Source organism: Triticum aestivum, chromosome 1A (assembly GCF_018294505.1).
Source record: "Triticum aestivum cultivar Chinese Spring chromosome 1A, IWGSC CS RefSeq v2.1, whole genome shotgun sequence".
Taxonomy (NCBI): Eukaryota; Viridiplantae; Streptophyta; class Magnoliopsida; order Poales; family Poaceae; genus Triticum; species Triticum aestivum.
Genome location: NC_057794.1, coordinates 129169251 through 129232894, shown reverse-complemented (window position 1 = coordinate 129232894; position 63644 = coordinate 129169251). Strand labels below are relative to the sequence as shown.

The 63644-nt window shown below is 44.5% G+C and overlaps 2 protein-coding genes and 1 pseudogene across 9 annotated transcripts; 2 read left to right on the top strand and 1 right to left on the bottom strand.

The window, feature by feature from the left end:
• Positions 1-5255: 5255 nt before the first annotated feature.
• LOC123040583 (uncharacterized) lies at positions 5256-13883 on the bottom strand. 8 transcript variants are annotated; one of them, XR_006418216.1, is made up of 7 exons: positions 13646-13883; positions 11781-11873; positions 11203-11679; positions 7377-7605; positions 6053-6145; positions 5905-5955; positions 5256-5707 (listed from the first exon to the last, which is right to left on the bottom strand). XR_006418216.1 is itself a non-coding variant. In XM_044463387.1 (7 exons), exons 3-7 carry the CDS (start codon positions 11560-11562, stop codon positions 5624-5626), a joined length of 744 nt encoding a protein of 247 aa, XP_044319322.1. In that variant the 5' UTR covers positions 11563-11679; positions 11781-11873; positions 13646-13883; the 3' UTR covers positions 5256-5623. The 8 variants fall into 8 exon arrangements, 6 of the variants coding, with proteins under 6 accessions (XP_044319322.1, XP_044319326.1, XP_044319331.1 ...); XR_006418218.1 differs by having other exon boundaries at positions 7377-7585; XM_044463387.1 differs by having other exon boundaries at positions 7377-7532.
• A 1337-nt stretch (positions 13884-15220) lies between these two features.
• On the top strand, positions 15221-21199 carry LOC123165860 (uncharacterized; annotated as a pseudogene).
• An 11163-nt stretch (positions 21200-32362) lies between these two features.
• Positions 32363-34798, top strand: LOC123040572 (auxin-responsive protein IAA15). The gene is made up of 5 exons (XM_044463377.1): positions 32363-32705; positions 32794-33011; positions 33105-33219; positions 34268-34329; positions 34440-34798. The coding sequence occupies exons 1-5, from the start codon at positions 32524-32526 to the stop codon at positions 34457-34459; spliced, it is 597 nt and encodes a 198-aa protein (XP_044319312.1). The 5' UTR covers positions 32363-32523; the 3' UTR covers positions 34460-34798.
• Positions 34799-63644: the final 28846 nt, after the last annotated feature.

The following is a 63644-nucleotide window of genomic DNA, read 5'->3' as shown; positions in this document are numbered from 1 at the left end:
CCCGGCCCAGGCCGGGCGGGGCGGGGCGGGGCGGGGCGGGGCGGCGCGTACATGCGATATGCGCATGAATGGTCCGCCGAAATCCGGTCCGTCTCCTTGCAGGAGCGCAGCTTCCTTTTGCCGTTTTATTTTTTTATGTCTTGGCAGACAAGTTTTTGATTTGTTGTCCGGTAAGTATACGAATTAGAAACCGAGTCGGTTTGGGATTGTGGTCGCGACACAATACCGCCTCTGGTCCTAATATATATACAGCTACCGGCTGCGGCCAGAGATACACCGAAAAACACCTAGGGTTTTGCCTCATCTCACAACTTGCGCCGCCATCGTAGTCTACTCCATCCCAAACGCCGGCGTGCATCGGCGCGTGGGAGAGCAGGTCTCCGGAACCGTTCGTCTTTGCGATCCTGCACCGGGAGAGGACGAATTAGGTTTTTGGGAAGCGCTGTGCGCGACTGCTCAAATTCGTCATCACGGGTCGTCTTCCGTCCAAGTCGGGCGGTGCTACTCATCGTCGTATTCATCGCCGCCAGCAGCAGATCGTTGCCAACATCGTCATCAACACTGTCGCACCCATAATAGCTAACGATCAGTACGTCCAACATCCTTTGTTCATGTCTGTTTCTACAGCTATTGTTACATGCTTGCTGCTGTTATGCATGTCTTGCTGTTCTTCTAGTTTGCTAGATTATTGCATGCTAGTATCTCTTCTAGTCATGAATTATTTACTGGAATTAATCATGAACTTGCCTAATATTCCAACAATCCAAAAACCTAAATTTTAGGCAATTTCCTGAGTTAACTATGGCTGGATTCGCTGATGCACTGAGGCCGGATAAGTTTACCGGTGTGCACTTTAAGAGGTGGCAGGTGAAGACCACGCTCTGGCTTACTGCTCTGAAAGTTTTCCACGCTAGTGTTGGTGCTCCAGAGGGAATGACCGACGAAGATCGGAGAAAATTCCAGGAAGCCAATACTATGTTTGTGGGATGCATTCTGAGTGTTCTTGCTGACCGTCTGTGTGATGTGTACATGCACATAAACGATGGAAAAATTCTGTGGGATACACTGAATGCAAAATTCGGTGCAACAGATGCAGGCAGTGAACTGTATATCATGGAGAGTTTTCATGACTACAAGATGGTGAATAACCGTTCTGTGGTTGAACAAGCTCATGAGATACAGTGCATTGTGAAGGAACTTGAACTCCTTAAATGTGTTCTACCCGACAAATTCGTGGCTGGATGCATGATTGCAAAGTTGCCTCCTTCATGGAGGAATTTCGCCACAACTCTGAAGCATAAGAGACAGGAGATATCAGTTGAAAATCTGATTGCATCTCTTGATGTTGAAGAAAAAGCTCGGGCTAAAGATACCACTGAAAAAGGAGGTGAGGTTCAGCCTACTGCTAACATGGTGCAGAGGTACCCACAGAACAAGAACAAAGGGAAGAACAAACCTGTTTCCAACAAGCCTACCAAGACTACTACCTTCAAGAAGAAGAAGTTCAACAAGGCTGAGCTAGAGTGCTACGCCTGTGGGAAGCCTGGACACTTTTCCAAGGAATGCCCTGAACGTGCAGACCGCAGAGGGAAAACAAGCTCCAAGACTGTCAACATGGTGACCGCTAGCAATACTGATGGGTATGGTAATTTACCTATTGTGCTTTCAGTATTTCAATCATCTTCGTGGTGGATTGATTCGGGTGCTAACGTTCATGTGTGTGCTGACATCTCCCTGTTTACTTCTTATCAGGTCGCAAGGGATTCTTCCGTCCTAATGGGGAATGGGTCACATGCTTCTGTTCGTGGCATTGGCACGGTGGATCTGAAGTTTACTTCGGGAAAGATCGTGCAACTAAGGAACGTGCAGCATGTCCCTACTATAAACAAGAATCTAGTTAGCGGCTCCCTTCTATGTCGAGATGGTTTTAAGGTAGTTTTAGAGTCCAATAAAGTAATCGTGTCAAGATTTGGACAATTTATAGGAAAAGGCTATGAGTACGGAGGCTTGTTCCGCTTTTCTCTTTCAGATTTTTGCAATAAGTCAATAAACCAAATTTGTGCTAGTGTTAATGATGATGCAAGTATTTGGCACTCTCGTTTATGTCATATTAATTTTGGTTTAATGTCTCGGCTATCCAGCATGAGTTTAATTCCGAACTTCACAGTTGCCAAAGGTTCTAAGTGCCATAGTTGTGTGCAATCTAAGCAACCTCGAAAGCCTCATAAGGCTGCCGAGGAGAGAAACTTGGCACCTCTAGAACTCATACATTCTGATCTTTGTGAGATGAATGGTGTGTTGACAAAAGGTGGAAAGAGATATTTCATGACTTTGATTGATGATGCGACTAGATTTTGCTATGTTTATTTGTTGCAAACTAAAGATGAAGCATTAGACTACTTTAAAATCTATAAAGCTGAAGTTGAAAATCAACTAGAGAGAAAGATCAAGCGTCTTAGGTCCGATCGTGGTGGAGAGTATTTTCCAAAAGTTTTTGATGAATTTTGTGAGGAACATGGTATTATTCATGAGAGGACGCCTCCCTATTCACCTCAATCAAATGGAGTGGCCGAGAGGAAAAACCGCACATTGACTGACTTGGTCAATGCCATGTTAGACACTTCTGGTTTATCTAAGGCATGGTGGGGGGAGGCTCTATTGACTTCATGTCATGTCCTGAATAGAGTTCCCAACAATAATAAAGAGAAAACCCCTTATGAGGAGTGGGTTGGGAGAAAACCATCACTTTCTTATTTGCGCACTTGGGGATGTTTGGCAAAGGTTAATATTCCTATTCCTAAGAAACGCAAACTTGGACCAAAGACAGTGGATTGTGTCTTTTCTAGGGTATGCTCAACGGAGCATTGCTTATAGGTTTTTAGTGGTAAAATCTGAAGTACTTGATATGCATGTTGATACTATAATGGAATCTCGTGATGCAACATTTTTTGAGAACATATTTCCTATGAAAGATATGCATAGCACTGCTAGATTTTCTTCTGAGACAATTCCTGAATCTAGTACAACTGATGAATATTTCGAACAATCACATGAGGAAGTCCTTGAGAAGGATAACAATGAAGTTCCTAGAAGGAACAAGAGACAAAGGATTGCAAAATCCTTTGGTGATGATTTCATTGTATACCTTGTGGACGACACACCCAAGACGATTGCAGAAGCATATGCATCTCCGGATGTAGATGATTGGAAAGAAGTTGTTCATAATGAGATGGACTCAATTCTTTCTAATGGAACTTGGGAACTAACTGATAGACCATATGGTTGTAAACCTGTGGGCTGTAAGTGGGTGTTCAAAAAGAAGCTAAAGCCTGATGGTACTATTGATAAGTACAAGGCGCAGCTAGTGGCCAAGGGCTACACTTAGAAAGAAGGCGAAGATTACTTTGACACCTATTCACCCGTTGCTAGAATGACCACCATTCGAGTGTTACTTTCCTTGGCTGCCTCTTATGGTCTTATCATTCATCAAATGGATGTAAAGACAGCTTTTCTCAATGGAGAGTTGGAAGAGGAGATCTATATGGATCAGCCTGACGGGTTTGTGGTAAAGGGTGAAGAGAGAAAGGTGTGCAAGTTGTTAAAATCTTTGTATGGTCTGAAACAGGCACCTAAGCAATGGCATGAGAAGTTTGAAAGAACTTTGACTTCTGCAGGATTTGTCATTAACGAGGCTGATAGGTGTGTCGATAGTGTCATATTATGTTTGTATGTGGACGACATACTGATCTTTGGTACAAACATTAATGCAATTAATGAGGTCAAGTCTTTTCTATCAAAAAGTTTTGACATGAAAGATCTGGGAGAAGCCGATGTAATTCTAAACATCAAACTTATTAAGGATGAGAGTGGGATTACATTAACGCAATCTCACTATGTTGAGAAGGTCTTGAACCGATTCGGTTTTATGGATAGCAAGCCTTCTCCAACACCTTATGATCCCAGCGTGACACTCAGAAAGAACAAGAAAGAAACGAGAGATCAATTAAGATACTCTCAAATTGTCGGTTCACTCATGTACTTAGCTAGCGCTACAAGACCAGATATCTCTTTTGCTGTGAGCAAACTGAGTAGGTTCATGTCCAACCCGGGTGATGATCATTGGCATGCACTAGAAAGGGTCTTGCGCTATCTGAGAGGTACTATGAGTTACGGAATTACTTATTCAGGGCATCCTGCTGTGCTAGAAGGATATAGTGATTCAAATTGGATCTCCGATGTTGATGTACTTTACGCAACAAGTGGGTATGTATTTACTTATGGTGGTGGCGCAGTGTCATGGAGGTCTTGTAAGCAAACCATATTGACGAGGTCAACTATGGAAGCAGAATTAACTGCTTTAGACACAGCTACTGTTGAGGCAGAATGGCTGCGTGAGCTCTTGATGGACTTGCCGGTTGTTGAAAAACCTGTACCGGCTATTCTTATGAATTGTAATAACCAAACGGTTATCGCTAAAGTGAACAATTCTAAAGATAATGCAAAGTCATCAAGACATGTGAAAAGACCCATAGCAATTTCTGAAATCTCAAAGCCCATGTGTAAAATGGCAAGTGGTGGTGCTAAGTTTAGTCCCACCTTGGAAGTTGAAGAAGAGTTGGACCTCTTTATATAGTGGGTTCTCTCCACCACTCTAAGTGGTGTGTGAGAAGAGAAAGGGAAAACCACACGCGCGCGCTCGCTCGCCTCGCTTGGCTTGGCCGGGCCGGGGCGGGGCGGGGCGGGGCGGGGCGTACATGCGACATGCGCGTGAATGGTCCGCCGAAATCCGGTCCGTCTCCTTGCAGGAGCGCAGCTTCCTTTTGCCGTTTTATTTTTTTATGTCTTGACAGACAAGTTTTTGATTTCTTGTCCGGTAAGTATACAAATTAGAAACCGAGTCGGTTTGGGATTGTGGTCGCGACACAATACCGCCTCTGGTCCTAATATATATACAGCTACCGGCTGCGGCCAGAGATACACCGAAAAACACCTAGGGTTTTGCCTCATCTCACAACTTGCGCCGCCATCGTAGTCTACTCCATCCCAAACACTGGCGTGCATCAACGCGTGGGAGAGCAGGTCTCCGGAACCGCTCGTCTTTGCGACCCTGCACCGGGAGAGGACAAATTAGGTTTTTGGGAAGCGTTGTGCGCGACTGCTCAAATTCGTCATCACGGGTCGTCTTCCGTCCAAGTCGGGCGGTGCTACTCATCGTCGTATTCATCACCGTCAGCAGCAGATCGTCGCCAACATCGTCATCAACACTGTCACACCCATAATAGCTAACGATCAGTACGTCCAACATCCTTTGTTCATGTCTATTTCTACAACTATTGTTACATGCTTGCTGCTGTTACGCATGTCTTGCTGTTCTTCTAGTTTGCTAGATTATTACATGCTAGTATCTCTTCTAGTCATGAATTATTTACTGGAATTAATCATGAACTTGCCTAATATTCCAACACAAAAAAACAAAAAGTGGATATTTATAGATAAAGTGTTACACACCAAATGTCAGAACTTCTTCGTATAGCAAACCCTCTTCTTCGTATAGCAAACCCTCTGATGCTTCAGTGTCAGTGATCTCGACATCATAGCCTCTCTCTCTTCTAAATCAGTATCTTTAACACAACTTATCTCCGCCTTCTTCATTTCTATCACTCCCAGGTTTCCCTCCTTCAACTTCAAAAGCTATACCTGTGTGCGGCTGTGTTAAAAAAATGCATATGATACATTAGTGTTGCAAGTAACTTGTATATCTTGGAACATACTCTAGGCCAAAAAAGATAAACAGCAAATACAACACACACATGTTGCAGGTAACTTCCTTGTTCGCTCATGCTTACAGAAAAACAAAAGCAGCAGACATTGTAAGCATACAAAGGGTGATTGCATTTAACATACCACTTTGTTTAGGCAATCTCTTGTTAAGTCTTTGGACTCCTCCATATGATCCTGTGTGAAAAAAAGAAAATGATGATGAGATCCAAAACAAACTGTGCAAAAAAGAAGGGGTTAAATAAAAAATACAGAAAAAAGACCGAGTACATACAGTTTTAAGCTGTTGACCTAACCCTTCTTTCAAGGAGGACTTGGTTTTAGTTTCTATCTCGCGTTCAATCTGCATGCGGGCATCCATCAGACACTGCTCATAAAAAAGAGAGACACTAATTTATCTAAATATATATCGCAAAAGTGGATTAACACAGAAACAAAAAAGAAAGACAAAAATACCACTGGATACCTTCTCAAACTTTATTGTGCAAGTGAGCTAAGAAAAAAAGAAAAACTGCCCAAAAATCATTCAATAAAGTTATGCATCAGAGAGTGTTGTGCCGATCTTAAATCTAAATTCAGATTAGGGGAAATCAAACACAAAGATTGAGATCATTTCGGTTAGTAGGGCGGGCTTGAGAAAAGGTAATGCTCAGTGAGATGCAGGAGGCCCAAGACAAAAAATCCATATAAAGAATCTGGGAGTGTTTGTTTTACTAGTTACGAGTACATTAACAAATCCCAATCTTGCTTTGCTTTGGGCTTGCTTCATCTTAGCCAGCAGCTTTGGGATGATGACAGTTCCGATGTTGGCAATATTAGGAGATGCCCTAATTAGCCGTGATGAATAGCGGCAATCTCCTATCTCCAGAGAGACAGCATGTAGTTGACTAGAAAAAGGGTAAAAACTATTAACTACAGTGGGATTAAAAAACACTTGTGAATGATGTTGTTTCCCTTCCTGCACTGATAAAACAATCACCAAAAGCCTCCATGCATAATACAAGATTTTGATTAGAAGACATGTAACGTATCTTCAGAAACCAGTGAGAGAAAATGAAAAAGCATGTCTCACCCTCGACTTGAGTGACGGAACGGAGTCTGGCTAGAAATGGCCAGCAAATCAACTATGACACACTCTCTCTCTCTTCAGTACAAAGACATTTTTAGAGTAAAATAGTATTACGTAATACGTATAACCCCACACTGGCGCAGCCTGATGTATAATACCACACTGGCCCAACAAAATCAATTATCTCAGTATGCCGAATGCCTTAGAAAAATTCAAACAAGCATTGGCAATGCTCGGTGCAAGCAGACAACTGAGCAGACATCAGTAACAACAAAGTACGAGTACATCACAGCAGAATTCAAAAATAGTTACCTTTGAAAAAATACGAGGTCGAGCTAAAACAAAAGCACTAATACGCTCCCCTCAGTTTCGTGATTCGCACCAATAAAAAAGCAGGAAAAATATACTTCTAACTAGTGAGGATGGTTAATCCGTTCACATATTTCTACTTGTAACTAGTAAAAGGAAACACTCCCAAATTTTCTTATGGAAAATGTAGAACATCAATTGTCTACTTTTGGTAGTTCACCTCATCAGCAGGGCGCGAGGACTCTGGAGGGGCGCTCGGATCGCCGAGCATCTCCTCGCAGGCGTCGCCGAGCATCTCATCACCGGCGAGTTCCGCCGCGGAAACCTTCGATGTCGCCGCCCCGTGATGCGGCTTCCTTCCTCCCCCGTTTTCTCTCTGTGTATCAATTCGAACAGTGCCGTTGGGTAGCCTCTAGAAAGATGTTGAGTCTGGACCCACATTCCAGAGACTTAAAAAGGGAAAAACAAAATAGAAAACAGCACACCGTGTATAGTCACTCCTTTCCTTCACAAAAAAGCATTGAAAAAAATGTATATGAATTAAAAAAATATGAAAAAAAGAAAATACACAAACTAGTTGTGAGATCGGGTGATTGATTTGTGTTTGCGGGCATGGCGGAAAGCGGCGGTATTAGGGTGCTCATGTGAAACATAGTGAGGGTAGAGGATTCGTGGGGGAGCTGCCCCGTTCCGACCAAGCAAAAAAGTCTACTTGTGAAAAAATGTTTGTAAAACGACATGCAACTACCCCATGTCTCTCGACGCCACCCCCTACGACAAAACAAAAGTCCCCCCTAGTTGCTACCAATCTAGAAGATATCCGGTTGCGTGCCTAGTGTGGGACATGCAACTGGGATCCATGTCTCTCGACGCCCCCCCCCCCCTCGACAAAACAAAGCCCCCCTGGTTGCGAGCAAAACTAGAAGACATGTCATTGCACACCTAGTATGGGACATGCAACTGGTCCCCATGCCTCTCGACGCCGCCCCCTTCCGACAAAACAAACGCACCCCCACCCCCCCACCCCCAGTTGCAACTAAACTAGAAGAAATGCAGTTGTGTGCCCATTGTGGGACGTGTGCAAACTGGCGCCTCTCCCCGTACAAACAAGCAATGGAAGTCGAGTTGCAACCAAGTTATAAGGCATGCAGTTGCAACTAAGTTAGAAGACATGCAGTTGCGTGCCTAGTGGGGACATGCAACTTGCCCAGTCTCTTTCGACGCCGCTCCCTCCGACAAAATAAAGCTCCCCCCTCATTGCGAGCAGACTAGAAGACATGCAGTTGCATGCCTAGTGTGGGACATGCAACTGGACCCCATGCCTCTCAACGTCGCCCCCTCCGACAAAACAAAGACCCCCCCCCCAATTGCGACCAAACTAGAAAACATGCAGTTGCGTGCCCATTGTGGGACATGCAGCTGGCGCCTCTCCTCGTACAAACAAGAAATGGAAGTCGAGTTGCAACCAAGGTATAAGGTATGCCATTGTGACCAAGTTAGAAGACATGCAGTTTCGTGCCTCATGTGGGACATGCAGCTAGGCCTCATGTTTCTCAAGACATGCAGTTGTGTTCCTAGTGTGGGACATGAAACTGGGCCCCATGCCTCTCGACGCCGCCCCCTCTGACAAAATAAAGACCCCCCCCAGTTGCGACCAAACTAGAAGGCATGCGGTTGCGTGCCCGTTGTGAGACATGCAGCTGGCGCGTCTCTCCGTACAAGCGAGAAATGGAAGTCGAGTTGCAACCAAGTTATAAGGCATGCAGTTGCGACCAAGTTAGAAGACATGCAGTTTTGTGCTCCTGTGGGACATGCAACCGGGCCCCATGTCTCTCAATGCCGGCCCATCCGACAGCACAAAGACCACTGAGTTGCGACCAGGTTAGAAGACATGCAGTTGCGTTCCTAGTGTGGGACATGCAACTTGCCCGATCTCTCCCGACGCCGCTCCCTCCGACAAAACAAAGCCCTCCCCTCCTAGTTGCAACCAAACTAGAAGACATGCAGTTGCGTGCCTGGTGTAGGACATGCAACTGGGCCCCATGCCTCTCGACGCCGCCCCATTCTGACAAAACAAAGACCCCCCCAATTGCGACCAAACTAGAAGACATGCAGTTGCGTGCCCATTGTGGGACATGCAAACTAGTGCCTCTCCCCGTACAAACAAGAAATGGAAGTCGAGTTGCAACCAAGTTATAAGGCATGCAGTTGCGACCAAACTAAAAGACATGCAGTTGCATGCCTAGTGTGGGACATGCAACTGGGCCCCATGCCTCTCGACGTCGGCTCCTCCGACAAAACAAACACCCCCTAGTTGCGACCAAACTAGAAGACATGCAGTTGCGTGCCCATTGTGGGACATGCAACTAGTGCCTCTCCCCGTACAAACAAGAAATGGAAGTCGAGTTGCAACCAAGTTATAAAGCGTGCAGTTGCGACTAAGGTAAAAGACATGCAGTTGCGTGCCTTTTGGGGGGCATGCAACTAGGCCACCTCTCTCCCTTGCTGTCGCCCCCTCCGACAAAACAAAGGCCCCTGCAGTTGCGACCAAGCTAGAAAGACATTGCAGTTGCGTGCCCATTCTGGGACATGCGACTAGCGCCTCTCCCCGTATAAACAAGAAATGGGAGTCGAGTTGCGACCAGGTTGTAAGGCATGCAGTTGCGACCAGGTTGTAAGGCATGCAGTTGCGACCATGTTAGAAGACATGCAATTCCGTGCCCGTTGTGGCACATGCAGCTGGGCCCCGTGTCTCTCGATGCCATACCATCCGACAAAACGAAAGGTCCCCCCTAGTTGCGACCAAGTTAGAAGACATGCAGTTGCATGCCTAGTGTGGGACATGCAACTTGCCCGATCTCTCTCGACGCCGCTCCCTCCGACAAAACAAAGCCCCCCCCCCCCGAGTTGCGACCAAACCAGAAGGCATGAAGTTGCATGCCTAGTGTGGGACGTGCAACTGGGCCCCATGCCTCACGATGCTGGCCCCTTCCGACAAAACAAAGCCCCCCTAGTTGCGACCAAACTAGAAGACATGCATGCAGTTGCGTGCCCATTGTGCGACATGCAACTCGCGCCTCTCCCCGTACAAACAAGAAATGTAAGTCGAGTTGCAACCAAGTTGTAAGGCATGCAATTGCGACCAAGTTAGAAGACATGCGGTTGCGTGCCTACTATGGGACATGCAGCTAGGCCCCATGTCTCTCGAAGCCGCCCCATCCGACAAAAACAAGGATCCCCCTAGTTACGACTAGGTTAGAGGACATGTAGTTGTGTGCCTAGTGTAGGACATGCAACTAGGCCCCATCTCTCTCGACGTCGCTCCCTCTGACAAGACAAAAGTCTTCCCCTCCCGAGTTGCGACCAAAACAGAAGACATGCAGTTGCATGCCTAGTGTGGGACATGCAACTGGGCCCCATGCCTCTCGACGCCAGCCCCTCTGACAAAACAAAGACCCCTCCCCCCTAGTTGCGACCAAACTAGAAGACATGCAGTTGCGTGCCCATTGTGGGACATGCACCTGGCGCCTCTCCCCGTACAAACAAGAAATGAAAGTCGAGTTGCAACCAAGTTATAAGGCATGCAGTTCTGATTTTTCTGAATCACCCACCATCCACACAAATACCGACAACCCCGTGTTCTTCAAACGGCGTGGCAACAGCAACTTTCTTGGGTATTTTCTATGCATCATGGGAAAAACACAAAAACAGAGACAAGTATGTGAGTGTTTTATCAAAACCATGCAACTTCCTTCTGTCTTTGAGTCGTTTAAAAAAAGGTTAAAACACAATTTAGATTTTTTTGCTTGAAAAGCGTATTGAAAAAAAACTGAGCATGAATACATGTTCAAACATACTTGCAGATACTAAAAACTCCTGCAAACAAATCTTATATTTTTACTTATGCAATTTCCAATTCATAAATCATATTACCCCACCCCTTCTCTTCCCTAGGAATCAGATTTGTATTATGTGTTCAGATATATATACTTGTAGCATACCCATACAGAAGAAAAATAAATAAAAAGGGGAAAAGAGATACATACCATCATGCCCAAACAATTGTCTGTCTTTGTGAGGCGGTGAACGAAAGGAAACCCGATGAAATCATCACTGAGAGGCAGCAGCCCTTGTAGCTGAAAACCCTCTGTCTCAGTAAGCAAAAGCCCCCTGGTGCGAACAATGCCTTCACCATCATCGCTTGAAGCTTCTCCATCCTCATCATCTGAATCTGAATCTTCAATGGGATCACCCTCTTCCATAGGTTGTTCATCTTCAGAGCCGTTGCCCACTTGGATCACACAAATAGCTGCCCTAGGCGAAGGTTCATCCAGGAAGAACACCACCATTTGACCCTTCCCCAGCATGTTGTCATCATAGAACTTCCTCCAACCGCTCCCATACATAGCACTCTTTATACGACCCTTTTAACACTTTACAGTGTATGTCCATTGGTTTGCCACAATCGTCACCTTCTCTCCTGTCACATTGTTGAAACGGACCCTTCCATTGCAAGGCACAACCTGATTTGAACACAAAATAATACAAAAAGTTAGGAGTGATGTCACGACAAAAGTTATGAGTATTGTGATGGCATTAGTACAAAAAGTTAGGAGTGAGTTACCCCTGCATTGTTGAACTCCTCCCATGCAAACATGCTGAAACCGCTTCCCTTGCTCCCATAGTTGCAATGGTTGAAACAAACTCCACAAACCTCCTGTGCACATCCAAAAAGAAAGCAAAAAGGAAAATAAATTAGAATGGATAACTCACTGAAAATAACAGTTTACAGTGTCATTTCTTTGATCTCAGAAACAAATATATATTTCACCATATATTCATGCAGCTTTATGACTGTGAAAAAGCCCAAAAACTATGCTTACCGGATGGTACAACCAAAAAAATTACACATAAAAAAAGTACTTCTGCCGTAAAATGCTAGTGGTTCAGTTTTTGGAAAAGAGAGAACGAAAAGTATTGTTGTACATGTGGTTACTATTACACTCTTCTCAAATAGGAAATACAAACAAAAAGTAGTTTTCAAATAGCTTCACACAGGGTCCATCAGGTTCCTGAAGTTAAGATCCCTGCCCACCCAAATGACAAAACCTTGCTTTTTAGTACGTTTATATGACTAAAATTAATTCACAAAATGATGGTAATCCAGGCTAAGATATTTCATTTTTTGCTACTCGACATATCAGAAAGTACTCATGTGAGGTCATGAGTCTAAACTCTGAACTAAAAGTACCTACATAGAAATTGGTGGTGCTACTAGTACTACTTCCAGTAAAAAATATACAAAAATGTACTAATCACTCTGTTATAGCTACTTGGCTTTACTGCTAGTTCTAATCAGTGCCACATAAGTAACTGGGTTGCGCTTGAAAAATCTGGAAAAAAAAAGAGAAAGACGACACCACATACGCTGCTAGCGGATTTGAATCAATCAACTGATCATTAGTTGACTATCTACAATACATCCTAGCGGATTTGATCAAGCAAACTTGGTGCTAACTTTGAACGTGCATATTTGGATCAGGTGCTCTAACACTAAACAAAAGTGAAAAATGTACAAAGACATACAGTGTTAGTCTCAAGTGCAACCAAAAATCAGCAAAAAATGCAATGAAAAAAAAGAAAAAGCTATGAAGATATAAAACAGCACTAGCAATATGCCCATACTAACTACCACTGGAAGTTATGAACATAGAAAATGGTACAAATGGAAACTATGGTCAGTAAGATGAACATACCAACAAGTCTAAAACTATATTCAGTCGTATGAACGTACCACTGCAAATCTGAAATTATGTTCAGCAAAACGAACATACCACTGAAAGTCTGAAACTATGTTATGTACCATTGAAATTCTAAATCTTAACTATGGACATGGCAATCATCTATATATCATGAAAATGTACAAAAAAAGCTATGAAAGTCTGAAAGTCTGAAACTACTAGTCAACTGAAACTACTAGTCACTGAAAGTCTGAAATTACTAGTCACTGAAATCCTTTATGAACGTATCACTGGAAGTCTGAAACTACTAGTCAACTTCCTCCGGTGATAAAAGATACATCATCTCTACTTTCACTGGGAATGATTTTCAGCATTCTATTGACACACAAAAACAAAAATACAAAACATCTTAACGATAGAAACGCTATAAACAAAAACAAAAAATCCTCTAGATTACTTTAATCAAACAACTATCCATGAAAAAAGAAAAAGGGATCTACATATATGCATACATGCAAACCCTAAATATGCCACTAAAATTCAGCATGCATCTTGATACACACGAACACAAAAGAAAAATGAGAAAAAAAAGATCTAATAAAAATATAAGTGCTGCACACTGGGGGCGATTCTCTACTTGAAACTACTATGCCGTATTACTTGATACAAAAAAACCTACAGCCCCACTCAGATCTATGGGGGGCGCGTGCAAACAAAAAAAGACACAAGCAAAGCTTATGGGACTCACTTGACCAGCAGCATCGGCCATCTTTCTCTCTGTCTGGTAGTGCAGGAGCGGTCGGATCTGAATGTTAAAAGAACCCCTCCGGGAACACCAAGCACTTGTACAGATTTGGGAGAGAGAAAATGGAGAGAGTGGAGAGGATAGAGCTGAAATGACTGCCCGCTCCCCTCCTCATATTTACCACGGTGTAGCCTCTTCCCTTTCCCCTCTTAATTACCCCAGTGCCCGCTCCCCTGGCTCCCCTTCCCTCCTAGCGGCCCGAGAAAAAAAACAATGAAAGAAGCCCATCCCAAGACAAACTGCCCGGCCCACAAAACCACAAACGCTCGCCCGCGGCCAAGCTTCCACGTAAAAAAAAGAAACGGGCCGGTCTGCGCCGAAAAACGACACAAAAGGAACCAGCGCGAATCTACAAGCAAGAAACAGATCGAATGGCTAACCAGTCGACTGAGACTTCGCGAAGTATCAGTCGACTAATTTTTAACAGCGCCGTTTATTTTTATCTCAAACGGTGTGCTTTACTTTTTAGGACACGTCTAGTGGACGGCCGGCTGCCCACTAGTGCGATCGAGCGGCCGGCCCAAAACGGTAAGTCCTGTCCCCCCGCGGTACAGAAAAGGAAGGGGACAGGCTGCCACCAAACCCGACTGAGCGGTCAGTCCCAATAGACCCCAAATCCCATGCTCCCACGCCTCCCACGCCCGCTCGTCCTCACGTCCCAGCGTAAGTACGCAGCGTCCCCACGCCCCCCGTACCTACCCCAACGCCTCCCACGTCCCCCGTGCCTTCTTCTTCTTTCTTGACCTGCACGAAAGAAAGGGATCCAAAACTCCTTCTTCCTCCTCCTGTATAGCCGCCATGGGAGCAGAAAGATAGATGAATCTGCTTCAACAAATTGATCTAAAAGGCAGGGTGATCAGACCCATACCAGGCAACAAACATCAGGCAAGTACTTCCTCTCTACCCCTCTTCAGTTCTCCCCTTTCTTATACTGCATCTATAAAAACACCCTCCCCCATGGATCCATCAGCAAAATCCATGGAGAATCTGCTTCAAAAAAAGAGTAGATCTGAAACATCACCCTATTGTGAACATCACACCAACCACCCCCCACCCACCCCCCATGAGTGCATCTACACACTAACTTAGGATTCCCAGATCGAAACTGGACGTGTTTTTCTAAACATGCATGCCAAGCAAGTTTCCCCTGCCCCCTTTTATGTGTTCAACAAGTCAACTAAGACATATTTTCTGGCCAACCAATGCATGATTCTAGCCAACTGAACATGCATGCTTGCCAACTCGATATATGCGTCCTGGCCAACTGAAACGTCTATTCTAGCCAGCTGAACACATTGTCTGTGCAACGGAACATGCATGCTGGCCAACTGATATATGCATCCTGGCAAACTGAAACGTCTATTCTAGCCAGCTAAACACATTGACTGTGCAACAGAAACATGCATCCTGGCCAAGCTGATATATGCATCCTGGCCAACTGAAATGTCTATTCTAGCCAGCTAAATACATTGGTTGTGCAACAGAACATGCATCCTGGCCAAAATGATATATGGATCCATGAAAAATTCAAACAGCTATTTTAGCCAACTGAACACATTGGCTGTGCAACTAAACATGCATGCTGGACAACTAATATATGCAGAGGGAGCAGGTAAGCCCCCTCTGCACCTCTTCACTTCCCCCTTCTCCATGGATCCAGGAAGAATCTGCTTCAATAAAGAGGTGAGTCTGGCACATCACACCAGATGTTAAACATGCTGGATGTGTTAAACATGCCAAAAACTACCACCTAGATGTGTTAAAACAAGCCAACTAAAAACGAGTTATCTGGCCAATTAAAACATGATTAAAAGCCAACTTCTAGTTATTATTTGCAAAATGAACAAAAAATTGACTGCCCAATGCTGTTGAACATGTGCAACAAAAAATTCATAAATGTGCAACTAAACATGCATCCCAGCCAACTGAACATGTATCCTAGCCAACTAAACATGTATCCTGCCAACTAAACATATATCTGGCAATACATGTTTCTGAGTGAACACTTTGGAAAAAATGTAGTATATGTGAAAATAAAAAACATGTTTTCTGGCCAACTAAACATGCATGTTGGCCAAAAACTGATGACCAACTAAGACATCTATTCTAGGCAACTAAGACATCTATTCTAGCCAACTGAATGCATTAACTGTCCAACTGAACATGCATGTTGGCCACAAAAACTGAAAAAATGCAACCTGGCCAGCTGAGACATCTATTCTACCCATACCAGGCAGTAAGATCGAGCAGGTAAGCCCCCTCTGCACCTCTTCACTTCCCCCTTCTCCATGGATCCATGGAGAATCTGCTTCAAAAAAGAGGTGAATCTGGCACATCACACCAGATGTTAAACATGCTGGATGTGTTAAACATGCCAAAAACTACCACCTAGATGTGTTAAAATAAGCCAACTAAAAACGAGTTATCTGGCCAATTAAAACATGATTAAAAGCCAACTTCTAGTTATTATTTGCAAAATGAACAAAAAATTGACTGCCCAATGCTTTGTTGAACATGTGCAACAAAAAATTCATAAATGTGCAACTAAACATGCATCCCAGCCAACTGAACATGTATCCTGGCCAACTAAACATGTATCCTGCCAACTAAACATATATCTGGCAATACATGTTTCTGAGTGAACACTTTGGAAAAAATGTAGTATATGTGAAAATAAAAAACATGTTTTCTGGCCAACTAAACATGCATGTTGGCCAAAAACTGATGACCAACTAAGACATCTATTCTAGGCAACTAAGACATCTATTCTAGCCAACTGAATGCATTAACTGTCCAACTGAACATGCATGTTGGCCACAAAAACTGAAAAAATGCAACCTGGCCAGCTGAGACATCTATTCTAGCCAACTAAAAGCATTGAATGTCCAACTGAATATGTATGCTGGCCAAGTGGAAATCCTGAAAATTGAGACGTCTATTCTAGCGAAAACCAGAAATCTGTAGTGCAACAGGAAAAACATAGGAACTTTTGTCCATGGCTAATGAAGCCACAAACCATATTAACATATTCACACACAAATCTTGTCCCACGCATATATTCTGGTCCCACACCTACTGCAAACCATATTAATATGTTCAAATATACCAGATCTAGAAACATAAACGGCGATGAAAAACATATAACTATAATCTGTCCTCCAATTCTTCTTTCTTCTTTCTTCTTTCACCTGGATTTTCCTTCTCAAATGTAGCATCCAATTATGTGTAGAAAAATCTGAAAAGAGCTCCTTGCGAAACGGAAACCTACAGATCATTACAACAAAACAAAAAGGGAAAAGGTAAGAAAAACTCTGTAGCAAAAAGAAGTCATGCTCTTGCCAGTTATTTACTACAAACTGTGCAACTAACATAACAACTCTGTGCAAACAAAAAAAATCATAACTGTTATAATAAAAGATTATGCTATGGTCATGTTGCTTTTAGGTTGTTTTGAAACACAGTTTTTCTGTGGTTACCAACTGATGACATCAATTTCTTCTTTTTTTATATGTGCAGGGAGTGTGTGGCAGCATCCAAAAACAAGGGAAAAAATGCTTGATCTCAATGAGTTGCCTCCAGATCTCAATGAGCTTCCTCATGATATGGATCAGCAGCAACCCAGCATACAACAAGGAAACTGCACAGAAAATGGTCGATCTGTTTACTACACGCAGGCAAGTCGTGATGGTAACCCTACGGGCCATGACAATGTGGCAGGCCAGTCATCAGCCCGTGGTGCCCCTGTAGTGGTGTCTTTGCAGTCAGAGAGCCATACTCTTGATGACACAGGAACCGAGGCAAATGTTCCTGGTCCAAGCAGGACTGAGCTGGAAGCTGGGGCTTTTGACAGAGCTGTGCAAGTAGAAGAAGGAGAGGATGAGGTTGGTTCTCAACCTATGGAACCCTATGTTGGCATGAGGTTTGACAGCCTTCAAATTGCTAAGGATCACTACAACAATTACGCACTACGGATGGGTTTCTCTATCAAGATGAACACCTCTAGACGGACACCCCGCACCAATGAATTGATAAAACAACAGTTTTGCTGCAACAAGTTCAAGAAGCCCAACGTTGATGATGGAGGAGCTGAGGCTCCTCCTTACCTGGACCCTATTCCAGATCCAACATCTGTTAACAGTGATGAGGAGATGGAAGAAGAACCTCCAATATTTGCTGAAGAGGATGCTGGTACTAGTAAGAAGAAGAAGAAGCGCAAACGTGAGACAATAAAGCAGACTGAATGCAAGGCGAAAATGTTGGTGAAGCTGATAGATGGGCGATGGGAGGTGACGCACTTTGTTCGTGACCACAATCATCCGCTCGTGAACAAACCTTCATTGTCCAAATACTTGAGATCCCACCAAGGCATCTCACCTGATGAAAAGGAGTTTCTGCGCATCTTGTATAACTGCAACTTGACTACAGGTGTGGTGTTTTTCTATATCCCTTGAAGAATTAAGTTTCCCTCTAGGCAGTCCAGTGTGCAACTGTTATGGTATTATTGTGCAACTGAAATGACTTAACTATGCAACTGCTGTCCAACTTCCCATGCTTTTTATATATCACTTTGGGTGCTTCTTGTGCAACTAGATTGTCTTTACTGTGCAAATACACAATGTCCTGTATGCAAAAACTGCAAAGTGTTTTTAAAAAGGTGCAGCTAGGTGTCCATTTCCTGTGATTATCTTCTGTGCCAACACGTGTCCTATTACTGTGCAGCTGGATGTGCGCATTTGTGCAACTAAAAAAAGGATATACTGTTTGTTTTTGTATTATGCAGGACGAATGATGCATGTAATGGCAGAGTTCTATGGATCTGAGATGATGGTGCCGTTCGGACCAAAGGCAATAATAAATCTTTGTACAAGTTTCCGTAGAGATGACACAAAGGAGGGTGATCTGATTGAGACAATTGCGCACTTCAAGGATATACAAAAAACCGATCCAGACTTCTTCTATAAGGTGAAATATGATGAAGAGGACAGAGTTGTCAACATATTTTGGGTGGACGGCTTAGCTCGAAAAGCTTATGCGGAGGCGTACCACGATTGCATATCGTTTGACACCACCTACATGACCAACTTGTACAATATGCCGTTCGCGCCCTTCATAGGAATAAACCGACATGGCAATCTTTCATGCTGGGTTGCGCGTTTGTGAGGCAGGAGTTGGCATCGAGCTTTGATTGGGTCTTTGGAGCATTCCTAGAGGCTATGGATGGCAAATCTCCTGACAACTTCATCACCGATCAGGATGGTGCGATGAGGCAGTCAATACAGAGCATCTTTCCAACCACCGTGCACCGTTGTTGTCGATGGCACATCATGAAAAAGGCTCAGGAAAAGGTTGGTTGGTTGCTGTGCCGGAATCCAGGACTCTCGGATGATTTCAACAAGTGTGTTGACTTCAGCTTCACTATAGACGAGTTTGAGCAGAATTGGGCTGGGTTAATGATGAAGTATGAGGCTATGGCACACATGCACTTTGAGAAGTTGTACGAATACAGGTCAACTTGGGTGCCGTGCTACTTCAAACACATGTTCTTTCCCTTCCTCCAGTCTACACAGCGTAGTGAGGGGTTCAACGTCGTCCTCAAAAGATATGTGAACCCACACAACTCAATGTTGAACTTCGTCAAGCAATATGAAAAAATACAGAACCACATCCTTGCCAAGGAAGGCTGCAATGATTACAGGACACAACACCTTGAGATTGAGTTGTGGTCCAACTTCCCAATAGAGAAGCAAGCTTACAAAACCTATACTAGAGACCTTTACCGCAAGTTTAGAGAAGAGTTTGAGCTGATTGGACGTTATAATGCATTCCAAGTTGGTGCTGATGTGTTTGAGCTCAGACCAAACCAGGAATTTGTTGCGAAATATGGTTCTCGAAACTACTTGGTGCATGCAAGGGTGGAGGAGCGTTCCTATTTGTGTGAGTGTTGTAAAATGGACAAGGACGGCATCCTCTGTTGCTACATCCTTAAGGTGTTCACCCATGTTGGCGTTGATGTCATACCGGAAAGGTACCTGCTAAGACGGTGGACACCTACTGTTGTACCTAGTGCGCCAGGGACTGGTTATGAGAAACCGGATGAAATGCCTCCTCAATCAAAGAAGCAGATAAGGGAGAGGAACATGATATACGATTTTCGGAAACTAGCAAAGTTTGCGAGTGGTTCTGATCCAGCACAAGCTATTGTATACAAGCATATGCGTGCAGCACGTACCGAGATCGGCCACCTGAACAAGTCCAAGAAAAGGAAAAAACCGACTGCTGCAACGGGGCCATCAGATGATGGCAACCCTCGAGGACCTCCTCCACCTCCAGGCAGCAATCAGGGGGCTCATCATCCAGGTAATTACCTGCCCCAACTCCTGATCTAACTAGGTGTGTAACTTCAGTTGCACACATCATTGTGCCCAGTTGCACACACCATGGTAGCCACTTGGACAAGAACATACTGCCTAGTTACGCACGTTGTGTTAGTTCACGCATCAAAGATAACACAGCTAACTTATTTTTTCCAGTTATGCATATATGTGATGTCAACCCTCAAGGACCTCCTCCCCCTCCTGGCTGTACACGGCATCCTCCGCCACCTCCTCCCCCGCATGCTCCTCCCAATGGCCCTACAGGCAGCACTCAGGGGGCTCGTCGTCTAGGTAATTACCTTCCCCCAACTCCCCATCAAACTAGGTCTGTAACTCCAATTGCACACATCATGGTGCTCAGTTGCATCGAACAGGCTACCTAGTTGCGCATGCTGTGTTAGTTCGAGCATAAAAAAGATAAACACAACTGACTTGTTTGTCCTGTTTCTGCCTATAGGTGATGCCAACCCTCAAAGACCTCCTCCCCCGCCAGGCCCAACTAGCAGTGCCCTTTGTGCTACTCCCAATGGACCTACAGGCAGGACTCAGGGGGCTCATAACCCAGGTTAGTACCTTCACCGACTCCAAAACAAAAACTAGGGTGAGTGGCTTTAGTTGCACATATCATAGTGCCCAGTTGAACAGAAACATGCTGCCTAGTTGCGTGCGCTGTGTTAGTTTGAGGATCAAGCTAAAAATCTAACTTGTTTTTCATGTTCTGCCCATAGGCGACTACAATCCAAGTACCATGACAGGCCGTGCTACTGCAGGTGTTTTTTTCAACTTAACTTGCACACAGCAACTAGTTAGTTGCACAAAAATGTACTGTGTGGTTGCACAGAACATCAGTGCTGGTTGCACAATAACAAAAATACTAAACTTTTTATATGATTATTACACAGGTGATCGTGACGGTCCTACTGCCCCGTTGGAGGCTGCATCCCTTGCACAAGCTTCTGATGATTTTGTGCTCAGGGATCCTCCAAGGTCTACTACAAAGGGTAGGACAAAGAGTCGACGGTACAAATCGGCGCTGGAGCTACACCCAAAGAAGAAAAACAAATGCAGCCAGTGCCAATCTACAGAGCACACTGCTGGTGTGTGTCCACAGAGGCTCCTATGATTCTGTTTCCTCATTTGTAACTTTGGAACAAAAAAGGAAAAATAATGATGTATTTTTTAGCAATGTTGGGACCAAGTGGACACATTCAGCATATATGATTCCTCTTTATCTAATTTATGCTGCTTGAATTAGTTCATGCACTGTGTAAAAAAAAGTTGCTATTTGTGCCTTTGTTGGCAACTGGTTAAATATTTAGTTGTTGAACAATTGTATATACAGTGCTCCTAATGTATCAACAAAAGTGATGATATTGAGTTGCAAACGCAATTACTAGCAGTGTGCAACTACAAAATCTACTTAATAAAATTGTACAAACCAGAAACTTCCTCCATGGAGCAGAAAAAAAAAGTACTGACCTACTCCTTGTCGTATCTCAGCAACTTCCTCCATGGGGTGGTGTTGTGCACGCTGGTGACCCAATCATACGTCAGCTTCTTCCTGATGTTGAGTACTTCCTTGGGGTCGTAGTTGGGAAGTTGGCTACCATTCCACTCGGTGGCGTTAAGCAGTGCGAACAACCCACACTCATTACTGCAAAAAATGGGCAAAAAAATTGTCACATAAAATTAAAACCAAATAAAGGTAATGCATCTCTGTGCAACTACTTATGTCCTACTGTGCAACTGCTTGTGTTCTACTGCAACTCATTATGTGCCACTTTGCAACTACTTACGCGCCACTCTGCAAACTAGCTAGATAATCCATTAGAAACTCATAAAAATGATAAAACAGATTGAAGACTAGTACTGTGTCTTAAAAATACTAAAGATTGCATATGTAGAAAAATTTAAAAACTACAAAATGATTGTATTTGATTGAGAAGGAATGAAATGCTTATTGTCTTATTTGCCAAGCTGTTTTGGTACGTCAATGTCAATAATTTGGAAGTGCTCGATGCTGAACTTTCGGTAATGCTTCCTCCATAGCTGGCGTACTGCCCCCGCAATGGTAGAGGCGTTGTTCATCAGCTCAATGTTGTCCAGCGTCCTGCTTGAATCAAGAACTTCAAAGCGTCCGTCCCTCAAGTTGACACTGAAGACCCAATAATGCCTCCCTCCGTCCTTATCGGTTACATCTGCGCACTCGAGCACTGGCAGCATGACCTGCAAGCGTGAATGATTTCAGACACAAATACAAGATGTAGCTAAGAAAAAAGTAAAAAGACTTTGTCAAGTTAAAAAATGGGTTGCAACAAGTATCTGCCAACTAACAGATGTGTCATGTGCAATTGGACATGCTGTGGGTGCCAACTAAAAAAAGATTGATGATGTGGGCACAACACTCACCAAGTCTTTCTTGTCGAGACGGTTCTTGTAATCAAACTTCTTGTTCATCTCATCCACATTGTGGATCCCTTGCTGTAATTTTATCTGCAGAGATTATAAAACATGGCTCAAAACTCCTTAGTAGGTGAAAGGCCTCCCTCAAATGGTCAACGAAAAGTGCTACAGAACAAAGATGAGGGTAAAAAGAAGGTTTTGGAAAAACTTATAGAAAACCTCAGTGGCATAACAACCTTCTTTGACCCTTCTGGTAAGTTATCCATGATGTGTAAGATTCCAGTCTCAATAACAATTTCTGACAACCATTGAACCGGCTTCATCGAATCAACTAACTCCTTTAAAAAAATGTAGAAAGCACCATACCTAATTATCTCAGGGCTGATTTTTTTTTGAAAGCAATAAAAAGACAAGTTAGCTCGAAGGGTCACAGCAGCAAAAAAAATGTGCATGAAAATGAAAAAAAAGAACAGTGTGCAACTAAAAGCCCTGTTCTGTGCAACATACTATGCTTTCTGTGCAACTAAGTGGCTGGTGCTATGCAACTGAAAAAGATATGTATGTAGGCTGTGGGGAGTTAGTTTACCTGATAGCTCCATCATTTGCTCCTTTGTGATGCCTGACCCAATACAAGAGGGCAGCGTAAAGCTTGTTCACTGCCTCATTGGTGCTGAAAGTCTTGTTCTTGTTGTAGTCGATGAATGGAGACCTTTGAGATGCTGCGGGCCTTCTTACCCTCCTCTGTCTTCGTGCAAGAGGTGGCCCCGAAGAACTGCTCGTGCCAAGTTCTGGTTCTGCGCATATCGGGGTGTGGCAATTCTCTGGTGAACCAACATCTAGTTCTTGAGCTATTGCCTTGCCAACATCAGCAGCATCACATCCTTCATTCACAGCTGCTGGGTCTAACTCACACTCATCGATGCTAATCACACCGGCTTCCGCTGTATCTACTGCTGGAGCAGGTGCTGGAGCATCACCATCTATGCCGAGGTCAAAAGATGGTGCATCGCAGAACCCGTCACCATGATAAGAGTTTGATCTTCATAAGGGTTCAAGGACCAGGGCATCTCCTTGCGGCACAAACATGGGTGCATCATTCACTGACTTGGTTCGCAATAATGTTGTAGTTGGCGGCCTTGGAGGCTTGCACCTACTTATAATGTCGAACACCTCCTCTTGTGTTAATGGTTGCTGAAAGACAACTCTTGGGGACGGCACTTTGATAGTTGGATCACCTCCTTTTGTGTTTGGCATTGAAGCATCTCTATCAGTAGGCACCTTGGGACTTGCAGTTGCAGTGGTGCCTTCCTGACCAGCTGTGATGGTTTTAACTGTGACCATACTGCTAACTGACACATCAGTTGGCACACCGGTATCTGTAGTTGGCATCTTTCTAGTCTGAGTTGGCAGCAACCTGGCAGAACTTGGCACCCCTGCATCAATGGCTGCGGCTCGCAGCTCTCTCTCGTCTCTGAACCCCAAATCTTTTGTGGCTTGTTCCCCCTTTGCGCCCCTGGCAAACTTGACAATCTTCTGCTTAGGTGGTTTTGGTGGGACTGTTGAAAGGGGAGTCTTCCCCTTGATCTGTTGAACTTCTCTGACATTGGTTGGCTCTCTGCTCACTACTGTTGGCATATCAGTTTGAAGCACAGCTTCCTTGACCATATTTACTTCAGCATCTTCACTCACCATCTTCTCCTTGGTTTGAGGCAACTGCAGATTCTTCTTCATTGAAACTGCTTTACACTTCTGGACCACGTGAGGCTTTGCCGTGGATGCTGCCTTGCTCTTGCTGGAGCTTAGGTCTGGGAGCTGCTTTAAATATTCCTTGTATTTTTCCTTTGAATGAACCTAGTCAAGACCCTTTCCTACTTCCTCCATGTCAATTTGATTCTTTCCAGCTTCAGTTGATAAGAACAGGCTCTTGTCAATGGCAAAGTTGATCTTCTCACACATATCTTTGTCGCTGAAATCTGGCACGGGAAAGGTGGTTGGCAAAGCTGGCTTCAAGTTGCAGAGCTTGAACATATCAATGCTTTCCTGAGACTTTGCTTCGTCATTTTTCTTTGACTTTGGCAAATCCTTGTCTTTCCAGCAAGTCTTGTCAATCAACAACTATAGTGTGCTCCTGCTACTCAATGAATTGCTGCTGCTCGTAGGGGTGGCGTGAGTGCTAGTCCTCCTGGATGTGTTGCCACCTGTACCACCAGAACCAGGAGCGTTGTCATCATCGTCGTCATCGCTGCTGTCGCTGCCTCCATTGGATCCCCCTTTATCATCACCATAATCATCGACGTCTTCTTCATCCTCGTCTTCTTCCCTCTCGTTGCCATCAGCTGCTGCGCCTTTGTCTTCTCCCCTCTCACTGCCATCAACTGCTGCCCCTTTGTCCCCGCCCCCCTCTCTGGCCTCACCTTCTTCTTCCTCCTCCTCTGCATCACTATCTTCTTCCTTGTTCTCCTCCTCTCCTTTGTCCTCTTCTTGTTTGTCCTCCTCCTCCTCCTCCTCCTCTTCCTCCTCATCCTCCTCCTCCTCTGCATCTTCTTCATTGTCATCCTCATCCTTGTCCTCCTCCTCTGATTCATCCGCATCTGTCTCCTCATCGTCGTCAGCATCTATCGCTGCTCCCATTTCCTCATCTTCTTCTGAATCATCCTCAACAAATTCTTCTTCTTCTTGTATGGTTGACGGCCGTCTCTTTCTTTTTGGAGCACGGCGTGATGCCCCAGTTTGCATTGATGGCTGCTGTACGTAAGGATCAATATCTGGTTCCTCGTCATCAATCTTGGCAACTTCTTCAATGAAGGTGCCAACCTGTTCAGTTACAGCCTTGCATAGCTCATTGACCACTTTCGCAATTTTTGCCTTTTTCTGCATCAACACAAAAAAGATTCAGTACTGATTCAGTTAGAAAAAATAATAAAAAGTAAAAATGTCTGTAACTGACCATGATGTGATAAGCAAAAACGACTAATACACACTTTCTGGCCAACTAAAAAACATGATTCTAGCCAACTACACATGCACTGTGGCACAAAGTAAAAACCATGCATTTCTGCCAAAAGTTGATGACAATGGTTGTAAATGAACACTTTGACTATCCAAAAGAACATGTGCAACTACAAAAGCTTATATGTGCAACTGAACATACATCACAGCCAACTAAATTCTGAATTTTCGCAACTACAAAAGTTATACATGTCCAACTGAACATACATCCCAGCCAATAGAAAAAATATTGGTAAGTGATGCAAGTTTATGTATGCAAAACACTAACCTGCGGATTGTATGTTATTGGTAACTTGGATGCCACAAATGCTTCAGCTTGCAAAATTCCACCAAACAGTGGTGTCTGCTCCGTGCCTCTATACTCCTCTTTAAGCTGATGTAAAAAAAAGAGAAACAGAAAATAACAAGGTTATCAAAAATAGATTTGTGTGTTGAATGAAACCACACATTACAACCTGTGCAACTACAAACAAAGATACTGGGGTAGACAAATTCAACTATACATATATGCAACTGAACAAAGACACAAAAACTGTGCAACACACATGGCACCTAAAAAAAAGTTCCTACCAACTGATGCAACACATCTGTGCAACAAAGATTAGTAAAACTGTGCAACTTAAAAAAGATGGTGTGCCAATTTAAAATGAACATGTGTGTAGATTGCCAAACTTAAAGCTATAATCTGTGCAACTACATGCATTGTTGTGCCAACTGATGACAGTTTCCTGTGCAATTTTCAAAAAGAGTGACCAGACATCAAAAGAACATAGAAGGAAGACACTGTTGGAAAAAACAAAAAAGAACTCACTTGTAATTTGCCGAACACACCAGGAGAGATAGTATCCTTCTTGATCACCTTGGCAATTAGAGTACTATCCCATGCATTCGATCGTATCGCGCAGTTGCTTACTGGGATGTCATGTACGAGTGCATCAAGGTATAGTATCTGCACCAGACCCAAACAAAAGAAAAAGCCAAGTTCAGTTATTGTTATGAGAATTTCAGCAAACTATAACTGCACAGAAAGAACAGGAACATATGGAAAAAAGTGGTCGTTTTCACTAACCATCAAGTGATACAAGCAGCAGCAAACAGTTTGCTTCTCCTGGTCCATGTTCCGGAAAGCTTCGTTAATGTGTTCTGCTACAAAGAGGCAGATGTTTGTATTCTTTAGCATTTGATGATCTAGCACAAGTCCATAACACTTTGGGCTGAGCTTCAAGGCCGTGGTTGGTGCTAGAAAAGTACTGAAGGCAACCGCAAGCCAGGCCATAAAAAATGTGTCATCCGTTCTTCCAGCCATATGCTCAATCATCTTGAGCCATGTAGTGATCTGGGGATGAGAATTTCCAGTTATGTTGAAAGCCTGTCTGAATCTCCTAGTGGCATCCTTGTCAACTAAATATCTGACTTTTGGACCCTTATTTGGGAGATCAAATACCCTCTGAACACTGTCAGCATCGACACGGATCCTTCCCCTTCCTGGGAAAACCATTTCAGAGGTCTGTGGCTGGTAGGACTGCACCAGAAACTTAGTGAGGTCCGCTGGAAGTGTGTCTGATAAGTTCAATAGCCCCCCGACCGACGTCGAAACTAGCTCTGATTTCTGTAGTGGAGTTAGAGAGGCGTTGAAATTTGCAAAGCGCGCTAGTGATGCCCTTATCCTGCCTGCTTGTGATGGTCGCTCCACATCTTCCCCTGGAGACACCTCAACTCCTTCACCGCTGCCCTGTTGATTAGAAAATGAAAGCATTACACAAACATTAAACACAAGAGAAAAAACAAGAATGAAAAAAAACTAGCAATCATCATTTGGATCAGTATTAGAATGAGCTATGTATTCATAAAATGGATCATGCCAACTAATATGATGTATTTGTGCAACTAATAAAGCTCATGAGGACAACTGCAAAGACTGCCATTGTGCAACTGAATGTGCAACAATAAAACAGTAAATAAAAAAAGAACGAGACCTAGCAGCTACAAAAAGTTCTAGTGTATGTGCAACAATAAGAAATGATATTGCAACACAAGAAAAATAGTAACTATAAAAAAGGTTTGCAAAGAACTATTCAAATAGCTCATAAAAACACACAAAAAACCCACATACCTCAGCATCTGCTGTGGAAGATGCGACAACTTCTCCAGCAACTGCTGCCTGCACAAAAAAATGACCACTGATGTCAACTATGAAAAGATGCCAACTAGTGAACTACAAGATGCCAACTAATGCCAACTAATGTCAACTGTATTTGAATCAAAATGACTAGAGATGTCAACTACAAAAAGGTTGTTATTGATAGACTAAAAACAAAAAATAGTGTTCCGAACTGCTGCATAATTTCATCACTATCTAAAAAAAGCGAGAAAAAACACTTATATTTGAGATTTTACTTACCCTAGAAGATGACTCAGCTCCCTTGCCAAGTGCTGCACGTCTAGTCCGCTTTACAACACGGAACTGATCAGCATCCTAAGAAAAAAACATGAGCATGGGAAAAAAATAAAAAAATGTTATATGACCCAAACAAAACCAAAAAAATGGACTTGTGTCATCAACATGCCACTTACCTCAACATCCTCTCCCTGCTCAACACTCTGCACAGGTCGTGGCTGGCGATTAGCAGGACGCTTCGAGTTCTGGCGAAGAGGTTGACTTCCAGAACGCTGATTAAGGAACCAAAAGAAAACATGAAAAAAAGACATTAGCATACATGCATAAGTTGAAAAACAACTCAAAAACAAAAGAAAAAAAGTGAATAAAAATACATCTCCTTCATTGCCACCCGCATCTCCTCCTATTATAACCATTTTTGCCCTGCGGAAGGAAATACAACAAAAAAACATAGTTAGAAGATGTGGACAACCAACTACTACAATCATGCAGCCAACTGGGCAGTAAACCTTGTGCAAACTGGACATCAAATAAGCCAACTAACTTTTTTCTGCCTAATTATTACTTGCCAACTGTGACAAGTAATACCTAGACAGAAAAAAGTTAAGTAAAGGCAACAAGCTCAGTGAGATAACTTATTCTGAAAAAAGCGTCCCTAGTTGAACATGAAGGGAGACACATGAAAACAACCACATCCACAACAAAAGACTTGCACATTGAGAAAAATTAAAAATGGAAAAATTGGCAAGCATTGGTACTAATTTGCACAAATCAAGGGGTCCTAGTTGCACAAAGCAGGAGAATAACACATAAACCACCACAGCCACCACAGCGCTGGTGGATTGGGTAGATTATATTGGAAAATTGGCAAGCATTGGTGCTAAAATTGTACAAACAAGAGTCCCTAGTTGCACACAGCAGAGGGGGGAACAACCAACTAGTAAAAGTGTATAACATATGCAACTAAGTAAAACCAACTAAGTAGAGCAACTGGCACAAGTGTATAACATATGAATAGCCAACTTGGTAAAAGTGATGCAGCCAACCGAGCAGGCAACTTGTGCAACTGAACACAGTATAGACAACCACCTAGTACAAAAACAGTGAGCCAACTGACCAAAACAACTGCTGCAACTGCAGAGCATATGGACAGCCAAGTACTATATGGACGCAGCCAACTGAGGAGAATTTTTTGCAACTAACCACTTAAATCTCTGAACACCAACTACGAAATCAGCCAATGCATTGCACACAAAAACAGTGAGCCAACTGACCAAAAACAACTGCTGCAACTACAGAGCATATGGACAGCCACGTACTATATGGACGTAGCCAACTGAGGAGAATGTTGTGCAACTAACCACTTAAATCTCCGAACACCAACTACGAAATCAGCCAATGCATTGCACACAACATTGCGCACATCTAATACAACTTACAGAATAACTAAGAATCATGAACACATCTCAAATCTCTGCAAAAAATTGAACGGAACATGAAGTAAACAGCCAAATCGCCCCTAAAATCGCGCAAACGGGGACTACACGTTGACCCTGTCCAGCCACCCCCGTGCCGTGAACTACGCCTCCAACGATTCCCCCGCGAGGAGAACCACCCGCAAGCCGTCGCCAACCTGAGCACTCCGCCGCGACGCCCCGTTCGGTGGAGAGGATGGCGAGGAGGAAGACGAAGACGGAATGGGGAGAGAACTCGCTGTGGCGAGGGATTTCAGGCCACCTTGTAGATCCCGACCACCGTTGGGCGCGTGCTGCGAGATGGGAGAACGGAACTCAACGTGACCAAAATCGAAGATAAGCGGGGGTAGTTCGCGCCGTTCCCGAACCCTAGAGAGCATTCCCCTCGCATTTCGGCACCATCCGCGCCCCGCGAGATAGAGAAAGGGAGGAGGAGCACGTAGAAGTGGAGGGAGAGCATACCTCCGGCGGCGAGGAGCACCAGCGATTCCCCGGCGAGGAGAACCACCCGCAAGCCGCCGTCAAATCTGAGCACTCCGCCCGCCACGCCCCGTTCGGTGGAGAGGATGGCGAGGAGGAAGACGATGAATGAAGGACGGGAGAGAGGGCACGCTGCGGCGAGGGATTTCAGGCGCAGATTTCGAAAACCGCCGCCCACGACCCCCACTACTCTCTCCTCTACCACTTACAGGTGGGCCTCCCACGTCCGGATGCGGACAAAACCGCCCACGACCGCGGTGCGCGACCAATCCAGACCAGGTGGCACCTGGCGGATCTGGGAGCGATCGCTCGCGCGATCGAACGGCCACGGGCCGGCCGCCCGTTTCGGTCAGTTAGTGGCCGGCCGCTTTTTAGACTTTAGGCACTTTTTATCACAAGAAGAAGAGAGGGTGTGTACGGTCCTTGGTTTGAGCAGATCCGGCATGCACGTCTGTCTGCACACTTTGTGTGCTGGGCTTTGGGTTGTTGCCGTGGTTGAACCAGACAGGGCAGGATCCCCTAGCTGTGGACGGCCTTGCATGCACTTGTCTACTTTCCTTCCTTCCTCCCCACGCGGGAAATCTTGGCATCATGCTATGCTGCTGCAGCCGATCCGCCCGACGCAGACGATGCAGATGCGCGGCAGTGTAAGTCATACGTACACAACTGTAGGCAACAAGTTGGCGTGTTGTGGTGGTGTAGGCCGCTTCCGTGCACAACGGAAAGCCTACCTAGCCCGGAGACCCGTCAGGCCTTGTCCAGCTAGCTGCGGCCGTTGAATCGAACGGAGTTCAGTTCAGATAGCCTCTTCTCATCTCCGGGCTAAAAGTGATTATGCTGATGCGTCGTAGCTGCCGTTTTGATTGATTAAATAAGGAATTGCTAATGCTCAATCAGCCGAGATTTTACACGAATTATTGTTGGGATAAATGCACGTCCTGCGTTCATCGTCGAGCCAAAATAGAGTGATCCCGTGGTGTTCCCTTCCACTCCCGGCAATCTTATTTCGTACTGTACTACATAAAGTGAAAGTGGTAGTAGTATAGCTAGCCGAAGGCGGAGCTTTTGCTTTGTGTCAGGAGGAGGCCACTCGAGTGGTCTTGCTGTTGCCTTGCTGTGTTGGCTTTGAGAGGAAGCAGACAAGCAATGCCAGGAACCTGGCTGAAGGAACACCACTCGGCCGGCCCCCGGATCACACACCCTGCGCCGGCCGGCCATGCGGCGCCTAGCGGACAAGGTGACCAGCGCCACTCGCCCCCAGAGACGCAGGAAGGCAAAGGAAAAAAAGGCGTTGCTTTTCTTTTACGGTGCACTGCAGCACTGGATGGAGGCGCTTCGACAGGATAGCCGCTCTCGGCCTTGTACTCCGATCACCGTCGTGCGGCATGTGATGCGTGCAAATATGTCGGGGCACTGCATTTGAGCGCCTAAACGGCATTCCCGGTGGCTTTTACGTGCATGCACCTTGGCCTGTAATATGGCTTGATGGTATCACATGCGTGTCACTTCATTCCAAAGTTCGGTTTTCTATGGAGCCCAGCTAGTTTAGTAGATATAGCGTTTTTGTTTTGACAAAAGGAGAGAGTAGATTGTTGGCAAGTACTATTAGTTCCAGCAGTACTGAGTGGTGAGCTATCTCTCAAAAACAATGAACAATATAGATAGATAAATCTTACCGCTGACACGCTGTAAAATCGGCGAAGGTAACTACTAGGAGTACAGACAAGGCCAAAGCAGTGGGTCCCACAGGTAAAAGAGAAAAGGAAAGAGAGGAGTCGAGGTTGGTACTAGCTGGAGGCGGAGGGTGGACGGCGTCGCTCTCGCGCAAAGCGTGCGGGCGAGGGCAGGGGAGGGAAGCCGATTCGATTCCGGCAGCGGCAGGCCCGAATGGAAAGCGAAAGCAAAGGCAAGATGCTGGAATTTAATTAGGTAAAACCGGGCGGGTGGGGGACACGTCGCCGACAGCCCGGCGACACCCACGTGCTCCCGGCTTTATCGCCTTGTCCCCCCTCCCGTACGCTTTCGCCGCTGGTACACGCCTTTGCCGGATCGGTGATGGAGGGCACCGGGCCGTCGGATCGGGATCGGGCGGCGCGGCGGGGCCGAGTGGACCTGCAGGGTGGCCAACCGGCAGCCCGGGCCCACGCATGGAAAAACGGGCGGCACGAACGTTAATGCTGCACCACCCCCACCCCCCACCGCTGGATGGATGGACAAGGACGATGATGACCCGATTTCTCTGTTTCTTTTATTTACAATTACAAAAAATATAAAAATATCCCCGTGGGAATGGGGATTGCGTTTGGAGAAATCCAAGGAGGTGCGAATTTACGTTATGGACCCCCGCGACTCGGAGGGATGGAGCAAAGTTGATAAGTCTTGGACTGGAATGCAAATATCAGTTGGAACTGGCATCGCGATGAAAAATTGTGCGTAAAACCCAAGGTCACGAGCAGAGATCCGAGTGTCAGAGCGCCAATGGCCGACACGTAATTAAACCCCCTCGACGACCGGTAGACCGCACCCACCTATAACCTCCTCTCCTCTCCGCCCCACCTCGCAGAGCCGCCGCCTGTGACCGACCGGAGAGCCAGACGACAAACCGAGCCCACCGCACCCACACCAGCACCAGCACCAGCACCAACTCCTCCTCCTCCTCTTGCGCGGCTGCAGCTGCCGGCCATGTCGGTGGAGACGGAGCGGAGCTCCACGGAGTCCTCCGCCGCCTCGGGCCTCGACTTCGAGGACACCGCCCTAACCCTCCGCCTCCCCGGCTCCGACCCCGACCGCAAGCGCGCCTCCACCTCCGACCCCGACTGCCCCTCCCCGACCGCCGCCGCCTCCGACTCTCCCCCTTCCCCCAAGTACGCGCGCGTGCCTTGCCTTCTCTCGCTCCTTCCGTCTGAAATTTGGCGCCCATGCTTTTTGAGCTGACATGGTCTCGCTGTGCAGGGCGCAGGTGGTGGGCTGGCCACCGGTGCGGTCGTTCCGGAAGAACGCCCTCGCGGCCGCGGCCTCGTCCAAGACCAAGTTCGTCAAGGTGGCCGTCGACGGCGCGCCCTACCTGCGCAAGGTCGACCTCAAGGCTTACGCGGGCTACACAAGCTCTGCCTCCTACGACCAGCTCCTCGCCACGCTCCAGGACAAGTTCATCTCCCACCTCACCGTCCGTGAGTGCACCGCCGCGACATGCCATGCCTGTGTCTGTGTGTTAGCTACGTGTTGCTCGCTCGTGGGTTCTGACGATTTGACTGTGGATGCAGGCAAGCTTGGGAACGAGGAGATGAAGCTCGTGGACGCGGTGAGCGGGACGGAGTATGTGCCGACGTACGAGGACAAGGACGGCGACTGGATGCTCGTCGGAGACGTCCCCTGGAGGTGAATTTTTTTGGGCCTTTTGTGCTACTTTACAGTTTAAATCCGCATGTCGCTGCATCTCCTGTTGCTCCTCAGCTATGTCCTTTTGTTTAAGTTCATATATACACTGCTTAATTAGGGTCATGGGTTGAATCGCTAACTGATCAGGTGCTATAGCATCTCAGGTTCAGAAATCTGGATGGTTTGGTGATCGTGCGTTGTTAGTTTCAGTTTATCTTTGCTTGAGAAACGATTAATTTGGGTTTAATGAGTTGTTGATCTGGTAGTGATATATAAGGAACTCGGACCGGGGGGCTGAACATGAAAATTTCTTACACTGTACCAAGGGATCACGAGATTGCTCCTGGTTTTCACTACTATCTGTTTAACTTAGGATCCATGCCAATTGTTCTTAGTCTGTATATTTTGTATGAGTCGTGGATCCTGCTAGTTAAACAGAAATCTCAGAAAAACTTAAAAGAGATGTAAATGATTAGCGGCGAGTGATGCTCATAAATTAATTTCACATGCGTGAATTCAGCTGTTCAGTTTCTCGGACATGATTAGGGTTGAAACTAGTGTAGGAGCACTGATATTTGTTTCTGACAGCAAGCCATTTTCCTTGCTTTCAAACTCACAGAAGACAGAAGTGTTGATTGTCTCTTGTGGAAATGGATCTTCTTACCATCCTGTGCTGTTTCATGTGTAATGTGAATTGAATGGCTTAGGGAAACAGGACAATAACTGAGAATTGTGCCTACCAGCTCTAGTTTTGGCCACATTTTCCTCCAGACTTTTGTATCTATTAGCCGTGCCTCACTTACAGGAGTGCGCTCTTTAATTCATTTTCCACAGTGTACTCTTATTGTATTAGGAGGGCTCAACAAACTTTCTGTTCGAGAAGAAATTAACAAGTTGAACTTTGCTGCATCTTACCACTATCAGATAACCATGTGCTAAATATAAAAGAATTTGGTTGCTTGTTTTTGTTATTAGATTTCGGGCTTCATTATGATTCTGTAAAAGGTTGGCTCTAATATGGTACTGATCTGCTATTATTGACCTGCAGAATGTTTGTGGAAACCTGTCAGCGCATTCGTCTCATGAAAAGCTCTGAGGTCGTCAATCTAGGTACACATAACTCCTATGACCTTGTTTTTCAGACTAGTGGAACTTATTGTTTTTGTTGTAGATCAACTCAATATTACTGGATAAATCTGGCTGCTCTCTTCTACCTGCAGCACCAAGAGCTGGTCGGTGAGGCACAATCCTTGCTCCTTTTTCTACAGACCGCTTCAGAGGAAGAAATGTCTTTGCTCAGTGAGGTTCTTCCGCAAGTTTCCGAGAGAGAAATGTGTACAGCCATCTCTACTTTTTGCCCAGCACGCTATTGAGTTCAGAAAGTGTCGTAGCTTGTAATTCCACTACCAGTCAGTCAGTAGTATCTACATGTAAGATGGAGAGGTTGTGATGCTTCAGAAATACACCTGCAGTTCGTTCTTGAAAAATAAGACTGCAGTCCCTGTTCTCCCGAGCTGCTTGCTACTGGAGCATGGTTTTGTGTAACTTTATGCAAGTGAGGCACCTGGTACAAGAGTCATATAATGCGTCAATTTTCCTACAAGTTTTGTGCTGTGATTTTGCTATATTATGTACTCCTTCCGTTACTAAATATAAGTCTTTCTAGATACTGCATTCCAATATGGATTACATACGGAGCAAAATGAGAATCTACACTCTGAACTACGTCATTCCAATATGGATTACATATGGAGCAAAATGAGAATCTACACTCTAAACTATGTCTATATACAAATATGTAGTTTATATTGAAATCTCTAGAAAGACTTATATTTTATTGAAATCTCTAAAAAGCATTATATTTAGAAATTTGGGGGGGGGGGGGGGGGGCAGTCTACAGGCACGGATGTGGGAGGTCGACATTCAACGCTACGCTAGCTGTATACATTTTTACAATAACTCAAACCAATCGAATGAAATTTGTGCAAACACGGTGAATTTCGATATAAACACGGCGGATGTCATTGAAATTGCAGTGAATTTCGTCCGCTGAGGGGTCTTATATTTTATTGAATTTTGTCTGATGAATTAAAAATGTAAAACTAGAACCCTATTATCTTATACTTTACGATGACCTCGTAGCCAATGTCAGGCTGGACGGCTACTCCTTCGTCATTGTCACCCGACTTGTCGTCGGGCTTGGGGCGGCGGAAGGTGGTGGCGCCACAGCAGGGCTTCCCGGCGGCCGCCTGACACTCACGGATGATCCTCTCCGCCTCCTCCTGCGCCGTGCACAGTGCGGCCGCGCCCACCGAGGACGTGGGCTGGGGAAGAGAGCAGCGGTCGTTAGAGGCGTCGTCGTTGGCGGCGGCGGCGATCTCGGTGAGGGACCATTCCTCGCAGTACCTGGCCATCTTCTTGCTGAGGCGGCGGAGACGCCGCTTGGCCGTCTCCGACGTTGTCATGGAGCGGTCGAGGGCCCAGGCATATGCCAGGTCTGGCTCCGCTGTGATGTGTGGTGGTGGGACGTCGGAGTCCGCGAATTGGGATCGACGTGCGGCATTGCGCCTATCCTGCCGGCGCTGCTCCCGGTCGGCGTACTCCTATGCTGCCATGGCGTTTCGGGATGACGATGATGAGGAGCTGCCGCGAAGATAGTGCAGAATGCGCCCGTGCGTCTTGGGCAGCGGCGAGCGGTGCTTCTCCTTGACGACGTGGCGGCGAGCGGCGCTCCACCTTGACGAGGTGGCGGGGCAGCGGCGAGATCCGCTCTTTCTTCACGACGCGTCGGGGTGGCAGCGAGAGCCGCTCTTCCTTGACGCAACGTCCGACTTGGAGGCCGCTGCTGCGCGATGGCGGGGAGCGTGGTGGGGATGCCGGTGTTGGGGAACACGGTAATTTCAAAAAAAAATCCTACGCACACGCAAGATCATGGTGATGCATAGCAACGAGAGGGGAGAGTGTTGTCCACGTACCCTCGTAGACCGTAAGCGGAAGTGTTATGACAACGCGGTTGATGTAGTCGTACGTCTTCACGATCGACCGATCCTAGTACCGAACGCACGACACCTCCGCGATCTGCACACGTTTAGCTCGGTGACGTCCCACGAACTCACGATCCAGTAGAGCTTCGAGGGAGAGTTCGGTCAGCACGACGGCGTGATGACAGTGTTGATGAAGCTACCGACGTAGAGCTTCGCCTAAGCACCACTATGATATGACCGAGGTGGATTATGATGGAGGGGGGCACCGCACACAGCTAAAAGATTAATGATCAACTTGTGTGTCAATGGGGTGCCCCTGGCCACGTATATAAAGGAGTGGAGGAGGAGGAGGGCTGGCCCTCCTATGGCGCGCCCTAGGGAGTCCTACTCCCACCGGGAGTAGGATTCCCCCTTTCCATGTAGTAGGAGTAGGAGAGAAAGAAAGGGAAAAGAGAAGAGAAGAGAAGGAAGGAGGGGCGGTAGTCAAATTCGGACTAGTCCTTTGGGGGGGCGCAGCCTCCTCTCTCTCTTTCCCTTAAAGCCCAATAAGGCCCATATACTCCCCGGCGAATTCCCATAACTCTCCAGTACTCCGAAAAATACCCGAATCACTCGGAACCTTTCTAATGTTCGAATATAGTCGTCCAATATATCGATCTTTACGTCTTGACCATTTCGAGACTCCTCGTCATGTCACCGATCTCATCCTGGACTTCGAACTACCTTCGGTACATCAAAACACATAAACTCATATTACCGATCGTTACCGAACGTTAAGCGTGCGGACCTTACGGGTTCGAGAACTATGTAGACATGACCGAGACTCATCTCCGGTCAATAACCAATAGCGGAACCTGGATGCTCATATTGGCTCCTACATATTCTACGAAGATCTTTATCGGTCAAACCGCATAACAACATACGTTGTTCCCTTTGTCATCGGTATGTTACTTGCCCGAGATTCGATCGTCTGTATCTCAATACCTAGTTCAATCTCATTACCGGCAAGTCTCTTTACTTGTTCCATAATACATCACCCCGCAACTAACTCATTAGTTGCAATGCTTGCAAGGCTTAAAGTGATGTGCATTACCGAGAGGGCCCAGAGATACCTCTCCGACAAACGGAGTGACAAATCCTAATCTCGATCTATGCCAACTCAACAAGTACCATCGGAGACACCTGTAGAGCACCTTTATAATCACCCAGTTACATTGTGATGTTTGGTAGCACACAAAGTGTTCCTCCGGTATTCGGGAGTTGCATAATCTCATAGTCATATGAACATGTATAAGTCATGAAGAAAGCAATAGCAATATACTAAACGATCGAATGCTAAGCTAACGGAATGGGTTAAGTTAATCACATTATTCTCTAATGATGTGATCCCGTTAATCAAATGACAACTCATGTCTATGGCTAGGAAACTTAACCATCTTTGATTCAACGAGCTAGTCAAGTAGAGGCATACTAGTGACACTCTGTTTCTCTATGTATTCACACATGTACTAAGTTTCCGGTTAATACAATTCTAGCATGAATAACAAACATTTACCATGATATAAGGAAATATAAATAACAACTTTATTATTGCCTCTAGGGCATATTTCCTTCACTCTCCCACTTGCACTAGAGTCAATAATCTAGTTCACATCGTTTATGTGATTTAACACCAATAGCTCACATATTCATGTGATTAGTTCACATCTCCATCTGACTAACACCCAAAGGGTTTACCAGAGTCAATAATCTAGTTCACATCGCTATGTGATTAACACCCAAAGAGTGATCATGTTTTGCTTGTGAGAGAAATTTAGTCAACGGGTCTGCCACATTCATAGCCATATGTATTTTGCAAATTTTCTATGTCTACAATGTTGTGCACGGAGCTACTCTAGCTAATTGCTCCCACTTTCAATATGTATCTAGATCGAGACTTAGAGTCATCCAGATCGGTGTCAAAGCTTGCATCAACGTAACTCTTTACGACGAACTGTCACCTCCATAACCGAGAAACATTTCCTTATTCCACTAAGGATATTTTTGACCGCCGTCCAGTGATCCACTACTGGATCACTATTGTATCCTCTTGCCAAACTTATGGTGAGGTACACAATAGGTCTGGTACACAGCATAGCATACTTTGTAGAACCTATGACTGGGGCATAGGAAATGACTTTTCATTCTCTTTCTATTTTCTACCGTGGTCGGGTTTTGAGTCTTTACTCAACTTCACACCTTGCAACACAGGCAAGAACTCCTTCTTTGACTGTTCCATTTTGAACTACTTCAAAATCTTGTCAAGGTATGTACTCATTGAAAATATATCAAGCGTCTTGATCTATCTCTATAGATCTTGATGCTCAATATGTAACTTCACCAAGGTCTTTCTTTGAAAATCTCCTTTCAAACATTCCTTCATGCTTTCCAGAAAATTCTACATTATTTCTGATCAACAATATGTCATTCACATATACTTATCAGAAATGTTGTAGTGCTCCCACTCACTTTCTTGTAAATACAGGCTTCACCCAAGTCTGTATAAAACCATATGCTTTGATCACTTTATCAAAGCATATGTTCCAACTCCGAGATGCTTGCACCAGTCCATAGATGGATCGTTGGAGCTTGCTCACTTTGTTAGCACCTTTAGGATCGACAAAACCTTCTGGTTGCATCATATACAACTCTTCTTTGAGAAATCCATTAAGGAATGCCGTTTTGACATCCATTTTCCAGATTTCATAAAATGCGTCAACAGCTAACATGATTCGGACAGACTTTTAAGTATCGATACGAGTGAGAAAATCTCATCGTAGTCAACACCTTGAACTTGTCGAAAACATTTTGCGACAATTCGAGCTTTGTAGATAGTAACATTACTATCAGCGTCCTTCTTCCTCTTGAAGATCCATTTATTCTTAATGACTCACGATCAACGGGCAAGTCAATCAAAGTACATACTTTGTTCTCATACATGGATCCCATCTCAGATTTCATGGCCTCAAGCCATTTTGCGGAACCTGGGCTCATCGTCGCTTCCTCATAGTTTGTAGGTTCGTCATGGTCTAGTAACATGACTTCTAGAACAGGATTACCGTACCACTCTGGTGCGGACCATACTCTGGTTGACCTACGAGGTTCGATAGTAACTTGATCTGAAGTTTCATGATCATCATCATTAGCTTCCTTACTAATTGGTGTAGGAATCACTGGAACTGATTTCTGTGATGAACTACTTTCCAATTCGGGATAAGGTACAATTACCTTATAAAGTTCTACTTTCCTCCCACTCACTTCTTTCGAGAGAAACTCCTTCTCTAGAAAGGATCCATTCTTAGCAACAAAATATCTTGCCTTTGGATCTGTGATAGAAGGTGTACCCAACAGTTTCTTTTGGGTATCCTATGAAGACGCACTACTCCGATTTGGGTTCGAGCTTATCAGTTTGAAAGTTTTTCACATAAGCATCGCAACCCCAAACTTTTAAGAAACGACAGCTTTGGTTTCTTGCCAAACCATAGTTTATACGGTGTCATCTCAACAGATTTAGATGGTGCCCTATTTAACGTGAATGCAGCTATCTCTAATGCATGACCCCAAAACGATAGCGGTAAATCAGTAAGAGACATCATAGATCGCACCATATCTAGTAAAGTGCGATTACGACGTTTGGGCACACCATTACGCTGTGGTGTTCCAGGTGGCGTGAGTTGCGAAACTATTCCACATTGTTTCAAATGAAGACCAAACTCATAACTCAAATATTCTCTTCCACGATTAGATCGTAGAAACTTTATTTTCTTGTTACGATGATTTTCCACTTCACTCTGAAATTCTTTGAACTTTTCAAATGTTTCAAACTTATGTTTCATCAAGTAGATATACCCATATCTGCTCAAATCATATGTGAAGATCAGAAAATAACGATACCTGCCGCGAGCGTCAACACTCATCGGATCGCATACATCAGTATGTTTTATTTCCAATAAGTCAGTTGCTCGCTCCATTGTTCCAGAGAACGAAGTCGTAGTCATCTTGCCCATGAGGCATGGTTCGCAAGTATCAAGTGATTCATAATCAAGTGATTCCAAAAGCCCATCAGCAAGGAGTTTCTTCATGCGCTTTACACCAATATGACCTAAATGGCAGTGCCACAAATAAGTTGCACTATCATTATTAACTTTGCATCTTTTGGCTTCAATATTATGAATATGTGTATCACTATGATCGAGATCCAATAAACCATTTTCATTGGGTGTATGACCATAGAAGGTTTTATTCATGTAAACAGAACAACAATTATTCTCTAACTTAAATGAATGACTGTATTGCAATAAACATGATCAAATCATATTCATGCTCAGCGCAAACACCAAATAACACTTATTTAGGTTCAACACTAATCCGAAAGTATAGGGAGTGTGCGATGATGATCATATCAATCTTGGAACTACTTCCAACACACATCGTCACTTCACCCTTAACTAGTTCTGTTCATTCTGCAACTCCGGTTTCAAGTTACTACTCTTAGCAACTGAACCAGTATCAAATGCCGAGAGGTTGCTATAAACACTAGTAAAGTACACATCAATAACATGTATATCCAATATACCTTTGTTCACTATGCCATCCTTCTTATCCTCCAAGTATCTAGGGTAGTTCCACTTCCAGTGACCATTTCCTTTGCAGTAGAAGCACTCAGTTTCAGGCTTGGGTCTAGCTTTGGGCTTCTTCACGGGAGTGACAACTTGCTTGTCATGTTGGGGATCGTAGCAGAAATTTAAAATTTTCTACGCATCACCAAGATCAATATATGGAGTAATCTAGCAACAAGGGGAAGGGGAGTGCATCTACATACCCTTGTAGATCGCTAAGCGGAAGCGTTGCAAGAATGCGGTTGGTGGAGTCGTACACGCATCGATTCAGATCACGGTCAATTCTGATCTAAGCGCCGAACAACGGCGCCTCCGCGTTCAACACACGTACAGCCCGGTGACGTCTCCCGCGCCTTGATCCAGCAAGGAGAGAGGGAGAGGTTGGGGAAGACTCCTCCCAGCAGAAGCACGATGGCGTGGTGATGGTGGAGGAGCGCGGGACTCCAGCAGGGCTTCGCCAAGCACTACGAGAGATGAGGAGGGAGAAAGGTAGGGCTACGCCAAGAGGGAGATCAAATCATGTGTTGGGCAGCCCCCAATACCTCAAGTATATATAGGGGGAGGGGAGGGGCTGCGCCCCCATCTAGGGTTCCATCCCTAGGGGTGGCGGCAGCCCCAAAACCCATCTAGGGTGCGGCCAAGGGGGGAAGAGAGGGGGGCACCCTAGGATGGGCCTTAAGGCCCATCTGGACCTAGGGTTTGCCCCTTCCCACTCTCCACGCGCCTTGGGCCTTGGTGGGGGGGGGGGGCGCACCAGCCCACCTGGGGCTGGTCCCCTCCTACACTTGGCCCACGCAGCCTTTTGGGGCTGGTGGCCCCACCTGGTGGACCCCCGGGACCCTCCCGGTGGTCCCGGTACGTTACTGATAGCACACGAAACCTTTCTGGTGACCAAAACGGGACTTCGCATATATAAATCTTTACCTCCGGACCATTCTGGAACTCCTCGTGACGTCCAGGATCTCATCCGGGACTCCGAACAACATTCAGTAACCGCGTACATACTTTCGCTATAACCCTAGCGTCATCGAACCTTAAGTGTGTAGACCCTACGGGCTCGGGAGTCATGCAGACATGGCCGAGACAACTCTCTGGTCAATAACGAACAGCGGGATCTGGATACCCATGTTGGCTCCCACATGCTCCACGATGATCTCATCGGATGAACCACGATGTCAAGGATTCAATCAATCTCGTATACAATTCCCTTTGTCTATCGGTATGATACTTGCCCGAGATTCGGTCGTCGGTATCCCGATACCTTGTTCAATCTCGTTACCGGCAAGTCTCTTTACTCGTTCCGTAACACATCATCCCATGATCAACTCCTTGGTCACATTATGCACATTATGATGATGTCCTATCGAGTGGGCCCAGAGATACCTCTCTGTTACACGGAGTGACAAATCCCAGTATCGATTCATGCCAACCCAACAGACACTTTCGGAGATACCCGCAGTGCACCTTTATAGCCACCCAGTTACATTGTGACGTTTGGTACACCCAAAGCGTTCCTACGGTATCCGGAGTTGCACAATCTCATGGTCTAAGGAAATGATACTTGACATTAGAAAAGCTTTAGCATACGAACTACACGATCTTGTGCTAGGCTTAGGATTGGGTCTTGTCCATCACATCATTCTCCTAATGATGTGATCCCGTCATCAACGACATCCAATGTCCATGGTCAGGAAACCGTAACCATCTATTGATCAACGAGCTAGTCAACTAGAGGCTTACTAGGGACATGGTGTTGTCTATGTATCCACACATGTATCTGAGTTTCCTATCAATACAATTCTAGCATGGATAATAAATGATTATCATGAACAAGGAAATATAATAATAACTAATTTATTATTGCCTCTAGAGCATATTTCCAACAGTCTCCCACTTGCACTATAGTCAATAATCTAGTTCACATCATTATGTGATTGTAATCAATCCAACACCCATGGGTTTTGTTCATATCTTGCTTGTGAGAGAGGTTTATTAGTCAATGAGTCTCAACCTTTCAGATCCATGTGTGTTTTACAAATCTCTATGTCATGTTGTAGATGCAGCTACCACGCGCTACTTGGAGCTATTCCAAATGACTGTTCTACCATATGAATCGGGTTTACTACTCAGAGTCATCCAGATTAGTGTCAAAGTTTGCAACGACGTAACCCTTTACGATGAACTCTTTTACCACCTCCATAATCGAGAAAATTCCTTAGTCCACTAGTTACTAAGGATAAGTTCGACCGCTGTCGTGTGATCCATTCCTGGATCACTCTTGTACCCCTTGACTGACTTGTGGCAAGGCACACTTCAGGTGCGGTACACAGTATAGCATACTGTAGAGCCTATGTCTAAAGCATAGGGGACGACCTTCGTCCTTTCTCTCTCTTCTGCCGTGGTCAGGTCTTGAGTCTTACTCAATGCTCATACCTTGTAACACAGCCAAGAACTTTGCTGATCTATTTTGAACTCCTTCAAAATCTTGTTACGGTATATATTCATTTGAAAGTACTATTAAGCGTTTTTGATCTATCCTTATAGATCTTGATGCTCAATGTTCAAGTAGCTTAATCCAGGTTTTCCATTGAAAAACACTTTTCAAATAACCCTTCATGCTTTCCAGAAATTCTACATCATTTTTGAGCAACAATATGTGAACAACATATACTCATCAAAAATTCTATAGTGCTCCCACTCACTTCTTTGGAAATACAAGTTTCTCATAAACTTTGTACAAACCCAAAATCTTTGATCATCTCATCAAAGCGTATATTCACCAATTCCGAGATGCTTACTCCAGTCCTTAGAAGGATTGCTGGAGCTTTGCATACTTGTTAGCATCTTTCAGGATTGACAAAATCTTCTGGTTGCATCACATAAAACCTTTCCTCAAGAAAAACGTCGAGGAAACAATGTTTTGACATCCTATCTGCAAGATTTCATAAATAATGCAGTAACTGCTAACATAATTCCAACAGATTCTTAGCATCACTACGAGTGAGAAAGTCTCATCGTAGTCAACTCCTTGAACTTGTCGGAAAACATCTTAACGACAAGTTGAGCTTTCTTAATGGTGACACTTACCATCATTGTCCGTCTTCCTTTTAAAATCCATCTGCATCCAACAGCCTTATGACCATCAAGTAGTTCTTCCAAAGTCTATACTTTGTTTTTATACATGGATCCTCTCTCGGATTTTATGGCCTCGAGCCATTCATCGGAATCTGGGCCCACCATCGCTTCTCCATAGCTCGTAGGTTCATTGTTGTCTAGCAACATGACTTCCAAGACAGGATTACGTACCACTCTGAAGTAGTACACATCCTTGTCGACCTATGAGGTTTGGTAGTGACTTGATCCATGATTACTATCATAAGCTTCCACTTCAATTGGTGTAGGTGCCACAGGAACAACTTCCTGTGCCCTGCTACACACTAGTTGAAGTGACGGTTCAATAACCTCATCAAGTCTCCACCATCCTCCCACTCAATTCTTTTGAGAGAAACTTTTCCTTGAGAAAGGACCCGTTTCTAGAAACAATCACTTTTGCTTCCGGATCTGAAATAGGAGGTACACCCAACTATTTTTGGGTATTCTATGAAGATGCATTTATCCGCTTTAGGTTCAAGCTTATCAGCCTAAAACTTTTTCACATAAGCGTCGCAGCCCCAAACTTTTAAGAAACGACAGCTTAGGTTTCTCTAAACCATAGTTCATACGGTGTCGTCTCAACGGAATTGTGTGGTGCCCTATTTAAAGTGAGTGCGATTGTCTCTAATGCCTAACCCATAAATGATAGTGGTAATTCGATAAGAGACATCATGGTATGCACCATATCCAATAGGGTGCAGTTGTGATGTTCAGACACACCATCACTCTATGGTGATCCAGGCGGTATTAGTCGTGAAACAATTTCCATAATGTCTTGATTGTGTGCCAAACTCGTAACTCAGATATTCATCTCTATGATCATATCATAGACATTTTACCCTCTTGTCACAACGATCTTCAACTTCACTCTGAAATTACTTGAACCTTTCAATAATTCAGACTTGTGTTTCATCAAGTAAATATACTCAGCATCTACTCAAATCATCTGTGAAGTAAGAACATAATGATATCCACTGCGTGCCTCAGCACTCATTGGACTGCACACATCAAAATATATTACTTCCAACAAGTTGCTTTCTTGTTCCATCTTACTGAAAACGAGGCCTTTCAGTCATCTTGCCCATGTGGTATGATTTGCATGTCTCAAGTGATTCAAAATCAAGTGAGTCCAAACGATCCATCTGTATGGAGTTTCTTCATGCATATATACCAATAGGCATGGTTCACATGTCTCAAGTGATTAAAATCAAGTGAGTCCAAAGATCCATCAACATGGAGCTTCTTCATGCGTTTTATACCATTATGACTCAAATTACAGTGCCACAAGTATGTGGTACTATCATTACTATCTTATATCTTTTGGCATGAACATGTGTATCACTACGATCGAGATTCAATGAACCATTCATTTTAGGTGCAAGACCATTGAAGGTATTATTCAAATAAACAGAGTAACCATTATTCTCCTTAAATGAACAACCGTGTGGTGATAAACATAATCCAATCATGTCTATGCTCAACGCAAACACCAAATAACAATTATTTCGGTTTAACACCAATCCCGATGGTAGAGGGAGCATGCAATGTTTGATCACATCAACCTTGGAAACACTTCCAACACATATCGTCATCTCACCTTTAGCTAGTTTCCGCAGCCTTTTATTTCGAGTTACTAACGCTTAGCAACCGAACCGGTATTTATTACCCCGGTGCTACTAGGAGTACTAGTAAAGTACACAATAATATGATGTATATCCAAAATACTTCTGTCGACCTTGCCAGCCCTTTCATCTACCAAGTATCTAGGGTAGTTCTGCTTCAGTGACCGTTCCCCTCATTATAGAAGCACTTAGTCTCGGGTTTGGTTCATCCTTGGGTTTCTTCACTAGAGCAGCAACTGATTTGCCGTCTCATGAAGTATCCCTTCTTTCCCTTGCCCTTCTTGAAACTAGTGGTTTAACCATCAACAATTGATGCTCCTACTTGATTTCTACTTTCGCGGTGTCAAACATCGCGAATTGCTCATGGATCATCATGTCTATCCCTGATATGTTATAGTTCATCACTAAGCTCTAATAGCTTGGTGACAGTGACTATGGGGAACTATCACTATCTCATCTGGAAGATTAACTCCCACTCGATTCAAGCGATTGTAGTACTCAGGCAATCTGAGCACATGCTCAACGATTGAGCTTTTCTCCCTTAGTTTGCAGGCTTAAGAAACTTGTCAGAGGTCTCATACCTCTTGACGTGGGCACTAGTCTGAAATCCCAATTTCAGTCTTTGGAACATCTCATATGTTCTGCAACGTTTCAAAAACATCTTTGGTGTCACAATTCTAAACCGTTAGTATTACACACTGAACTATCACGTAGTCATCAAAACGTGTATGTCAGATGTTTCCCAACATCTACAAACGACCCTCGAGGTTCAACGCACTGAGTGGTGCATTAAGGACATAGCCCTTCTGTGCAGCAATGAGGACAATCCTCAGTTCACGGACCTAGTCTGCATAATTGCTACTGTCAACTCCCAACTAAATTTTCTCTAGGAACATATCTAAAACAGTAGAACCAAAGCGTGAGCTACGACATAATTTGCAAAGACCTTTTGACTATGTTCATGATAATTAAGTTCATCTAATCAGATTATTCAAAGAACTCCCACTTAGATAGACATCCCTCTAGTCATCTAAGTGATACATGATCTGAGTCAACTAGGTCGTGTCCGATCATCATGTGAGACGGACTAGTCATCATCGGTGAACATCTTCATGTTGATCGTATCCACTATACGACTCATGTTCGACCTTTCGGTCTTCCGTGTTCCGAGGCCATGTCTGTACATGCTAGGCTCGTCAAGTTAACCCTAAGTGTATTGCGTGTGTAAATCTGGCTTACACCCGTTGTATGCGAATGTTAGAACCTATCACACCCGATCATCACGTGGTGCTTCGGAACAACGGACCTTAGCAACGGTGCACAGTTAGGGGGAACACGATCCTTGATATTTTAATGAGGGATCATCTTATTTATGCTACCGTCGTTCTAAGCAAATAAGATGTAAACATGACAAACATCACATGCAAATCATAAAGTGACATGATATGGCCAATATCATCTTGCGCCTTTGATCTCCATCTTCGAGGCGCGGCATGAACACCATCGTCACCGATGACACCATGATCTCCATCATCATGATCTCCATCATCGTGTCTTCATGAAGTTGCCTCGCCAACTATTACTTCTACTACTATGGCTAACGGTTAGCAATAAAGTAAAGTAATTACATGGCATTTTCATTGACACGCAGGTCATAAATAAATTAAGACAACTCCTATGGCTCCTGCCGGTTGTCATACTCATCGACATGCAAGTTGTGATTCCTATTACAAGAATATGATCAATCTCATACATCACATATATCATTCATCACATCCTTTTGGCCATATCACATCACATAGCATACCCTGCAAAAACAAGTTAGACATCCTCTAAATGTTGTTGCATGTTTTACGTGGCTGCTATGGGTTTCTAGCAAGAACGTTTCTTACCTACGCAAAACCACAACGGTGATATGCCAATTGCTATTTACCCTTCATAAGGACCCTTTTCATCGAATCCGATCCAACTAAAGTGGGAGAGACAGACACCCGCCAGCCACCTTATGCATCAAGTGCATGTCAGTCGGTGGAACCAGTCTCACGTAAGCGTACGTGTAAGGTCGGTCTAGGCCGCTTCATCCCACAATGCCACCGAATCAAGATAAGACTAGTAACGGCGAGCAAATTGAAAAAATCATCGCCCACAACTACTTTGTGTTCTACTCGTGCATAGAAAATACGCATAGACCTAGCTCATGATGCCACTGTTGGGGATCGTAGCAGAAATTTAAAATTTTCTACGCATCACCAAGATCAATCTATGGAGTAATTTAGCAACGAGGGGAAGGGGAGTGCATCTACATACCCTTGTAGATCGCTAAGCGGAAGCGTTGCAAGAACATGGTTGGTGGAGTCGTACACGCAGCGATTCAGATCGCGGTCGATTCTGATCTAAGCGCCGAACAACGGCGCCTCCGCGTTCAACACACGTACAGCCCGGTGACGTCTCCCGCGCCTTGATCCAGCAAGGAGAGAGGGAGAGGTTGGGGAAGACTTCGTCCAGTAGCAGCACGATGGCGTGGTGATGGTGGAGGAGCGCGGGACTCTAGCAGGGCTTCGTCAAGCACTACGAGAGACGAGGAGGGAGAAAGGTAGGGCTGCGCCAAGAAGGAGATCAAATCATGTGTTGGGAAGCCCCCAATACCTCAAGTATATATAGGGGGAGGGGAGGGGCTGCGCCCCCATCTAGGGTTCCATCCCTAGGGGTCGCGACAGCCTCAAAACCCATCTAGGGTGCGGCCAAGGGGGGGGGGAAGAGAGGGGGGCGCCCTAGGGTGGGCCTTAAGGCCCATCTCGACCTAGGGTTTGCCCCCTTCCCACTCTCCACGCGCCTTGGGCCTTGGTGGGGGGGGGGGGCGCACCATCCCACCTGGGGCTGGTCCCCTCCTACACTTGGCCCACGCAGCCTTCTGGGGCTGGTGGCCCCACCTGGTGGACCCCCGGGACCCTCCCGGTGGTCCCGGTACGTTACCGATAGCACCCGAAACCTTTCCGCTGACCAAAATGGGACTTCGCATATATAAATCTTTACCGCCGGACCATTCCGGAACTCCTCGTGACGTCCGGGATCTCATCCGGGACTCCGAATAACATTCGGTAACCGCGTACATACTTTCCCTATAACCCTAGCGTCATCGAACCTTAAGTGTGTAGACCCTACGGGCTCGGGAGTCATGCAAACATGGCCGAGACAACTCTCCGGTCAATAACCAACAGTGGGATCTGGATACCCATGTTGGCTCCCACATGCTCCACGATGATCTCATCGGATGAACCACGATGTCAAGGATTCAATCAATCCCGTATACAATTCCCTTTGTCTATCGGTATGATACTTGCCCGAGATTCGATCGTCGGTATCCCGATACCTTGTTCAATCTCATTACCGGCAAGTCTCTTTACTCATTCCGTAACACATCATCCCGTGATCAACTCCTTGGTCACATTGTGCACATTATGATGATGTCCTACCGAGTGGGCCCAGAGATACCTCTCCTTTACACGGAGTGACAAATCCCAGTATCGATTCATGCCAACCCAACAGACACTTTCCCGATACCCGCAGTGCACCTTTATAGCCACCCAGTTACATTGTGACATTTGGTACAACCAAAGCATTCCTACGGTATCCGGGAGTTGCACAATCTCATGGTCTAAGGAAATGATACTTGACATTAGAAAAGCTTTAGCATACGAACTACACGATCTTGTGCTAGGCTTAGGATTGGGTCTTGTCCATCACATCATTCTCCTAATGATGTGATCCCGTCATCAACGACATCCAATGTCCATGGTCAGGAAACCGTAACCATCTATTGATCAACGAGCTAGTCAACTAGAGGCTTACTAGGGACATGGTGTTGTCTATGTATCCACACATGTATCTGAGTTTCCTATCAATACAATTCTAGCATGGATAATAAACGATTATCATGAACAAGGAAATATAATAATAACTAATTTATTATTGCCTCTAGGGCATATTTCCAACATGTCATTCTTATTCAAGTTCCCTTTTTATCCCTTTGCCCTTTTCTTGAAACTAGTGGTCTTGTCAACCATCAACACTTGATGCTCTTTCTTGATTTCTACCTTCGTCGATTTCAGCATCACGAAGGGCTTGGGAATTGTTTCCGTTATCCCTTCCATATTATAGTTCATCACGAAGTTCTAGTAACTTGTTGACAGTGACTAGAGAACTCTGTCAATCACTATCTTATCTGGAAGATTAACTCCGACTTGATTCATGTGATTGTAGTACTCAGACAATCTGAGCACATGCTGACTGGTTAAGCTATTCTCCCCCATCTTGTAGGCAAAGTACTTGTGAAAGGTCTCATACCTTTCGACATGGGCATGAGTCTGAAATACTATTTTCAACTCTTGGAACATCTCATATGCTCCGTGGCGTTTCAAAACGTCTTTGAAGTGCCGATTCTAAGCCATAAAGCATGGTTCACTAAACTATCAAGTAATCATCATATCGAGCATACCAAACGTTCATAACATGTGCATTTGCTCCTGCAATAGGTCTGTCACCTAGCAGTGCATTAAGGACATAATTCTTTTGTGCAGCAATGAGGATAATCCTCAAATCACGGATCCAATCCGCATCATTGCTACTAACATCTTCCAACTTATTTTTCTCGAGGAACATATCAAAAATAAACAGGGAGCTACATCGCAAGCTATTGATCTACAACATTGTTATGCAAATTCTATCTGGACTAAGTTCATGATAAATTAAAGTTCAATTAATCATATTACATAAGAACTCCCACTTAGATAGACATCCCTCTAGTCATCTAAATGATCATGTGATCCAAATCAACTAAACCATGTCCGATCATCACGTGAGTTGGAGTAGTTTTCAATGGTGAACATCACTATGTTGATCATATCTACTATATGATTCATGCTCGACCTTTCGGTCTCTAGTGTTCTGAGGCCATATCTGCATATGCTAGGCTCGTCAAGTTTAACCCGAGTATTTTCTGCGTGTGCAAAACTGGCTTGCACCCATTGTATGTGAACGTAGAGCTTATCACACCCAATCATCACGTGGTGTCTCGGCACGACGAACTTTGGCAACGCTGCATGCTCAGGGAGAACACTTGTACCTTGAAATTTAGTGAGAGATCATCTTATAATGCTACCGCCGAACTAAGCAAAATAAGATGCATAAAGGATAAACATCACATGCAATCAAAATATGTGACATGATATGGCCATGATCATCTTGCGCCTTTGATCTCCATCTCCAAAGTACCGTCATGATCTCTATCGCCACCGGCATGACACCATGATCTCCATCCTATTGATCTCTATCAACGTGTCGTCACATGGTCGTCTCACCAACTATTGCGTTTGCAACTATTGCTATCACATAGCGATAAAGTAAAGCAATTATATGGCGCTTGTGCCTTATGCAATAAAGAGACAACCATAAGGCTCATGCCAGTTGCCGATAACTTTAACAAAACATGATCATATGATACAACAATTTATATCTCATCACGTCTTGACCATATCACATCACAACATGCCCTGCAAAAACAAGTTAGACGTCCTCTACTTTGTTGTTGCAAGTTTTACGTGGCTGCTACGGGCTAAGCAAGAACCATTCTTACCTACACATCAAAAACCACAACGTAGTATAGTGATTGCTTTTTGATCTTCAGAAAGAACCCTGTTCATTGAAACTGATTCAACTAAAGTTGGAGAAACAGACACTCACTAGCCACCTGTGTGCGAAGCACGGCGGTAGAACTAGTCTCACGTAAACGTACGCGTAATGTTGGTCTGGGCCGCTTCATCCAACAATACCGCTGAATCAAGAATCAACTAGTGACAGCAAGCAATACGTATATACCCACGCTCACAATTCCTTTGTGTTCTACTCGTGCATATAACATCTACGCATAGACCTGGCTCTGATACCACCGTTGGGGAATGCAGTAATTTCAAAAAAAATCGTACGCACATGCAAGATCATGGTGATGCATAGAAACGAGAGGGGAGAGTGTTGTCCATGTACCCTCGTAGACCGTAAGAAGAAGTGTTATGACAACGCGGTTGATGTAGTCGTACGTCTTCACGATCGACTGATCCTAGTACCGAACGTACGACACCTCCGCGATCTGCACATGTTCAGCTCGGTGACGTCCCACGAACTCACGATCCAGTAGAGCTTCGAGGGAGAGTTCCTTCAGCACGACGGCGCGATGATGGTGTTGATGAAGCTACCGATGCAGGGCTTCGCCTAAGCACCGCTACTATATGACCGAGGTGGATTATGGTGGAGGGGGCACCACACACTGCTAAAAGATCAATGATCAACTTGTGTGTCTATGGGGTGCCTCCTGGCCACGTATATAAAGGAGTGGAGGAGGGGGAGGGCTGGCCCTCCTATGGCGCGCCCTTGGGAGTCCTACTCCCACCGGGAGTAGGATTCCCCCCTTCCATGTAGTAGGAGTAGGAGAGAAGGAAAGGGAAAAGAGAAGAGAAGGAAGGAGGGGGCGCCGCCCCTCCCCCTAGTAAAATTCGGACTAGGCCTTGGGGGGGGGGGCGCACAACCTTCTCTCTCTCTCTCTTTCCCTTAAAGCCCAATAAGGCCCATATACTCCCCGGCGAATTCCCGTAACTCTCCGGTACTCCGAAAAATACCCTAATCACTCGGAACCTTTCCGATGTCCGAATATAGTCATCCAATATATCGATCTTTACGCCTCGACCATTTTGAGACTCCTCGTCATGTCCCCGATCTCATCTGGGGCTCCGAACTACCTTCGGTACATCAAAACACATAAACTCATATTATCGATCGTCACCGAACGTTAAGCGTGTGGACTCTACGGGTTCAAGAACTATGTAGACATGACCGAGACTCGTCTCCGGTCAATAACCAATAGCGGAACCTGGATGCTCATATTGGCTCCTACATATTCCATGAAGATCTTTATCGGTCAAACTGCATAACAACATACATTGTTCCCTTTGTCATCGGTATGTTACTTGCCTGAGATTCGATCGTCGGTATCTCAATAGCTAGTTCAATATTGTTACCGGCAAGTCTCTTTACTCATCCGTAATACATCATCCCGCAACTAACTCATTAGTTGCATTGTTTGCATGGCTTAAAGTGATGTGCATTACCGAGAGGGCCCAGAGATACCTCTCCGACAATCGGAGTGACAAATCCTAATCTCGGTCTATGCCAACTCAACAAGTACCATCGGAGACACCTGTAGAGCACCTTTATAATCACCCAGTTAAGTTGTGATGTTTGGTAGCACACAAAGTGTTCCTCCGGTATTCGGGAGTTGCATAATCTCATAGTCATAGGAATATGTATAAGTCATGAATAAAGCAATAGCAATATACTAAACGATCGAATGCTAAGCTAACGGAATGGATCAAGTCAATCACATCATTCTCTAATGATGTGATCCCATTAATCAAATGACAACTCATGTCTATGGCTAGGAAACTTAACCATCTTTGATTCAACGAGCTAGTCAAGTAGAGGCATACTAGTGACACTCTGTTTGTCTATGTATTCACACATGTACTAAGTTTCCGGTTAATACAATTCTAGCATGAATAATAAACATTTATCATGATATAGGGAAATATAAATAATAACTTTATTATTGCCTCTAGGGCATATTTCCTTTAGCCAGCTCCGGCTTAACAAGGAGGAGCGCCTCCGGTGACGGAGTCGGGATGTTGGTGTGGACTATGGAGCGATGGAGCATCAACTCCATCTACTCCTCGAACTCCGCATCGGTGTCGGCATAAACCTGGCCTGACACCACTAGCGCGGACTGCGACGGCGATTGCTGGTCCTCCTCATCACCGGAGGAGATGACGATCTCCACCTGCATTGATTTGCTACCATTCGACGAGGACGACAGCCCGAGAGTCCATGGGCGGCGTCTCCACGAGCCACCAGATCCCGCGCCAGAACCGCCTGCCGGCGCGGACGCCCAGGACTTGCCCATCGCTGAGGATGTGAAGGGGGTGCGACGAGGAGGAGGAGGAGGAGGGGAAGGAGGATGATGCGACATGGACACCGCCAAATAGCCATGGCCAGGACATGCGAAGGGCCGTCTAGCCGCTTCAATGCGGTGTAGCGGCCGGAGCTGGTTCCTCGGGAACCTGTGCCTGCATTGAAGTGACGGCTGCCGGCCGGTTGCGTCGGTCAGCATCGCCCTCCCTTCCTCCGGTCACATCTCGACATCAATGTCGGCCTCCTCGTGCTCTGGGCCGGCATGAATGAGGTGCAGTAAGCAGTGGGTGCATCGGAAGAAAAGTGTGGGAGGAGCGGGTGATGGGTTTTTGGTGGGCCAGGGCAGTCAGAAGCGGGCTTGGGAGTGGTCTGGACTCCCGCAACCCCCCACTTTTGTCTCTGGTTTGCGGGAGAAATCGCGTCTGGACTGCTCCGCGGACCGATACAGGTCGGTGTTGCATGGCTTCCGCGGTCTGGACGGTTGCGGGAGGTTTACAGGTCCACCTTGGAGATGCCTTAATTGTATGCTTGCTTTTGCTACTGCGTGCAACTTATCTCTACGTAGGTTATGTAACATACAATGAAAGGGAAGGTTGATAGGTGAGTTGTTATTGCAGTTCTGTAAAATTCTTCCCCTAGAATCTAGTTTTCCAATTAAATGTACAAATGGCATATGCATGTCAATTCTATCAACATAGTAATTCAAAACAACATTATTCCAACACACATAATTCAACATTATTTGGAGCCACAATATATGAAATATGATTGAAAACTTAAAACCAAATTTGAACACAACTAATGTTCCAAATCATTCAAAGTAAATAAAGTACGAAGGAGTTCATTGACCAAGAAGCGACCACAAATGCTCAATAAGATCGTCATGAAGTTATTCATGCCCCCCTCTGTTTTCAATCACACAATGCATTTCAGGAAATTTCTCAAGTTGCCGTTGATCCCTACATGGACCAACTTTGTTCCCCTCATTCCGATAGTGATAGTCTGGTGGCTATTCCGACACATGCAGTCATGATGCACCACACATCCTTTTGGTGTCAGAATCATGCAGAGCCACAAACAATGGCAAAGCGTGCTTGCAGAACCTCAAATGACCGCTCAACATCCTTCCTACATTCTTCTTAACGCCTTGCAAAGTGAATTCTCTTGTTAACTTGAGGATTTGATATTATCTTCACAAAAGTAGACCATGATGGATATATGCCATCAACAAGAGAATAGCTCATGTTGCATCCCATTTGTCGAACTCAATTCTAGCAGATCTCGGGTAGGGGTCCCGAACTAGTTGTCTTGATGCGATGGTAACAGAGACACGTGATTTACCCAGGTTCATGCTCTCCTAGGAGATAAAATCCAACATCCTGCTTGTGTTGTATTGATTTGGGATGGAGTACAAAGTACAAGTTGGTCTACCAGGAGATTGTTTTGTGTCATCTACGAGCCCTACCCCCTCATTTATATATGTACCAGGGGTCTAGGTTTACAATTAGGTCAGCTATGCAGAAGGTAAACGTGTTGTAGACAACCTCTTAATCTTGGAGTATGCGCCTAGTCTTCGGGAACATACCTTTGACGCGCCTTGGGTCGCCTTGACGTGGTCCACTGGGGACCTAACGTGGGGATGGATGGCCCGGCCCACCTATCTAGGAGATGATGTGGCAAGTGACAACTAATCTGGGACACCATCACTAGCCCCTGAAGCGATCTTCAAGTCGGAGACACTCCTTGGATCTTCCCAAGATGTTCTGCTTCTTTGGCCGTCAATCATGAAAACTAGTTCAATGAATTCTCTCTGTGTCCGACTTCTTGTTCGTCCAAGCTTATCCGAAGAGTTTTCATGCCCTCCTTGTTTTCTCACAAGTGTCTCACTAATCTCAAATTGCGCTCACTCTCCAACCCACCTGGTCAAGAGGCGTCTTCTTTATGACAGTTAGGACCATGTGTGACTGTGGGTTAGGGCTCACCATCGCCTAGTACCATAAAAAGGTGGTTGTGGGCTTCGAGGCATATAATAATCAGCCGCCGGTTGAGGGAGTCCTGGGCTAAGGGGTCCTCGGGTGTCCGATCTATTGGATATGGGCCGGACTGATGGGCCGTAAGGACACAAAGACCAAAGACTCTACCTGTGTCCGTATAGGACTCTCCTTGGCGTGGAAAGCAAGTTTGGCGTCAACTATGAAGATTCCTTTCTCTATAACCGACCTTGTGTAACCCTAGATCCCTCCTGTGTCTATATAAACCGGAGGGCTAGGTCCGTAGATACCCCCGAATAATCATAGCCTGACTAGACTTTTAGGGTTTAGCCATTACGATCTCATGGTAGATCAACTCTTGTAATACTCATATTCATCAAGATCAATCAAGCAGGAAGTAGGGTATTACCTCCATAGAGACGGCCCGAACTTGGGTAAACATTGTGTCCCCCGTCTCCTGTTGCCATCGATCCTAGACGCATAGTTCGGGACCCCCTACCCGAGATCCGCCTGTCTTGACACCGACATTGGTGCTTTCATTGAGATTTCCACTATGCCGTCCTCAAAAGGTTTGATGGCTCCTTCAATCATCTACAATGATGTTGTCCAAGGGGAAGTCTTCCTCCCCAGACAGATCTTCGTGTTCGGCGGCTTCGCACTGCGGGCCAACTCGCTTGGCCATCTGGAGTTGATCGAAAGCTACGCCCCTGGTCACCGGGTCAGATTTGGAAGCTTCAACTACGTCGCGGATATCCGTGGATACTTGATCTTCGACGGATTCGAGACCACGGCAGCCGCTCCCAGTCACCACGATGAACATGACTTAGATCTGTCATCGGGCCATACCCAGGAAGCACCACGATGCTTGATTACGGCTCTGACGACATCGACGGTATGGACGACAATGCCAGAGAAGAAGAGGCCCAGAACCCGCCATTCACCGGACGCTGGACGACCACTTCCTCGTATGATGTGTACAAGGTGGATGCACCAAAGGAGAATAGCGGAGATGACAAGGAAGATCCAACTGAGGATAAACCTTCCGAGATACAATCAAAGCGCCGGCGTCAGCGACGCTGCTCTAAGTCACGCCACAGTAAAGACATCAACATCGACACGGCAGAAGATAACACTCCGGAAGGTGTCGAAGACAACGAAGACCCCGTTCACGTAGCTACTGAACAAGATGAACGGGAGGATGGGCATGATAGCCCTGGTAAACATGCCACACACGAAGACTCAGAGGATGGTAGTTATCTTCCGCTATCCGAGGATGAGGCGAGCCTCGGCACTGATGATTTCATCTGCCCGAGGAACCTCTTGAACAGGAGCGCTTCAAGCATCGGCTAATAGCCACTGCAAGGAGCCTGAAGAAGAAGCAGCGGCAACTTCCAGCTGACCAAGATCCGCTCAATGATAAATGGACCGATATCCTAGCAGCCAAAGAATACGGCCTCAAGCGCCCAGCCAAAAGTTACCCGAAGCGCAAATTGCTACCTTAGTTCGACGATGAGGTGCTGGAACACATACCACCATCGCGCAATGCGGCTGACCGACCAACACGTGGTCGGGATAAAGTGGCAACTCAAGCCGAATACCATCCCGCCCCGCCTCATCGCAAAGGCAGAGGTAAATCAGCTCACGGTCATACATATGGCCTTCGACAGGACCTAAACAATAAAGCAGGACATACCAGATCGATCTACGGATCACGAGGACGTGCCCCGACACGCGATGACGACCATCTATTCAGACGTGACAAACCTAGTCATGTGCGGGCTGAAAGCCGCAGACGGACCCTGATGTCTACTACACAACCTTCTTCTTGTAGATGTTGTTGGGCCTCCAAGTGCAGAGGTTTGTAGGACAGTAGAAAATTTACCTCAAGTGGATGACCTAAGGTTTATCAATCCATGGGAGGCGTAGGATGAAGATGGTCTCTCTCAAACAACCCTGCAACCAAATAACAAAGAGTCTCTTGTGTCCCCAACACACCCAATACAATGGTAAATTGTATAGGTGCACTAGTTCGGCGAAGAGATGGTGATACAAGTGCAATATGGATGGTAGATATAGTTTTTTGTAATCTGAAAATATGAAAACAGCAATGTAACTAATGATAAAAGTGAGCACAAACGGTATTGCAATGCGTTGAAACAAGGCCTATGGTTCATACTTTCACTAGTGCAAGTTCTCTCAACAATAATAACATAACTGGATCATATAACTATCCCTCAACATGCAACAAAGATTCACTCCAAAGTCACTAATAGCGGAGAACAAATGAAGAGATTATGGTAGGGTACGAAACCACGTCAAAGTTATTCTTTCTGATCGATCTATTCAAGAGTTCGTACTAGAATAAAACCTTAAGACACAAATCAACCAAAACCCTAATGTCACTTAGATACTCCAATGTCACCTCAAGTATTATACGATATGCATCACACAATCTCAGATTCATATATTCAACGAACACAAAGAACTTCAAAGAGTACCCCAACGATTCTACCGAAGAGTCAAGACGAAAACGTGTGCCAACCCCTATGCATAAGATGAGGTCACGGAACTCGCAAGTTGATCACCAAAACATACATCAAGTGGATCATGTGATATCCCATTGTCACCACAGATAAGCACATGCAAGACATACATCAAGTGTTCTCAAATCCTTAAAGACTCAATCCGATAAGATAACTTCAAAGGGAAAACTCAATTCATCACAAGAGAGTAGAGGGGGAGAAACATCATAAGATCCAACTATAATAGCAAAGCTCGCGATACATCAAGATCATGCCACCTCAAGAACACGAGAGAGAGAGAGAGAGATCAAACACATAGCTACTGGTACATACCCTCAGCCCCGAGGGTGAACTACTCCCTCCTCGTCATGGAGAGCGTCGGGATGATGAAGATGGCCACCGGTGAGGGATTCCCCCCTCCGGCAGGGTGCCAGAACGGGTCTAGATTGGTTTTCGGTGGCTACGAAGGCTTCTGGAGGCGGAACTCCCGATCTATTCTGTTCCTCGATGTTTTTAGGGTATATGACATATATAGGCGAAAGAAGTCGGCCAGGGGAGCCACGAGGGGCCCACAAGGGTGGGGGGCGCGCCCAGGGGCAGGCGCGCCTCCCTGCCTCGTGGCCACCTTGAAGCTTCCCTGACGTCTACTCCAAGTCTCCTGGATTGCTTCAGTTCCAAAAATAACTCTCCCAAAGGTTTCATTCCGTTTGATATTCCTTTTCTTCGAAACACTGAAATAGGCAAGAAAATAGCAATTTGGGCTGGGCCTATGGTTAATAGGTTAGTCCCAAAAATAATATAAAAGTGTAAAATAAAGCCCATTAACATCCAAAACAGATAATATAATAGCATGGAACAATCAAAAATTATAGATACATTGGAGACGTATCAGCATCCCCAAGCTTAATTCATGCTCATCCTCGAGTAGGTAAATGATAAAAACAGAATTTTTGATGTGGAATGCTTCCTAACATATTTCTCAATGTAATTTTCTTTATTGTGGCATGAATGTTCAGATCCAAAAGATTCAAGATAAAATTTTAATATTGACATAAAAATAATAATACTTCAAGCATACTAACTAAGCAATCATGTCTTCTCAAAATAACATGACCAAAGAAAGTTCATCCCTACAAAATCATATAGTTTGGTCATGCTCAATTTTTGTCACACAAGAATGCTCTCATCATGCACAACCCTGATGACAAGCCAAGAAATTGTTTCATATTTTAGTAATCTCAAACTTTTTTCAATTTTCACGCAATATATGAGCGTGAGCCATGGATATAGCACTATGGGTAGAATAGAATATAATGAAGGGGGTTATGTGGAGAAGACAAAAAAGGAGAAAGTCTCACTTCGACGCGGCTAATCAATGGGCTAGGGAGATGCCCATCAATTGATGCCAATGCAAGGAGTAGGGATTGCCATGCAACAGATGCATTAGAGCTATAAATGTATGAAAGCTTAACAAAAGAAACTAGTGGGTGTGCATCCAACTTGCTTGCTCAAGAAGACCTAGGGCACTTGAGGAGGCCCATTGTTGTAATATACAAGCCAAGTTCTATAATGAAAAATTCCCACTAGTATATGAAAGTGACAAAACAAGAGACTCTCTATCATAAAGATCATGGTGCTACTTTGAAGCACAAGTGTGGAAAAAAGGATAGTAGCATTGCCCCCTTTTTTATTTTTATTTTTTTGGGCATTATTTTTTTATTATTTGGCCTTTCTTTTTTTTCTTTTATATGGACAATGCTCTATTACTGATGATCATCACACTTCTATCTATTTACAACTCAGTGATTACAAGTCGATACTAGAACAATATATGACTCTATATGAATGCCTCCGGCGGTGCACCGGGATGTGCAATGACTCATGAGTGACACGTATGAAAGAATTATGAATGGTGGCTTTGCCACAAATACGATGTCAACTACATGATCATGCAAGGCAATATGCCAATGATGATGCGTGTCATAATAAATGGAACGGTGGAAAGTTGCATGGCAATATATATCGGAATGGCTATGGAAATGCCATAATAGGTAGGTATGGTGGCTGTTTTGAGGAAGATATAAGGAGGTTTATGTGTCATAGAGCGTATCGTATCACGGGGTTTGGATGCACCGGCGAAGTTTGCACCAACTCTCAAGGTGAGAAAGGGCAATGCATGGTACCGAAGAGGCTAGCAATGGTGGAAGGGTGAGAGTGCGTATAATCCATGAACTCAACATTAGTCATAAAGAACTCACATACTTATTGCAAAAATCTACAAGTCATCAAAAACCAAGTATTACGCGCATGCTCCTAGGGGGATAGATTGGTAGGAAAAGACCATCGCTCGTCCGCCACTCATAAGGAAGACAATCAAATAACACCTCATGTTTCAAATTTTTTACACAATTTTTACCATACGTGCATGCTATGGGACCTACAAACTTCAACACAAGTATTCCTCAAATTCACAACTACTCAACTAGCATAACTTTGATATCACTATCTCCATATCTCAAAACAATCATCAAGTATCAAACTTCTCTTAGTATTCAATGCACTTATATGAAAGTTGTTATTATGCCTAAAAGCAAATTGCCATGTTGTTCTAAAGGACTCTCAAAATAATATAAGTGAAGTACTAGAGCAAAAACTATATAGCTCAAAAGATATAAGTGAAGCACATAGAGTATTCTAATAAATTCCAATTCATGTGTCTCTCTCTCAAAATGTGTGTACAACAAGTATGATTGTGGTAAACTAAAAAGCAAAGACTCAAATCATACAAGACGCTCCAAGCAAAAACACATATCATGTGGCGAATAAAAATATAGCTCCAAGTAAAGTTACCGATAGACGGAGACGAAAGAGGGGATGCCTTCCGGGGCATCCCCAAGCTTAGGATTTTTGGTGTCCTTGGATTTTACCTTGGGGTGCCTTGGGCATCCCCAATATTAGGCTTTTGCCACTCCTTATTCCATAGTTCATCGATTTTTTACCCAAAACTTGAAAACTTCACAACACAAAACTTAACAGAAAACTCGTGAGCTCCGTTAGTAAAAGAAAACAAACCACCACTTCAAGGTACAGTAATGAACTCATTCTTTATTTATATTGGTGTTAAACCTACTGTATTACAAATTTTCTATGGTTCATAAAATCTATTACTAGCCATAAATTCATCAAAATAAGCAAACAACACACGAAAAACAGAATCTGTCAAAAACAGAACAGTCTATAGTAATCTGTAGGTTTCGAATACTTCTGGAACCCCAAAAATTCTACAATAAAATTTTGGACGTGAGGCATTTATCTATTAATCATATTCAAAAATAATGAACTAAATATCACTCTCCATTAAAAAATGGCAGCCAATCTCGTGAGTGCTAAAGTTTCTGCTTTTTTACAGCAGGATCGCAAAGACTTTCCCCAAGTCTTCCCAAAGGTTCTACTTGGCACAAACACTAATTAAAAGCATAAAACCACATCTAAACAGAGGCTAGATGAATTATTTATTACTAAACAGGAGCAAAAATCAAAGAACAAAAATAAAATTGGGTTGCCTCCCAACAAGCGCTATCGTTTAACGCCCCTAGCTAGGCATGATGATTTCAATGACGCTCACATAAAGGATAAGAATTGAAACATAAAGAGAGCATCATGAAGAATATGACTATCACATTTAAGTCTAACCCACTTCCTATGCATAGGGATTTTGTGATCAAACAATTTATGAGAACAATAATCAATTAGCATAGGAAGGCAAAACAAGCATAACTTCAAAACTTTAAGCACATAGAGAAGAAATTTGACATTACTGCAACTCCTACAAGCATATATTCCTCCCTGATAATAATTTTCAGTAGCTTCATGAATGAATTCAACAATATAACTATCACATAAAGCATTCTTTTCATGATCTATAAGCATAGGATTTTTATTACTCTCCACATAAGCAAATTTCTTCTCATCAATAGTAGTGGGAGCAAACTCAATGAAATAACTATCATGTGAGGCATAATCCAATTGAAAATTAAAATCATAATGACAAGTTTCATGGTTATCATTATTATCAATAGCATACAAGTCATCACAATAATCATCATAGATAGCAACTTTGTTCTCATAATCATTTGAAACCTCTTCTGAAATAGTGGAATCATTACTAAATAAAGTCATGACCTCTCCAAATCCACTTTTATCAATATAATCATCATAAATAGGAGGCATGCTATCATCATAATAAATTTGCTCATCAAAACTTGGGGGACAAAAAATATCATCTTCATCAAACATAGCTTCCCCAAGCTTGTGGCTTTGCATATCATTAGCAACATGGATATTCAAGGAATTCATACTAACAACATTGCAATCATGCTCATCATTAAAATATTTAGTGCTAAACATTCTAATGCATTCTTCTTCTAGCACCTGAGCACAATTATTGGAATCCTTATTTTCACGAAAGACATTGAAAAGATGAAGCATATGAGGCATCCTTAATTCCATTTTTTGTAATTTTCTTTTATAGACTAAACTAGTGATAAAACAAGAAACAAAAAGATTCAATTGCAAGATCTAAAGATATACCTTCAAGTGCTAACCTCCCCGGCAACAGCGCCAGAAAAGAGCTTGATGTCTACTACACAACCTTCTTCTTGTAGATGTTGTTGGGCCTCCAAGTGCAGAGGTTTGTAGGACAATAGCAAATTTCCCTCAAGTTGATGACCTAAGGTTTATCAATCCGTGGGAGGCGTAGGATGAAGATGGTCTCTCTCAAACAACCCTGCAACCAAATAACAAAGAGTCTCTTGTGTCCCCAACACACCCAATACAATGGTAAATTGTATAGGTGCACTAGTTCGGCGAAGAGATGGTGATACAAGTGCAATATGGATGGCAGATATAGGTTTTTGTAATCTGAAAATATAAAAACAGCAAGGTCTAATGGTAAAAGTGAGCACAAACGGCATTGCAATGCGTTGAAACAAGGCCTAGGGTTCATACTTTCACTAGTGCAAGTTCTCTCAACAATAATAACATAATTGGATCATATAACTATCCCTCAACATGCAACAAAGAGTCACTCCAAAGTCACTAATAGCGGAGAACAAACAAAGAGATTATGGTAGGGTACGAAATCACCTCAAAGTTATTCTTTCTGATCGATATATTCAATAGTTTGTACTAAAATAACACCTTAAGACACAAATCAACCAAAACCCTAATGTCACCTAGATACTCCAATGTCACCTCAAGTATCCATGGGTATGATTATACGATATGCATCACACAATCTCAGATTCATCTATTCAACCAACACAAAGAACCTTCAAAGAGTGCCCCAAAGATTCTACTGAAGAGTCAAGACGAAAATGTGTGCCAACCCCTATGCATAAGTTCACGAGGTCACATAACTCACAAGTTGATCACCAAAACATACATCAAGTGGATCACGTGATATCCCATTGTCACCACAGAT

What these genes read in the sequence shown, in the direction of transcription:
- LOC123040583 (XM_044463387.1), bottom strand. Translation starts at nt 11,562, where the DNA reads ATGTATGGGAGCGGTTGGAGGAAGTTCTATGATGACAACATGCTGGGG. An exon ending in ACAATTGTTTGGGCATGATG is followed by an intron (nt 7,533 to 11,202) that starts GTATGTATCTCT and finishes ATTGATACACAG; the next exon opens with AGAGAAAACGGGGGAGGAAG. An exon ending in GAGATTGCCTAAACAAAGTG is followed by an intron (nt 5,708 to 5,904) that starts GTATGTTAAATG and finishes TTTTTAACACAG; the next exon opens with CCGCACACAGGTATAGCTTT.
- LOC123040572 (XM_044463377.1), top strand. Translation starts at nt 32,524, where the DNA reads ATGTCGGTGGAGACGGAGCGGAGCTCCACGGAGTCCTCCGCCGCCTCG. An exon ending in GACTCTCCCCCTTCCCCCAA is followed by an intron (nt 32,706 to 32,793) that starts GTACGCGCGCGT and finishes CTCGCTGTGCAG; the next exon opens with GGCGCAGGTGGTGGGCTGGC. An exon ending in CTCTGAGGTCGTCAATCTAG is followed by an intron (nt 34,330 to 34,439) that starts GTACACATAACT and finishes TTCTACCTGCAG; the next exon opens with CACCAAGAGCTGGTCGGTGA.